The sequence below is a fragment of the Triticum urartu genome, chromosome 7 (assembly GCF_003073215.2).
Source record: "Triticum urartu cultivar G1812 chromosome 7, Tu2.1, whole genome shotgun sequence".
NCBI lineage: Eukaryota > Viridiplantae > Streptophyta > Magnoliopsida > Poales > Poaceae > Triticum > Triticum urartu.
The window spans coordinates 558,141,939-558,214,027 of record NC_053028.1 but is presented as its reverse complement, the minus strand read 5'-3'; positions in this window follow the sequence as shown (position 1 = coordinate 558,214,027).

The following is a 72,089-nucleotide window of genomic DNA, read 5'->3' as shown; positions in this document are numbered from 1 at the left end:
AGTTGACGTGAGGCATATGAAACAACTCTTCCGTCTTGAATAAGTACACCTCCAAGTCCTAAGCAAGAAGCGTCGCAATACACTTGGAAATCCTTGCGGATATCCAGCAGAATCAGCACTAGGGCTGTAACCAAACATTTCTTTAACTCCTGAAAACTTGCCTCACATTCATCTGTCCATTTAAACTTAGTGTCCTTCTTCAACAACTCTATCATGGGCTTCGCGGTCTTGGAAAAAATTCTCAATGAACCTCCGATAGTATCCCGCGAGTCCAAGGAAACTACGGATCTCTCCAACTGAGGTGGGTGCCAACCACTTAGTGACTGACTGAACCTTGGTAGGGTCTACTGCTATACCTTCTCCTGGTATAACATGTCCAAGGAATCCAACTTCCTTCAACCAAAACTCACATTTGCTGAACTTGGCATACAACAGATGTTCTCTGAGCTTCTCGAGAACCAAACGCAAATGCTCCTTGTGTTCCTCTTCATTCTTCGAGTATACCAAGATATCATCAATGAACACCACGACAAACTTATCCAAGAACTCCATGAACACCTTATTCATCATACTCATAAAATACGCAGGGGCGTTAGTCAATCCAAATGACATAACCGTGTACTCATATAGCCCGTACCTTGTGGTGAAGGATGTCTTAGGTATATCATGTTCTCGAATCTTCAACTGGTGGTATCCTGATCGCAGATCGATCTTGGAAAATACTTTAGCTCCTTGCAACTAATCAAACAAATCATTGATCATTGGCAGTGGGTACTTGTTCTTGATCCTCACATCATTCAATGCATGATAATCAACAACCATTCTCAATGATCCATCCTTCTTCTCAACCAAAAGCACTGGGCTCCCCACGGTGACGAACTTCGTCGAATGTAACCTTTCTCCAATAAATCCTTAATCTGCTTCTTAATCTCCTCCAGATCATTTGTGGGCATCCGGTATGGTCTCTTCGATGTCGGTCCGGTGCCTGCCAACAACTCTATCAAAAACTCAATGTCTCGATCCGGCGGCATGCCCGGTAGTTCCTTTGGAAATACATCTAGGTAATCCTTCACTACAGGCACTTCCTCTTGAACAACTCCCGTGAGAGAATTTACTTGGGTCCTCTTTGGTGCATGCTTGGATACATACTTAATCCTTTTTCCCTCCGGGGTGGTGAGCAGAATTGACCTACTAGCACAGTCAAGTTTCCTCCATACTTCGATAGCCAATCCATTCCTAGTATCACATTCAATCCTTGTGACTCCAAAATTATTAGGTCTGAGGGGAAAACATGGCTACCAATGGTTACGGGTATCTGATCGCACCATCGGCTGGCCATATACTCTGCTCCTGGTGAGCTTACTAACAAGGGTGTCCTAAGGGCTAAGGTGGATAACTTAAACTTGTCCACGAATCCCCTTGAAATATATGAATGTGATGCACCAGTATCAAATAGAACAAGATCAGTAAATGACTTAACCAAAAACTTACGGATAACTGCATCTGGCTGCTCTTCAACCTCTTCCACGTTCATGTGGTTCACGTGTCCCGTGTTGAAAGGGTTGGGATTCTTCCCAGAGCTTCCATTGTCGTTGCCATTCTTTGCTTCAGAACACTCGGTGGTGTAATGTCCAATCTTCCCGCACTTGGAACAAGTAATGTGACTTAGATCCTTCTTGGCGGGTGTTGCTGGGTTAGAGCGGTTCTGATTGCTGCCAGCTCCATTCTTGTTTCCATTCTTGGGCCACTGTGGTTATGCGAACTTCCTCCATTGTGGGTATGGCCTCCATGATTATGGGTAAATCCTCCCGAGTTCGGGGTGAAACAAGGCTTCTGCTGAGCTCCTGAATTGTACTTCCCTTGTCCATACTTCCTTTTGCGGCTCTCAATTTGCTGCTGCTTCCCTTCAATCATAAGAGCCTTGTCTACCAACTCCTGGTAGTTGTTAAATGTTGCCACCATTAACTGCATACTCATCTCATCATTCATCCCTTCCATAAACTTCTCTTGTTTCGCGGCATCTGTGGCCACATCATCTAGGGCATAGTGGGCTAACTTGCTAAACTCATCCATGTACTGTCCCACAGTACAGTTTCCTTGGCGTAAGTTGCGAAATTCATGCTTCTTCATACTCATAGCTCCAGTTGAGACATGAGCGGTGCGGAATGCTTGTTGAAACTGCTCCCAAGTGACATTGGCTATAGGAAAAGTGGCTGTATAATTCTCCCACCATGAGGCTGCGGGTCCATCCAATTGGTGTGCGGCAAAACGCACCTTCTCAGCATCTGTGCAACCTGCGGTGGTCGACTCCCTTCCTATCATGCGTAGCCAGTCATCAGCAACTATTGGCTCGGTGCTACTTGAAAACACCGACGGCTACAACCTCAGAAAACGGGCTAAGTTGTCAACTGGAGGTGGTGGTGGTGGGTTGTTGTTGTTGTTGCCTTGGTTCTGGACTAGTAGCTGCATCAAGGCATTCTGCTGTTGGATCAACTGGGTGAGCTCCGGTGGGAAGACAAATCCGGGGTCACATCTCGGAGGCATCTGATGGGTTTAGAGGGGAGAGATTAGAATAGAATGAGGTCTAGTGAGAAAGCACTACCCATATGCTCATGAGACAAACACATTCATATCACACCAAATCAATTCAAGCAAGGGCAGACAATCGATCTAACTATCGTTACAAAAGTGCTTGGACTACTAATATATACATGGGGAATTAATACTAATAATATGGTGGTCTACTAGAAATTTTGATCGGTGGAAGACTCCATGATGTCTGCTCCAGCTTCGTCTTCATAATCATCATCACTACTGTCAGGGTCGGAGCCGGTGCCGTCGATGATGATGTAGTCCTCGGGATGGTCATCATCTCCTCCTGGCGCGGGGTCTCCCATGAATACTCCTAGCTTCCTTGTCAGGTCGTCATTCCTCTCCACTAGTATTGTGATTTCCTCCTTGTATCCATCGCATGTAGACTTGAGTTCCTCTTCTAGCTCCATGTTCCTAGTCATCAACTTCTTCAAATCTATCATGCTTGCGCACATCTGGTTCTCCTGTCGACAAATGTGCTGGTTTAACTCCTGGATGAAAGCTGCAATGGACCTGTCCTTCCTGGTGCTGATCATCTCCCATTACTCATCTCGGCACCCACAAATCTGGTAGATAGTGTCCTTAAGATCCTTGTGATAAACTTCGCCGATGCGTCCCATGGCGATGTGGGCAGCCATGCTCTTTCCTAGACTCCAGGTGGTGCATCAAAGGAAAACTCCATGGGCTCAGTGACTGGCGTGAACGTCCTTCCTGGAACTTGAACTCGAATCATCCAACACTCTTGTTCTGGTAAAGTGGTGGTGTAGGTCCCGGTCAAGCTTGGTATTCCAATGTTCAGGTACCTAGTGCTTCCTTCAAGTGTCGTCCAAAGGGCGTGTCTTCATCCAGTTGGGCAAACTTGTTCCTTGAGTCCGCCATCCTAAAGAGTGGACAATGGAGAGGAGTCAGAAATGAGTAGAGAAGAGTGACCTATGGCTCAACTTAGTGGTCGTGTCCTACATTCAGCGTGTGCTCTGATACCATCTTGTAGCGATCCGACCTCAGGCTATCAAATCTTTGTGCATAAGTGTCATCCCTGGATCGGTAATGCTGACACACAGAGTACTCGAAGGATTTATAACAGAGTAGCAATCACACACTTATTACATCAAATGTCTCCAAAAGAGAACTTATTACAATAAATATGGCTTAAGGCCATCTAAATAAGATAACAACGGAAGGCTTGGAAGATAAAGTGAGTCAATCAACTCCAACGACATAGTTGAGTGCATGACAAACGACCTAGCGCACCTTACTCTTCGTCTGAAAAGTCTGCAACATGATATGTTGCAGCCCGAAACGGGTCAGCACATGGAATATGCTGGCAAAATAACACAGTAGAGCAACGAACAGGTAAATTCTATCACTACATGCATATATGGCTGGTGGAGGCTCTATGGTTATAATGTTTTGCGGAAAGCCAATTTTTCTCTACAACAAAGGAATATATTTTATCTAACTATCATGGTGGTTGAAACATTAAGAAGGTTCCTCCAACTCAATCCCAATTAAAAACTAATTAACAACCCAACAAATTAATTTAGGGTGGTGAGATCAACATGATAATTCAAGTACCAGATACTCAAAATGTCCATAACCGGGGACATGACTAACCATGATTAGTTTATACACTCTACAGAGGTTAGCGCACTTTTCCCCACAAGACTCGATCTCCTCCGTTGGATTCTCGCACTACATGGTGTTTGAGAAACGGATGACCGAGACACAGTCTTTCAGAAGCATTAACTCTAACCCTGGGTAGACAGTACCAACCTACATCTCGTACATCTGCTAGCCTACCACTGGAAGAGGTCATGCAACATACTCAACTATGCTAGAGACCATAATAGCTTATGGCTGCACACGGAAGTTTCTAGCATGAATAATCTTATGACCCCTTTGAGCCTGGATGGCGAACCATAGGATGATCACACGGGTCCTCCGGGATATCCTAGGACAACACTGGATTCTCCAGGTGCCCGCAACCAATCCAACCATATGTGTATTTAAGTAGCCACCTTATGTTAACCATTAATTAACAATATCATATCTGTCATGGATACACTCAAACCCAATCCATGTCTACGAGCATAGCATGGCAATATAAGCATAACGTTGAAGTAACTCCCAGGGTTTGATAATAAAACAGGTGATAGGTTCTACCTCATCATTTACTTCCCAATACTCACAACTTAACCACATCCTAATCATGTAGTGTTTGAGGATTGTAACTAATGCATAAAAATTGTGTATGAGAAGAGTATGATCAATGTGTTGCCTTGCTGATGATCCGCAAACCCTAGAGACTCGTAGTAGCACGCTTCACACTCCGGGAATTCTATCGCAAACAAACAATGGGATACATAAGCACTCAAGCATATATTCAAGGGTAAAACTCAAATAAGAAGATCAAATCTGAAAATTTAACTGAAGAGATTCGATCTGCAAAAAAGAATCAATCGAATGGGAGCTACGAAACTGAAACTATGGTCAAAAGAACTTGAAAAATAAATCTGCTTGAAACCAAATTTTAAATTGTCAAAATCATGTTCAAGTTAGTTAAATTTAAAGAGGGGTCGAGACAAAAATTTTGGCGTTGGTTTCACTGGATTTGGACAAACGGTTAAGAAGTTAAAAGGGTTTGAAGATCAGGGGCTAATTTGTGATAAAAATAATCGAGGATAGGTCCCTAGAAGAAAAGAGAAAACAAAAAGAAAAACAACGGCGCAAACGTTCGTTAGCAGAGACGAACGGGCAAACGCGTTCATTAAAAACGAAATAACGAGCGAACGCTCGCTAAATAACGAAACCGAAAAAACCGAATCTAAAAAACCAATCTAAGGTTTTATAAAAACCGACGGTTTTACCTAAACCGAAAAAACTAAACCGACGAGAACCGATGGCGGATCCGGCGGCGGCTGGCTCCGGCGGGGCGGCGGCGGCTCCGGCGAAGACGGCGGCGGCGGCGAGCGGCGACGGCGCGGGCGACGGCGGCGGCTGGCGGGCGGGGATAGGGTTTCGCGCGGGGTGGGCTGGTGGGCTAGGGCGCTGTGGGGCGGCGGCTTATAAAGCCTGGGCGCGGACAGAGTCCGGGTCGCCCACGGCCCAAAGGTCGGTTCACTTTTTTTAAATGGGCGGAGTAAATAAATAAAAAGAAATATCAAACAGAGTCCAAAAACTCCAAAATAAATTTTCACGGTCCTATAATAAAATTTCGGACAAAGTGAACAATTTTCCCAGACCTAAAATGCAATTTTTTAAACAACAATTTTTTCCCTAATTTAATTAAAATAACTCCGAATAAAATCCAAATAAAAATCATTAAAACAATAATTTGATTTTAACATTTTTCCTCCAATATTTCTTTTATTTTGGAGAAGTCATTTTATCTCCTCTCTTTAATTTTTGTTATGAAATATTTAGAGATAAAATATTATTAAAAATCAATATGATCCTATTTTCAATATTTGGGAAAATTATAATACGAAAATAAACGAAATCCCCAACTCTCTCCGTGGGTCCTTGAGTTGCTTAGAATTTCTAGGATCACAACGGAAATGCAAGAAAATATGATATGCATATGATGTCCTAAGTATGACATTCCAAATTGAAATTTTAGGATGTTACACCATTGCAAGTTCGTACAACGCTCAATTTTCTCTTACACTAAATTGTCTCACACTTTTAGAAGCAATTTTTAGTGCCTTATTGCACCGATGACAACTTACTTGAAGGATCTTGCTCAATCCTTAGGTAGGTATGGTGGACTCTTGGAAATAAGATTTGGGTTTAATGGTTTTTGGATGCACAAGTAGTATCTAACCTTGGTGCGGAAATTTTGGCTAGCAAAGATGGGGGGCAAGCACCACATGTTGAAGGATCTATGACAATATAACTTCTATGTGAATATGAACAAACATAAACCATTACGTTGTCTTCCTTGTCCAACGTCAACAATTTTGGCATATAATATTTTGATGGGGGCTCACAATCACAAAAGATTTCCATGATAGTGTATTTTCATGTGAAAGTTGTCTTCCTTATACTAATTATTCGTGAATTGCTTGTATGAGCAATATTGTGATTGTCAAGCCTCAAAAGATTTCACTTTCTAAACCGAATGTGAAGCTACCACTAGTCATGATATAATTTCAAATTCATGACATTCAATTTATTCAACAATTTACTCATAGGATAAAAGTGAAGCACAAGAGTACATGACATAGAAAAGAGCTTCCTTGACGGGATGTGAATGCCACTTACTTAGCCTCCCTGGCAATTATTTGAGGACTCTATTTTATTTAAAAACTTTCAGATCTAACTACTTTATTAAAACAGCAAGCAAAACAAAATAAAATGACATTCTAATAATAGCACAACTCATGTGAAGAAGCAAAAACTTAGCCTCAACAGATACTAACCGATAATTATTAATGAAGAAAGGTGGGATGCCTACCGGGGCATCCCCAAGCTTAGATGCTTGAGACTTCTTGAAATATTATTTTGTGGTGCCTTGGGCATCCCCAAGCTTGAGCTTTTGTGTCTCCTTAATTCCTTGTATATCACGGTTTCCCTAAATCTCAAAAGCTTCATCCACACAAAACTCAACAAGAACTCATGAGATAAGTTAGTATAAACGAATGCAAAATCCTTATCATTCTCTACTGTAGCAAATCACTAAAATTATTATTCAACATTGCATACTAAATGCCTCTGCCTATTTAATACTTAGGATCATTAAACAAGCAAACATATGCAAATAATGCAAACATAACAGCAATCTGCCTAAACAGTACAATCTGTAAAGAATGCAAGAGTATCAATACTTCCCTAACTCCAAAAATTATGAAAAAATTTCACACTGTAGAAAATTTATCAGAGCTCATTTTGCAAAAGTTTCAACATTTTATCACATTCTGACTTTTCTAGGGAATTTTTGCAACAGCGGTAAACTTTCTGTTTTCAAACAGCAACATGTATACTTGCAAAATAAGCAGGACTAAGGCTATCATTGCCACTTTTATTGAAATAAAGGATGCAAAACATTATTCTAACTAACAGCAAGCAAATCCTAACAAAATAAATTGACGCTCCAAGCAAAACACATATCATGTGACGAATGAAAACATAGCTCCAAGTGAGGTTACCGATAATGTTGGAGATGAAAGAGGGGATGCCTTCCGGGGCATCCCCAAGCTTAGTTGCTTGAATATTCCTTGAATATTACCTTTGGATGCCTTGGGAATCCCCAATATTAGGGTCTTGTCACTCCTTATTCTCCTCATATCGACATCTCACCCAAAACTTGAATACTTCAATCACGCAAAACTTAACGGGACCTTGTGAAATAGGTTAGTATAATAAAGAGAAAACCATTCCACTTTTGGTAATGTCAAAGAAAAGATTAATAATTGTTCTCACACAATTCCTAAGATAGCATATCGTTTCCACAAATTATATTGAGCAATATAAGCCATAGAAACTGGAAAACAAGCAAACTATGCATTGAAAACAGACTCTGTCAAAAAGAGAACAATCGGTAGTAATCCGCACTCAAACCATACTTCTACTACTCCAAAAATTCTGAAAAATTAGGACCACGTGATCAATTTATATATTAATCTTCTGCTAAAAGATTCAACTCAAATGCACTCTTTTTTTAAAAACTAGAATTATTTTCGTGAGTGTAAAAGTTTCTGTTTTTCAGCAAGATCAAAGTAACTAACACCCAACAAGATCCCAAAGGCTTTACTTGGCACTTTATTGAAACAAAAGCTATAAAAAATAATTACAACAGTATCATAATCATGTAAACACACAAAAAAAGTAGGTAAAAGTGTTGGGTTGTCTCCCAACAAGTGCTTTTCTTTAATGTCTGTTAAGCTAGGCATGATGATTTCAATGATGCTTGCATAAAAGATAAGAATTGAAATGTAAAGAGAGAATGATGAAGAATATTACTAGCACATTTAGGTCTAACCCACTTCCTATTCATAGGGATTTTGTGAGAAAACAATTTATTAGAACAAGAATCAACTAGCATAGGAAGGCAAAACAAGTGGAACTTCAAAACAATCAACACATAGAGACGAAACTTGATATTATTGAGATATGTAAGGGCATAAGTTCCTTTATCATAATAATTTTTAGAGGCATCATGGATGAATTCCACAATATAACCATCACATACAACACTATTTTCATGATGCACAAGCATAGAAGATTTATCATGCTTTATGGCATAGATGTCATCATAATAATCATCATAGATAGCAATTTCATTGTCAGGTAAGTGCCTTTTTGGCTTTACTAAGCTATTGCCAAAGGAAGTTCTACTTTTTTGTTTTTTCTATGTTAGTTTCTAAGTCAACGTTCTACTTTTTGCTTCTCTTAGTGCTCCCTGGGTATATGAAACCATGTGTGTGCCTTGGACTGATTGGATATGCCCCAAGATTTCAGGGGTTAAGTTGTGACAACTGTGGGTTCTCTGACATAAATTCGTCTGATTTCTATGATAGTGTTTCCCTAATTTATTTTACGGATATTAATTTTTCCTTCTTGGTGTTCGCTTGATTTTTATAAAAAAGCCTAGAGAGTACTAAGATTTGGGAAATTCAGATGTTACATGTGGTCGTTTGCCAAAAATAATATGTTACATGTGGCTGAGGATAATATAGTTTTTGTGAAAGTCTCATGTATGCATAGCATTCCAGAATCTATTTTCGGCCATCACAAGATCAGTATGGCTGGCTAATTGAGTTAAGTGAAATTCTTTGTCTAATATTAGCCTGTTTCTAATCAACCAAATGATTACTTGGTCAAATAGCAATCCAGTAAGACGTTCATGTGCTTTTCTATGGCACTAACTCAATGGTAGCAAATAAAACCCGCTAATTTGCTGCTTCAGTAATGAGATATCTGCTTGGTAAATTTTGATCTACCCTACTCTTCTGCAGGAAAGAGAATAACACTATGTTAGGTCATACATATGAACCAAGTTGGGCCTACTGAGTGTAGAGTTGGTGCCGATGTTGTACAACCAAGTTGGGCCTGTCCACGTGTATTGGGGTTCTTCCATTATAGTGCACAAGAAGCGTAGCACATTATTAAGTTGATCAAGAAAGTAAGTTGGTTCATTATGAAGATTGAGGTATGGGTTTCTTGAGTGATGATCGCCTATTGATTTTATCTTTGCCTGAATTTATCATTCTTCTTTTTCGTTCCTTTCAGCTTTCAGGCACCTAATGAGGTACCGCAATTGTGATTCACAGAAAAGGCCAATTTATGTTTTTGGACACATCACCTAATTATGTGTTATCATATCTTCGACCCAGTATTAAATCAACAAGTTTCCTTATTGTGCTTTGTAATTGTAAAGCATTTCTTAATTCAGGTACACAATGTACAGAATATTGTTCTTTTACTACTGTGTACATACAAGGCACACTAATTGAGTGCCCATATTTAAATAACCTTTTTTAATATTAATTAATATGTATTTTTTGATAACTTAAAGTATATCCGTACTCTTACCTATTTGTTCTTCCATATGTAGTTATAAATTGGAACAGGCATGTATAATATATATATACCACTATACTAAATGACGTATATGAGAAGCCTCATGTTTTATAGTCTGACCTAATATTCCTAGAGGCTTGGATGTGTTCGTGGAGACATAAATGCACCTGCTGTTCACAAGGATTGGTGGGAATAAGGTACGGCAGGATCTTACTGATGCTAGCAAGTAATATACTGATAAGTCCTATGTTAATTTGGCTGATGGGTATCCTGATCTGATTGCAAATAATATTTTGATGTTGGTAACCCAATTTGTTTTCTTACGCAAGTAATTGTTGAGATGGAATTGGTATGATAGTGCAATCACAACTTTCCCTTAATTTCATGCCTCAAATCGCACAATGGGCTCAGAAACAAAAAAGTTCCTCGAGAACATGCATATGTCGGCATTTTTGTGTATTGGTGGAGAAAGGTTCACATCACTACATTGTAAGGGCATTTGCCTTCTTTTGTTCTTACTTTATTCAGTTCGATTATGGTGCACCACTTGAGGGAGTCCTGGATCAGGGGGTCCTCGGACAGCCAGACTATATACTTTGGCCGGACTGTTAGACTATGAAGATACAAGATTGAAGACTTTGTCCCGTGTCCGGGTGGGACTCTCCTTTGTGTGGAAGGCAAGCTTGGCAATTCGGATATGTAGATCTTCTCCCTTGTAACCGACTCTGTGTAACCCTAGCCCCCTCTAGTGTCTATATAAACCGGAGGGTTTAGTCCGTAGGACAACAACAATCATAATCATAGACTAGCTTCTAGGGTTTAGCCTCTACGATCTCATGGTAGATCAAATCTTGTAATACTCATATCATCAAGATCAATCAAGCAGGAAGTAGGGTATTACCTCCATCGAGAGGGCCCGAACCTGGGTAAACATTGTGTCCCCCGCCTCCTGTTACCATCAGCCTTAGACGCACAGTTCGGGACCCCCTACCCGAGATCCGCTGGTTTTGACACTGACATTGGTGCTTTCATTGAGAGTTCCACTGAGCCGTCACATAAAGGCTTGATGGCTCCTTCGATCATCGGCAACAATGCGATCTAGGGTGAGGTTTTTCTTCCCGGACAGATCTTCGTATTCAACGGCTTTGTACTGCGGGCCAACTCGCTTGGCCATCTAGAGCAGATCGAGAGCTACGCCCCTGGCCGTCAGGTCAGGTTTGGAAGCATGAACTATACTGCCGACATTCGTAGAGACTTGATCTTCGACGGATTCGAGCCCATGTCAGGTGCGTCGCTCAGTCACGACGAGCATGACTTAGCTCTGCCTCAGACAGTGTTCGGGAGATCACACATGTGGCTACTCCGGTCCTCAATCCGGAGCAGATCGTGCTGTCCGAGGACGGGTGGATGGACCCCACCACGGAGGCCGCACACTCAGCGGCGATAGAGCCGAATACTGACTTCACCTCCTATGAGACATGCGTTATCGGACCCTTGGATTCGTCCCCGGCCACAGGCTCCGAACCGCCTACGTCCATGCCTATCCAATCTGATAGGGCACCAATCATGGAGTTTACCTCTGTGGATATTTTTCAGCACTCGCCCTTAGGCGATGTGCTAGACTCATTGAGGTCTCTCTCCTTGTCAGGAGACTCTCGGCCGAACTATGTCCGGCTCGAGTGGGAAGCAGACGACGAAGAAATTCGTTCCCCACCCACCACCCACTTAATAGCCACTGTCGACGACTTAACCGACATGCTTGATTTCGGCTCCGAAGACATCGACGGTATGGACGACGATGTAGGAGAAGAACGGGAACCACTGCCCACAGGGCGCTGGACAGCCACCTCATCATATGATATATATATATATATATATATGGTGGACACCCCCAAAGAAAGCGATGGCAATAAGGCAGCGGAGGATAATCCCCCCGAGAAGCCATCTAAGCATCGGCGTCATCAGCGCCGCTCTAAGCCCCGCCATAGCAAAAGCAGCGATACCGGCACAAGAGATAATAACGCTGCGGATAGTGCCGAAGACGAAGACAATCCCCTCCAGCCAAGCTTCAAGTGGGAGGATGGGCAAGCTAGCCCTAAGGAACAGGCGACAGACGGAGAATCAGAGGATGACAATTACATGCCCCTCTCCAAAGAAGAGGTGAGCCTCAGCAACGAAGAATTTGTCGTGCCTGAGGATCCCATCGAGCAGGAGCGCTTCAAGCGCCGGCTTATAGCCACAGCAAAAGCCTGAAGAATAGCAGCAGCTTCAAGCTGACCAAGATCTGCTAGCGGATTGATGGACCGAGGTCCCGACAGCTGAGGAATACGAACTCGAGCGCCCAACCAAAAGTTACCCAAAGCGCAGGTTGCTACCCCAACTCGAGGAGGAAGCATTAAAGCCTACACTACCAGCGTATGATGCGTCTGACCGGCCACCTCGTAGCCGAGACAAAGTGGCATATCAGCCCGAAGTCCAGCCCGCACCCCGTCGTCAGTCAAACCAAAACACCAAGGCCCGGGGCTACACGCAGGACCTGCGAGACGTATTGGAAAACAAAGCAGGACATACAAGATCGATCTACGGATCATGGGGGCGCGCCCCAACGGGTGACGATGACCGTCACGCCAGATATACTAAAAGAAAATCTGGCCGGGCCGAATACAACAGACAAGACTCGTATGAATTGCGTCGTGATATAGCCCGGCACAGAGGCAACGCACACCCCCTATGCTTCACTGATGAAGTAATGGATCATGAATTCCCAGAAGGGTTTAAACCCGTGAACATTGAATCATATGATGGTACTATAGACCCCGCGGTGTGGACAGAGGATTTCTCCCTCCACATTCACATGGCCCGCGGGGATGATCTACATGCCATCAAATATCTCCCACTAAAACTCAAAGGGCCGGCTCGGCATTGGCTGAATAGCTTGCCGGCAAACTCCATCGGAAGTTGGGAGAACCTGGCAGACGCATTCCTGGACAACTTCCAGGGCACTTATGTGCGACCACCGGATGCTGATGATTTAAGTCACATAACCCAACAGCCCGGAGAGTCAGCCAGGAAATTCTGGACTCGGTTCCTAACTAAAAAGAACCAAATTGTTGACTGTCCGGATGCCGAAGCCCTATCGGCCTTTAAACATAACATCTGTGACGAGTGGCTTGCCTGACATCTCGGCCAAGAGAAGCAAAAATCCATGGCAGCCCTCACGACACTCATGACCCGCTTTTGCATGGGCGAGGATAGCTGGTTGGCCCGTAGCAATAACACAGCAAGCAATCCTGTCACATCAGAGGCCAGAGATAGCAACGGCAAACCCCGATGCAACAAACACAAGCATCGCAAAAATGGTGGTACCACCGAAGATACGGCAGTCAATGCCGGATTTAGTGACTCTAAGTCCGGTCAGCGGAAAAGGCCATTCAAAAATGACAATTCGGGCCCGTCCAGTCTGGACCGCATACCCAACCGTCCATGCCAAATTCATGGCACCCCAAGAACACCATCCAATCATACCAACAGAGAATGTTGGGTCTTCAAACAAGCCGACAGGTCAAGTGCCGAAAACAAGGAGAAGGGGCCTCAAAGCGATGATAGGGACGAGGAGCCCAGATCACCGAATACAGGAGGCCAAAAGAAATTTCCCCTACAAATCCAAACGGTGAACGTGGTAAACGCCACCCGCACTCCCAACCTGGAATGGATGTGCACGCTTAGGGATGTCGACTTAACGGAACCAGTCGCCCCACAATATAAACTAAGGCCGATCACCTTCAACCGCACGGATCATCCGGTTAATACCAATCAGGGCAATTCCACTGCACTAGTCCTCGACCCAATAATTGACGGGTTCCACCTCACACGAGTCCTTATGGACGGAGGCAACAGTCTAAACCTGCTTTACCAGGACACAGTGTGCAAGATGGGTACCGATCATTCGATGATCAAGCCCACTAAAGCCACCTTTAAAGGTATTGTACCAGGTGTGGAGGCCAGCTGTACAGGCTCCATCGCCCTTGAGGTAGTCTTCAGATCACCAGGCAATTACCGTACCGAAGAGTTAATCTTCGACATCGTCCCCTTTCGCAGTGATTATCATGCACTGCTCAGATGAACCGCGTTCGCTCAATTCAACGTGGTGCCACATTATGGTTACCGTAAGCTCAAAATGCCCGGTCCGCGTGGCGTCATCACGGTTAATGGCAAGGCCGAACTCCCCCTTGGTACCAAAGAGTATACCGCTGATTTAACAGCAGGAGCAATGAGTGGCACTTTTCAATTGAACCTCGAGTCGACGGCCAAGCTCCCGGACACTGCCAAAGGACTCCGAACTACTTCGCGGCAGGATAGCCCGGCTCGTCCAGAGCTCAATTAAACACCCCGGCAAAAGCCAGGACAGGCCACATACGGCGGCTAAACCGCTCCTGTGGCACACAAACATATCTTGCATTTTCTTTATAGGTTCATTTTTGCCCAGGCCAGGACCGGCGATATATATGGAAACAGCTCAAATGCGCAAGGGAACCCTTAGATATTCCCCTCAATGACCATCCGACTGCACTCCGGATCCGCACACAACTTCTTCTCGCCTGGTCTCAGTATGTTCCGCAACCACTTTCTCTTTTTATTACATTACATGTACTCATACGCATAGACGTATTATTCAAATACAACATGTGGATTTATACGACGCTTCTCTGTCGTTGTCTCTTATTTGAAACTCTTTTGTCAAATGGCATCCGTACACCGCGATATGCCTTAATATGCCAGGGGCTTCGTTTTACACATAATACGACAATAAAGTCCGAACACCTTCATGGTAGTTCGGCACCCCGAACTTATAGCATTTTATGCATCAGCTCCGAATCATGTCTTGGGTCAAATGTTGGGTTTGCCCGGCTGCCATGTTTTGTTGCCTTACATTCCGCTATATCGGCTAAGGCGGCACATGGAGAACTATTGCGATTGTGTCCTAGTTCTTCCGGACAAGCACCTCAGTAGAGAAAGCCGAAAACTGACTGTCATGATACGGCGAGAGCTGGTCAGCTGTTCGAGAGGTTGTAAAATCTTTAAGGATTTCTCCCGCATAATGCCATAACCAATGCAGCGTGCGATGGATCGGCCTTTCTTCCGATCAGGTGCTCATAGAGCCCCTCGTGCGGTCTTCCGAACACCAGGGGCTGCGCCTACCTTCCTTTTCTAAAGCTCCTATGGTAATTGAGAGTGATAAAGCCCTATAGTCCGATTGCCTGGTTCGTTGTGCTGAACACCTCCTTCAAAGGACCCAAAACTGGGATAAAGAGTGATCAGGTTTATCTCGAACACCCCTGTAGTTCCTACATGGGGGCAGAAGCCGACGACTGGCCAACTCTCAGCATTAATATATAAAACGGCCACGCAGGAGGATAAACTTTCATATAATAGGCAATAAATAATAGAAATGACCTTGTTTAACATTACAAAGGAAAACATGATTGTATTCATGGAAATATAATGTCCTTGGTGCATTGCTCCGCCGCAAGGCAGGATCCTTTCAGGACACTTTCATAATATAACTCAGGCTTGCGGTGCTCCTTTCCCTCCAGCGGTCCCTCAGTCACCAGCTTTTGAGCATCCATCTTCCCCAAGTGCACCTTTGTGCGGGCGAAGGCCATTCGCGCACCCTCTATACAGACCGACTGCTTGACGACATCCAATCGAGGGCACGCACTCGCAAGCCGCTTCACGAGCCTGAAGTAGCTACCTGGAATTGGCTCAGAGGGCCATAGCCGGATAATCAAATCCTTCATGGCTAGGTCGGCCGCCTTCTACAGTTCGATCAACTGTTTCAGTTGATCGGCAAAAGGCACCGGATAATTCGGTGCCAGATACTGTGACCAGAAGAGCTTATCGCAGTGTTCCTTTCTTCGGCTCGGTAGAACTATGCAGCATCAGATATGCTGCGTGGCAGCTCTACTAATACCCCTGGAGAAATCCGAACTCAATTTTAGAAACATGATTTTCTCCCCAAATACTTGCCTTACATGGAACAAGCCTTACCCACCGCGATCTTCCTCGCCTCTTGGATCTCCTGCAGGGCACCTTGGGTTTCCCCCTGGGCATCGCATGCGGCCTGATGAGCCTTAGTAAGTTCGGATTCTTTCTCCGTTAGACTCTACTCCAAGGCCTCGCATCTTTTCACGACCTCTTGAAGCTCCTGCTCAGCTTCAATAACCCTGGCCTCGTGCTTCTCACGAAGAGCCCGCTCTTCGGCTGCCTTTCTCTCAGCCTCGGCAACAGCCTTCTTAAGAGCCTCGACTTCGGTCATCGCCCCTGGCGCAAATCACAAAAAATATTTTAAAATTCATTCGCACTGAACGTGAGCAAGGTTTGTGCATACCTTGTTTATCCTCCATCTGCCTTTTCAACTGGCCCAATTCTTCCGTGGCCCACTCCAGACTTTGATTTAGTCCGGAGACCTCCGCAGTATGAGAGGCGACAGTCGCTATAGACGCCTGTTTATAAAAGAAGAGAGGTAAATGGCATCAAGTGAGTCTCCTGCGAACATAGATTTGATCCTTTGTCCGGTTCTTTCTCTCACCGAACAGTGTATCAGGGGCTACTATCTATACTGTGACACTCTTCGAAACTTCATAAAACATACCTCAAAGCCTCTTATAAGGCTAATATAGGCTTCATTCATGCCACTCTCCGCAGACAGAATCTTCTCAATCACCGCACCCATAAGGGCACGGTGTTTATCGATGATGGAGGCGCTTTTCAGTGCCGCCAATAAAGTATCCAGCACCTCTAGTTGGACAGAGGTTGCCGGTGGAACAGGTACACCCACTCTAGCCGAGGGAGGCAGCCTGTGTGATTCCGGAAGCATATTGGTCTCCGGAATTGCGTCCGGCTGGGGATCGAATTCAAGATGGCTCCCGCCGACGACGCCCATGGGAGCCTTCTCTCCCATGTGTCCGGCCCCTGAAGTTTGACCTCCTGGCATCATCTTAGTAATCTTTTCCCTCCTCCTTGGCCTGGGTCCTCCTGGGACGAAGCCTCGGTGTCATTCACGTGTTTGGGGGAAGGGGCCTTCGGGGGTGTCCTGCTCTCCATAGCATCCGAGCCTAGCAAATCCCCCGACGAGGATTGCTTGGCACGGGACCTTGCCGGACTGCAAAAAGTATGGCCCAGATTAAAATATTATGCCTTATGAGTCCGGACGCATAAACGTGTTCTGATTTTATATACTCACGAGTTCACCAGGGGCTGAGCCCTAGGATCCCACTCCGGGCTACTATCAGCGGCGGTGGACTCCTCTGGAAGAAGTGTTTTTCCCTTCTTAGGCGACTCGGCCTCCAAGGATGTGGAGGCTGTCCTTTTCTTTCTCCCCCCCGCTGGGGATTCATCTTCCTCCTCCTCGTCGTCCTCTTCGGAGGAAGAACGGGCATTGGAGTCTTCAGATATCGTGTCGGAGGCGCCACGATGACGGAGGCCCCCTGGTCTTCTTGGCCACTCTCCCGGCCTTCTTCTTCAGCGCCTTGTAGGGCGCGAGGACCAGCATCTTCATTAGAAGCGGGCCAGCCGGTTCTTCAGGTAGCGGGGTTGGATAGTAGATCCGCCCCGCCTTCTTCATCTAGCCCAAGGAGAGTTGTGGAAAACACATTAAGCGTTTTCCTTGTGTTATGCGAATAAAACTTATAATGGCTTACCGAACTTGCGGGGCGGGACAGGTGGTACCCGCGGTCCTCGGCTGAGTCCGGCCATGATTTGCCGGACTTATAAAAAGCACCTTCCAGATGTCTTCATGTGAGGAGACGAAGAGCTCTCGCAGGGTCTGGTGCTTGGCCGGGTCGAATTCCCATAAATTGCAAACCCGGTGTTGATAAGGAAGGATCCGGCGAATTAACATCACCTCGACTACATTGACAAGATTGATATTATTGTCTTCCATATCCTTGACGCGCGTCTGGAGTGCCGACAGCTCGTAGGACGAAGACCAATTCAGGCCCTTCTTGGGCCAGGACATAAGCCGCATGGGGGCTCCGGATCGGAATTTAGGAGCGACGACCCATTTCGTGCCGCGTGGCTCAGTGATGTAAAACCACTGCTACTGCCACCCTTTGACAGAATCATTGAAAGTACCTGTTGGCCATGTGACGTTGGGCATCTTGCTGACCATGGCACCTCCGCACTCGGCGTTCTCGCCGCCCACTACCTTGGGCTTCACATTAAAGATCTTCAGCCATAAGCAGAAGTGTGGCGAGATGCGGAGAAAGGCCTCGCACACGACGATGAATGTTGAGATGTTGAGGAAGGAATTGGGGGATATATCATGAAAATCAATCCCATAGTAATACATGATGTCGCGAACGAATGGGTGAAGGGGAAACCCTAGCCCGCGGACAAAATGAGGGAGGAAAACAACCCTCTCGTGGGGTTCTGGAGTAGGGACGATTTGTCCTGCCGTCGGGAGACAGTGGCTGATTTTCTGGGCCAGGTACCCGGCCTCCAGAAGCTTTTTGATATTCTTCTCCCGGACGGTAGAGCCCCTCCATTTACCTCCTGCTCTGGATCCAGACATTTTCGGAAGGCCTTTGTGGTCGGAGAAGACGAACGCTTGGGCGCTGGGGCTCGAGCGGAGGGGAATGGATAAGCAGAAGAAGAAGGCGTGGGTGAAAAAGGGGAGTTTTTATCTCCTTATAAAGGCGGCAGGGATCCAGCGCCTCCCCACTTGCCCGGTAAACTCGCTTATTCCCCAAGCATCACACTAAAGACACGGTTGGATTACCCATTACCGTATTGATGAGAATCCCAGGATAGGGGGGCACGATCTCTGCTTCGATAAGACATGCCCACAAAACCGCCTCACATCATGCGCAGTAGCTGGTTAGGGAGAACGGTTCAAATAAACACCGGTTCGTGGCGTGGTGTCATGTTAGGAAAGGTTGTCAGCAGATTGGATTTGTGGAATATTGTACTCTCTACGGTGGTATGTGGAATTTGTTTTGCAGAGCCGGACACGACCCTTGTGTTCAAAATCTTCTATGGAGTATTCGGAGAAGGAACCCACCTTGCAACGCCGAAGACAATCTGCACATCGGAATCATCGTCATTGAAGCCTGGTTCAGGGGCTACTGAGAGAGTCCTATATTAGGGGGTCCTCAGATAGCCGGACTATATACTTTGGCCGGACTGTTGGTCTATGAAGATACAATATTGAAGACTTCGTCCTGTGTCTGGGTGGGACTCTCCTTTGCGTGGAAGGCAAGCTTGGCAATTTGGATATGTAGATCTCCTCCCTTGTAATCGACTCTGTGTAACCCTAGCCCCCTTTGTTGTCTATATAAACCGGAGGGTTTAGTCCATAGGACAACAACAATCATAATCATAGGCTAGCTTCTAGGGTTTAGCCTCTATGATCTCGTGGTAGATCAACTCTTATAATACTCATATCATCAAGATCAATCAAGCAGGAAGTAGGGTATTACCTCCACCGGGAGGGCCCGAACCTGGGTAAACATTGTGTCCCCCGCCTCCTGTTACCATCAGCCTTAGACGCACAGTTCGGGACCCCCTACCCGAGATCCGCCGGTTTTGACACCGACACCGCTGGGATCCAGATACTGATTAGTGTATCCCTCAAGAAAATCAAATGTAGATCCGTTTGATTATGTACACATCCAAATATAAGCTTGAGATAATATGGCATATACATAAATTAATTATGTTTATGTATGCTTCGTCAAGAACTCATACGAACCATATGTCATGAAGCTATAACAGTTTCTTTATATGATTTTATTACAATTAAGGAACATAAAGTAAAATGTGGCAGATGTAACTGGAATATTATAATTTCCTTTCCTACGCAAAACCAATCGCAACATTAACAATTTTTCTATAATAGTCCTTTAAAAAATTATACATAACATTTCCTATAAAGCCGATATATTTAGTATTATAATGTTCAAATGTTTCTTCCCTATGAAATTGGAACTTTGCACAGTTCAATTTAGGATAAACTTAATATGCATTGTATTTTGACATGGAGGAAGTATATTATATATCTTAGACATAATTGATAGCTTATGCAAAGTAATATGTTCACTTAGTGTTAACGAAACAAAAAATATCATCTAATGATAATCTCTTGAGAACATATTCCTAAGAATTCATTTACTAGTAACCCATATGAATTTTTTTACATATAAAAATGTTTTCATTAATAGCATGTATTGGTAAAACTCTAGCCCGTGCAGTAGCTGCATGGGTAAATGACTAGTAGCGCATAGTTATGAGAATATCTAGGCATGATCATGAACATAGGCATCACGTCCGTGTCAAGTAGACCGAAACGATTCTTCATCTACTACTATTACTCCACACATCGACCGCTATCCAGCATGCATCTACAGTATTAAGTTCATAAGAACAGAGTAACGCATTAAGCAAGATGACATGATGTAGAGGGATAAACTCAAGCAATGTGATATAAACCCCATCTTTTATCCTCGATGGCAACAATACAATACGTGTCGGTTCCCTTTCTGTCACTGGGATAGAGCACCGCAAGATTGAACCCAAAGCTAAGCACTTCTCCCATTGCAAGAAAGATCAATCTAGTAGGCAAAACCAAACTCATAATTCGAAGAGACTTGCAAAGATATCAAATCATGCATATAAGAATTCAGAGAAGAATCAAATATTGTTCATAGATAATCTTGATCATAAACCCACAATTCATTGGATCTCGTCAAACACACCGCAAAAAGTATTACATCGAATAGATCTCCAAGAACAACGAGGAGAACTTTGTATTGTGAAGCAAAGAGAGAGAAGAAGTCATCTAGCTAATAACTATGGACCCGAAGGTCTGTGGTAAACTACTCACGCTTCATCGGAGAGGCTATGGTGTTGATGTAGAATCCCTCCATGATCGAATCCCCCTCTGGAAGATCGCCGGAAAAGGACCCAAGATGGGATCTCACGGGTATAGAAGGTTGCGGCGGTGGAAAAGTGGTTTCGTTGCTCCCCTGGATGTTTTTAGGGTATAAGAGTATATATAGGCAAAAGAAGTAGGACGGTCAAGCTAGGAGGGGCCCACAAGGGTGGGGGGGCGCCCTCCTGCCTCGTGGTCGCCTCATTGCGTCTCTCACTTCCACTCCAAGTCTCCTGGATTGCGTTTGTTCCAAGAAAGATCCTCGTGAAGGTTTTGTTCCGCTTGGATTCTGTTTGATATTCCTTTTCTGCGAAACACTGAAGTAGGCAAAAAAACAGCAACTGGCACTGGGCCTCTGATTAATAGGTTAGTCCCAAAAATAATATAAAAGAGCATATTAAAGCCCATTAAACATCCAAAACAGATAATATAATAGCATGGAATGATAAAAAATATAGACGTATCAACATCCCCAAGCTTAATTCCTTCTCATCCTCGAGTAGGTAAATGATAAAAATAGAATTTTTTATGTTGAATGCTACCTAACATAATTTTCAATGTAATTCTCTTTATTGTGGCATGAATGTTCAAATCCATAAGATTCAAAACAAAAGTTTAATATTGACATAAAAATAATAATACTTCATGCATACTAATAAAGCAATCATGTCTTCTCAAAATAACATGGCCAAAGAAATTTATCCCTACAAAATCATATAGTCTGCAGACTAAGGCATACCCTAGTGGTGGGAAGGGGCTGATGCCTTCCCACCCACCCAGGTTCAAGGCATGGTACTTGCAATTTGGGTTTGTTGCACCAATTATACTGTATGGGTTCCCTTACAGTCTTTCTGTCAAAAAAAATCATATAGTCTGGCTATGCTCTATCTTCATCACACAAAGTATTTAATCATGCACAAACCTGATGACAAGCCAAGCAATTGCTTCATACTTTGATGTTCTCAAACTTTTTCAACTTTCATGCAATACATGAGCGTGAGCCATGGACATAACACTATAGGTGGAACGGAATGATGGTTATGGAGAAGACAAAAAGGAGAAGATAGTCTCACATCAACTAGGCGTAACAACGGGCTATGGAGATGCACATCAATAGATATCAATGTGAGTGAGTAGGGATTGCCATGCAACACATGCACTAGAGCTATAAGTGTATGAAAGCTCAACAAAAGAAACTAAGTGGGTGTGCATCCAACTTGCTTGCTCATGAAGACCTAGAGCATTTTGAGGAAGCCCATCATTGGAATATACAAGCCAAGTAATACAATGAAAATTCGCACTAGTATATGAAAGTGACAAAATAAGAAACTCTCTATCATGAAGATCACTGTGCTACTTTGAAGCATAAGTGTGGAAAAAGGATAGTAACATTGTCCCTTCTCTTTTTCTCTCATTTTATTTATTCGGGCTTCTTTGGCCTCTTTTTTTGTCCGGAGTCTCATCCCGACTTATGGGGGATTCATAGTCTCCATCACCCCTTCCTCACATGGGGCAATGCTCTAATAATGAAGATCATCACACTTTTATTTACTTACAACTCAAGAATTACAACTCGGTAGATAGAACAAATATGACTCTATGTGAATGCCTCCGACGGTGTACCGGGATATGCAATGAATCAAGAGTGACACATATGAAAGAATTATGAACGGTGGATTTGCCACAAATAAGATGTCAACTACATGATCATGCAAAGAAATATGACAATGATGGAGCGTGTCATAATAAACGGAATGGTGGAAAGTTGCATGGCAATATATCTCGGAATGGCTATGGAAATGTCATAATAGGTAGGTATGGTGGCTGTTTTGAGGAAGGTATATGGCGGGTGTATGATACCGACGAAAGGTGCACGGCATTAGAGAGGCTAGCAATGGTGGAAGGGTGAGAGTGCGTGTAATCCATGGACTCAACATTAGTCATAAAGAACTCACATACTTATTGCAAAAATCTATTAGTTATTGAAATGAAGTACTACGCGCATGCTCCTAGGGGGATAGATTGGTAGGAAAAGACCATCGCTCATCCCCGACCGCCACTCATAAGGACGTCAATCAAAAAATTAATCATGCTCCGACTTCATCACATAACGGTTCACCATACGTGCATGCTACAGGAATCACAAACTTTAACAAAAGTATCTCTCAAATTCACAACTAATCAACTAGCATGACTCTAATATCACCATCTTAATATCTCAAAACAATCATAAAGAATCAAAATTCTCATAGGATTCAATGCACTTTATATGAAAGTTTTTTATTATATACCCATGTTGGATGCCTATCATATTAGGACTAATTTTATAGCCAAAGCAAATTACCAAGCTGTTCTAAAAGAATATCAAAATAATATAGGTGAAGCATGAGAGATCAATAATTTCTATAAAATAAAACCACCACCGTGCTCTAAAAAGATATAAGTGAAGCACTGGAGCAAAATTATCTAGCTCAAAAGATATAAGCGAAGCACATAGAGTATTCTAATAAATTCCAATTCATGTGTGTCTCTCCAAAAGGTGTGTACAGCAAGGATGACTGTGGTAAACTAAAAATCAAATACTCAAATCATACAAGACGCTCCAAGCAAAACACATATCATGTGGTGAATAAAAATATAGCCTCAAGTAAAGTTACCGATAGACGAAGACGAAAGAGGGGATGCCTTCCGGGGCATCCACAAGCTTGCATGCCTGCAGGTCGACTCTAGAGGATCCCCGGGTACCGAGCTCGAATTCGCCCTATAGTGAGTCGTATTACAAAATCCATCAAATCTATACCCAAAAACTGGAAAACTTCACAACACAAAACTTAAATAGAAAATCTCATGAGCTCCGTTAGTGTAAGAAAACAAACCACCACTTTAAGGTACTGTAATGAACTCATTATTTATTTATATTGGTGTTAAACCTACTGTATTCCAAATTCTCTATGGTTCATACCCCCCCCCCCAATAGTAGCCATAGATACATCAAAATAAGCAAACAACACACGAAAAACAGAATCTATCAAAACAGAACAGTCTGTACCAATCTGGAGGTTTCAAATACTTCTGTAACTCCAAAACTTCTAAAAACTTAGGATGTCCTAAATAATTTCTATATTTATCTACTGCAGTTGGAATTGGTATTTTATCGCTCTCTGGTAAAAAATGAAAATTACTCTCGTGAGCACATACTTTCTGTTTTTATCAGCAAGATCAAATAACAATCAGCCAAGAAGATCCTAAAGGCTTTACTTGGCACAAACACTAATTAAAACATAAAAACACAATAATAATAGAGGATAGATTATTTATTTATTACTAAACAGGAACAAAAAGCAAGGAACAAAAATAAAATTGGGTTGCCTCCCAACAAGCGCTATCATTTAACGCCCCTAGCTAGGCATTGATAATTTCAATGATGCTCACATGAAAGACAAGAATTGAAGAACAAAAGAGAGCATCATAAAAAACGTGACAAACACATCTAAGTCTAACATACTTCCTATGCATAGGCATCTTATAGGCAAACAAATTATCATAGCAAGCAAAAACTAGCATATGGCAGGAAGCGGAAAGAGACAATAGCAATCTCAACATAACGAGAGGTAATTTAGTAACATGAAAATTTCTACAATCATATTTTCCTCTCTCATAATAATTACATGTGGGATCATAAGAAAATTGAACAAAATAGCTATCACATAAAATATTTTCAACACGATCCACATGCATGCAAAGTTGACACTCTTCCAAAATAGTGGGATTAACATTAACTAAACTCATGACCTCTCCAGACCCACTTTTATCGAAAATTGCATAAGATTGAACATTCTCCAAATACATGGGATCTAAAGTTGACACTCTTACAAACCCACTTTCATTATTATCAATCTTATATTCATCATGGGGCTTAAATAAATTTTCAAGATCATAAGAAGAATCACCCCAATCATGATCATTCCAACAAGTAGTGGACATAGCAAAACTAGCATCCCCAAGCTTAGGGTTTTGCATATTATTAGCACAATTGAAATTCATAGAATTTATAATAACATCATTTCCATCATGCTTTTTATTCAAAGATCTATCGTGAATCACTTTATAAAGCACTTCATCACAATTTTCAGATTCACGGATTTCAAGCAAAACTCCATAAAGATAATCTAGTGCACTCAACTCACTAGCAATTGGTTCATCATAATTGGATCTCTTAAAAAGATTAGCAAGAGGATGAGGATCCATAACAATAGATATTTAGCAAGTGAATTTGCAAGCTAATAGAAGGCACATGGTAACACGAGCAAACAGAAGGACGAACGGAAGAAGGGGCGAATAAAACGGCAAATGTGAAGTGGGGGAGAGGAAAACGAGAGGCAAATGGCAAATAATGTAATGCGGGGGAGAAGAGTTTGTGATGGGTACTTGGTATGTATTGACTTGAGCGTAGATCTCCCCAGCAACGGCGCCAGAAATCCTTCGTGCTACCTCTTGAGCATGCGTTAGTTTTCCCTTGAAGAGGAAAGGGTGATGCAACAAAGTAGCATAAGTATTTCCCTCAGTTTTTGAGAACCAAGGTATCAATCTAGTAGGAGACTACACGCAAATTGCCATGTACCTACACAAACAATCAAGAACCTTGCAACCAACGTGATAAAGGGGTTGTCAATCCCTTCACGACAACTTCCAAAAGTGAGATCTGATAAAGATAATAAGATAAATATTTTTGGTATTTTTGTTGTATAGATTGGAAAATTAAGATTGCAAAATAAATAATTAGTAAACTAGAATTATAGATCAGAAACTTATATGATGTAAAGTAGACCCGGGGGCCATAGGTTTCACTAGTGCCTTCTCTCATGATAGCATATATCATGGTGGGTGAACAAATTACTGCCGAGCAATTGATAGAATAGCGCATAGTTATGAGACTATCTAGGCATGATCATGAACATAGGCATCACGTTCGTGTCAAGTAGACCGAAACGATTCTTCATCTGCTACTATTACTCCACACATCGACCGCTATCCAGCATGCATCTAGAGTATTAAGTTCATAAGAACAGAGTAACGCATTAAGCAAGATGACATGATGTTAAGGGATAAACTCAAGAAATATGATATAAACCCCATCTTTTTATCCTCGATGGCAACAATACAATACATGTCGGTCCCCTTTCTGTCACTGGGATCGAGCACCGCAAGATTGAACCCAAAGCTAAGCACTTCTCCCATTGCAAGAAAGATCAATCTAGTAGGCCAAACCAAACTGATAATTCGAAGAGACTTGCAAAGATATCAATTCATGCATATAAGAATTCAGAGAAGAATCAAATATTGTTCATAGATAATCTTGATCATAAACCCACAATTCATCGGATCTCGTCAAACACACCACAAAAAGTATTACATCGAATAGATCTCCAAGAACAGCGAGGAGAACTTTTTATTGAGAACCAAAGAGAGAGAAGAAGTCATCTAGCTAATAACTATGGACCCGATGCTCTTTGGTAAACTACTCACGCTTCATCGAAGAGGCTATGGTGTTGATGTAGAAGGCCTCTGTGATCGAATCCCCCTCTAGCAGATCGCCGGAAAAGGCCCCAAGATGGGATCTCACAGGTATAGAAGGTTGTGGCAGTGAAAAAGTGGTTTCGTGGCTCCCCTGGATGTTTTTAGGGTATAAGAGTATATATAGGCGAAAGAAGTAGGTCAGTGAAGCTACGAGGGGCCCACTAATAACCCACAAGTATAGGGGATCGCAATAGTTTTTGATAGGTAAGAGTGTCGAGCCCAACGAGGAGCTAAAGGCAGAACAAATATTCCCTCAAGTTCTATCGACCACCGATACAACTCTACGCACGCTTGATGTTCGCTTTACCTAGAACAAGTATGAAACTAGAGGTACTTTGTAGGTGTTGCTGGATAGGTTTGCAAGATAATAAAGAGCAAGTAAATAAAAAGTAGGGGCTATTGTAAGTAAAGAAGCAATAAAGTAAATATAGCGAGTGCGGAAAAGTGGTGGTAGGAGTTGCGAAATTGCCCCTAAGCAATTGACTACTTTACTAGACCTATAGAAAGTTTTATGTGGGAGAGGCCACTGCTAGCATACGAAGCAATTTCATAAGCACCCTTAAAAGCAACAAATTCTTCAATTTGTTGAACATCATAGTAACTATAAACACCCTTAGCATACGAAGATACAATTCCATTATCACTAAACTCACATTGATAGGAAGGTGTTTCTTAGGGTTTTCAGAACAACACGTAATATCATATATTTCGCATACATTCCAAGCATACAATTGTAAACGATGAATTTGACCCAGTAAAATTTTCCCTTTTTCAGATATTCAGTGTCGCACATAACAAGCATGATCATCTAAAGATTTGCCCTCAACTAAGCTAGTTGGGGTTTCAGCACGAGCACATAGGGACCAAAGATGATCCAAGTAATAAGCTTCAGTAGTGTGATAGATTTTGAGTGGTTCTTCAACCATTGGTTTAGTAGGTACAACTAATTTTTTTTTTGGTATTTTGCGTTTCCTACACATAACTAAAGATAGAAAACAACTAAGAACAGCAGCTAAAAATTACTTAGTGATAAAGCAAACAAGCACACATGAGAATATTCACCCCACGCTATTGCTCCCCGACAATGGCGCCAGAAAAAGGTCTTGATAACCCACAAGTATAGGGCATCACAACAATTTTCGATAAGTAAGAGTGTCGAACCCAACGAGGAGCTAAAGGCAGAACAAATACTCCCTCAAGTTCTATCGACCACTGATACAACTCTATGCACGCTTGATGTTCGCTTTACCTAGAACAAGTATGAAACTAGAGGTACTTTGTAGGTGTTGTTGGATAGGTTTGCAAGATAATAAAGAGCAAGTAAATAAAAAGTAGGGGCTGTTGTAAGTAAAGAAGCAATAAAGTAAATATAGCGAGTGTGGAAAAGTGGTGGTAGGAGTTGCGAAATTGCCCCTAAGCAATTGACTACTTTACTAGACCTATAGAAAGTTTTATGTGGGAGAGGCCACTGCTAGCATGTCATCCCTGACTTGGAATTCTATGCACTTATGATTGGAACTATTAGCAAGCATCCGCAACTACTAACATTCATTAAGATAAAACCCAACCATAGCATTAAGATATATTGGTCCCCCTTCAATCCCGTATGCATCAATTTCTATGCTAGGTTGAAGTTTCTGTCACTCTTGCCCTCCAATATATAGTCCTATCAACATACAACTAACCCTATGGTGTGATCCACACGCGCGCTCATATGACGGGCACCAAAGGACATCAACATAACCACAAGCAAATTAAATCAATCATAGCAATTCATCAACCACCGGTAGGACAACGAAAATCTACTCAGACATCATAGGATGGAAACACATCATTTGATAATAATATGAAGCATAAAGCACCATGTTCAAGTAGAGGGTACATCTGGTTGCGGGAGGGTGGACCGCTGTAGATAGAGGGGGGAAGGTGATGGAGATGCTGGTGAAGATGGCGGAGGTGTTGGTGTAGATCGCGGTGATGATGATGATGGCCACGACAGCGTTTCAGCGCCACCAGAATAGAACGGGAGAGGGGGGCCCTTCTTCTTCTTCTTGCTTGACCTCCTCCCTAGATGGGAGAAGGGTTTCCCCTCTGATCCTTGGCCTCCATGGAGTGGGAGGGGCGGAGCACCTCCGAGATTGTATCTGTCTCTCTGTCTCTCTCTGTTTCTGCGTTCTGTTCTGTTGCCCTTTCACCATTTCGTATATATATGGAGATCTGTAACTCTGATTGGACCGAAACCTTCGCCGTGATTTTTTTTACCGAAAATTAGCTTTCTTGCGGCCGAAGAAGGGCATCAACCACCTTACGGGTGGACTACGAGGGTCAGGGGCGCGCCCAGGGGGGTGGGGCGCGCCCTCCTACCTCGTGCCCACCTCGGACACTGTTTCACGCTGATCTTTCTCCCAGATTTTCCAAATATTCCAAAAATAAGCTCCGTACGTTTTTATCCCGTTTGGATTCCGTTTGATATGGATATTCTGCGAAACATAAAACATGCAACACACAGGAACTAGCACTAGGCACTGGATCAATATGTTAGTCCCAAAAATAATATAAAAAGTTGCCAAAAGTATATGGAAGTTGTAGAATATTGGCATGGAACAATCAAAAATTATAGATACGACAGAGACGTATCAGCACCCCCAAGCTTAATTCCTGCTCGTCCTCGAGTAGGTAAATGATAAAAAGATCATTTTTGATGTGGAATGCTACCTAGCATAATCTTGATCACATATCTAATCATGGCATGAATATTAAGACACGAGTGATTCAAAGCAATAGTCTATCATTTGACATAAAAACAATAATACTTCAAGCTCACTAATAAAGCAATCATGTCTTTTCGAAATAAGAAGGCCAAAGAAACCTATCCCTACAAAATCATATATTCTGGCTATGCTCCATCTTCACCACACAAAATACTCACATCATGCACAACCCCGATGACAAGCCGAGCAATTGGTTCATACTTTTTAACGCGCTTCAGCATTTTCAACCCTCACGCAATACATGAGCGTGAGCCATGGATATAGCACTATATGTGGAATAGAATGGTGGTTGTGAAGAAGACAAAAAATAGAAGATAGTCTCACATCAACTAGGCGTATCAACGGGCTGTGGAGATGCCCATCAATAGATATCAATGTGAGTGAGTAGGGATTGCCATGCAACAGATGCACTAGAGCTATAAGTATATGAAATCTCAAACTAAAACTAAGTGGGTGTGCATCCAACTTGCTTGCTCATGAAGACCTAGGGCATTTGAGGAAGCCCATCGTTGGAATATACAAGCCAAGTTCTATAATGAAAATTCCCACTAGTATATGAAAGTGATAACTCAAGAGACTCTCTATATGAAGAACATGGTGCTACTTTGAAGCACAAGTGTGGTAAAAGGATAGTAACATTGCCCCCTTTTTTGTGGGCTTCTTTGGCCCCCTTTTTTTATTTAGGCTTCTTTGGCCTCTCTTTTTTTTCTTGGGGCAATGCTCTAATAATGATGATCATCACACTTTTATTTACTTACAACTCAATATTACAACTCGATACTAGAACAAAGAAGTGACTCTATAGGAGTGCCTCCGGCGGTGTACCGGGATGTGCAATGATCTAGTGTAGCAATGACATCAAAAAACGGACAAGCCATGAAAACATCATGCTAGCTATCTTACGGTCATGCAAAGCAATATGACAATGAATGCTCAAGTCATGTATACGATGATGATGGAAGTTGCATGGCAATATATCTCGGAATGGCTATGGAAATGCCATGATAGGTAGATATGGTGGCTAGTTTGAGGAAGTTAGATGGTGGGTTTATGGTACCGGCGAAAGTTGCGTGATACTAGAGAGGCTAGCAATGATGGAAGGGTGAGAGTGCGTATAATCCATGGACTCAACATTAGTCATAAAGAACTCACATACTTATTGCAAAAGTTTATTATCCCTTGAAGCAAAGTACTACTACGCATGCCCCTAGGAGGATAGGTTGGTAGGAAAATACCATCGCTCGTCCCCGACCGCCACTCATAAGGAAGACAATCAATAAATACCTCATGCTCCGACTTCGTTACATAACGGTTCACCATACGTGCATGCTACGGGAATCACAAACCTCAACACAAGTATTTCTCCTAATCCACAACTACCCACTAGCATGACTCTAATATCACCATCTTTATATCACAAAACTATTGCAAGGAATCAAACATATCACATTCAGTGATCTACAAGTTTTATGTAGGATTTTATGACTAACCATGTGAATGACCAGTTCCTGTCATCTCTCTAAATAGATATAAGTGAAGCAAGAGAGTTCAATTCTTTCTACAAAAGATATGCCCGCGCTCTAACAAATATAAGTGAAGCAAAATAGCATTCTACAAATAGCGGTTGTCTAAGTGAAGAGAAACAGGCAATCCAAACTTTAAATGATATAAGTGAAGCACATGAAGCATTCTATAAAGCCATACTCAAAAGATATAAGTGAAGTTCATAGAGCATTCTATAAATCAACCAAGGACTATATCATACCAGCATGGTGCATAAAAGAAATATGAAAACTAAATGCTAAAGACGCTCCAAGATTGCACATATCGCATGAACGAAACGAATCCGAAAACATACCAATACTTGTTGAAGAAAGAGGGGATGCCTTCCGGGGCATCCCCAAGCTTAGACGCTTGAGTCTCCTTGAATATTTACTTGGGGTGCCTCAGGCATCCCCAAGCTTGAGCTCTTGCCTCTCTTCCTTCTTCTCACATCGAGACCTTCTCGATCATCGAACACTTCATCCACACAAAACTTCAACAGAAAACTCGGTAAGATCCGTTAGTATAATAAAGCAAATCACTACTCTAAGTGCTGTTGCAAAAAAATTCATATTTTTTTTGCATTGTGTCTACTGCAGTATAACTTTTTCATGGCTTAATCCATTGATATAAATCGTTAGTATCATCAAAACGAGCAAACTATGCATCAAAAACAGAATCTGTCTTAAACAGAATAGTCTGTAATAATCTGAACATTCACCATACTTATGATACTTGAAAAATTCTGCAAAAATTAAGAAAAATAAAAAATTTATATATAAAGACAGTGCAAAAACAATCAGAACCATTTGACATTCCATCCAAAAATGTAAAATCGTACACTACGGCCAAAGGTTCTGTCCTGCACAGTACAAACCATCAAGCAAATGTAAACATCCTAAAGGCAAACCTTGGCACATTATTTTTATAATACAATGGAATTGTACAAGGGGATAATTATTTTTATTGAAAAGTTCCTGTAATCAAGATTCACGAAGTTTCAGTGAGCATGAACAAAGTTCAAGGAGCTCTCCCACTTCAACAATGCTTGTCTTTCTCACTTTCACTTTCCTTTTTGAAAAAGGTTTTGGGTTCCCCTATTTATTTTTGTTATTTTAAACTATATCAAAGCACTCAACAGAAATAAATGACTCTCTAAAACTTCCGGGTTGTCTCCCTGGCAGCGCTTTCTTTAAAGCCATTAAGCTAGGGATATAGTGCTCAAGTAATGAATCCACCCAGATCCCAAGGTATATCAAAGCCAATTTTAATTAACAATGATTTTTAATTTAGTAGTGAGCACAAAGTAACATATATCATGCAACAACGAAGTCTAACTCTCTTCCTATGCATCGACATGTCATAAAAGAACAATTCATGCACACATAGTAAAGCCCAATGCATAGTATAAACAGTTTCTTGCAATTTTATCGTATTGGAAACATAGAGAGGTGGAGATATAGTTCCTCTCTCATAATAATTGTAAGTAGGATCAGCAATCACATGCATATTATATTCACCAAAATCATCATGTGTAATAGTAAGACTCAACCCATCAATATAATCCTTAATAAGTGCAAACTTCTCCGATATAGTGTAGTCGGGAGAATTCAAAAAGATAATAGGACTATCATGTGTGGATGCAATAGCAACAATTTCATGTTTAACATAAGGAACGATAGCAAGTTCATCTCCATAAGCATAATTCATATTGGCATCTTGGCCACAAGCATAGCAAGCATCATCAAAAAGGGATATTTCAAGAGAATCAAAGGGATCATAACAATCATCATAGCAATCATCCTTCGGTAAGCACGAAGGGAAATTAAACAATGTATGAGTTGAAGAGTTACTCTCATTAGAAGGCGGGCACGAGTAGCTAATCCGCTCTTCCTCCTTTTGTTCTTCGCTCTCCTCCTCATCTTTCTCATCCAATGAGCTCACAGTTTCATCAATTTCTTTTTCCATAGACTCCTGCAAAATATTAGTCTCTTCTTGGACAGCGGGGTAGTCCTCAATATATGGTTCAACATAGGCATTAGAAGCATAATTATCATAGCAATATTTAAGTATGGCAAAATTTTCAGATTTGTAAAGAGTAGCATCATACGTTTCGATCAATGAAGCAATTTCATAAGCACCCTTAAAAGCAACAAATTCTTCAATTTGTTGAACATCATAGTAACTATAAACACCCTTAACATTAGAAGATACAATTCCATTATCACTAAACTCACATTGATAGGAAGGTGTTTCTTAGGGTTTTCAGAACAACACGTAATATCATATATTTCGCATACATTCCAAGCATAGCATTGTAAACGATGAATTTGACCCAGTAAAATTTTCCCTTTTTCAGATATTCGGTGTCGCACATAACAAGCATGATCATCTAAAGATTTGCCCTCAACTAAGCTAGTTGGGGTTTCAGCACGAGCACATAGGGACCAAAGATGATCCAAGTAATAAGCTTCAGTAGTGTGATAGATTTTGAGTGGTTCTTCAACCATTGGTTTAGTAGGTACAACTAATTTTTTTTGGTATTTTGCGTTTCCTACACATAACTAAAGATAGAAAACAACTAAGAACAGCAGATAAAAATTACTTAGTGATAAAGCAAACAAGCACACATGAGAATATTCACCCCACGCCATTGCTCCCCGACAACGGCGCCAGAAAAAGGTCTTGATAACCCACAAGTATAGGGCATCACAACAATTTTCGATAAGTAAGAGTGTCGAACCCAACGAGGAGCTAAAGGCAGAACAAATACTCCCTCAAGTTCTATCGACCACTGATACAACTCTATGCACGCTTGATGTTCGCTTTACCTAGAACAAGTATGAAACTAGAGGTACTTTGTAGGTGTTGTTGGATAGGTTTGCAAGATAATAAAGAGCAAGTAAATAAAAAGTAGGGGCTGTTGTAAGTAAAGAAGCAATAAAGTAAATATAGCGAGTGTGGAAAAGTGGTGGTAGGAGTTGCGAAATTGCCCCTAAGCAATTGACTACTTTACTAGACCTATAGAAAGTTTTATGTGGGAGAGGCCACTGCTAGCATGTCATCCCTGACTTGGAATTCTATGCACTTATGATTGGAACTATTAGCAAGCATCCTCAACTACTAACATTCATTAAGGTAAAACCCAACCATAGCATTAAGATATATTGGCCCCCCTTCAATCCCGTATGCATCAATTTCTATGCTAGGTTGAAGTTTCTGTCACTCTTGCCCTCCAATACATAGTCCTATCAACATACAACTAACCCTATGGTGTGATCCACGCGCGCGCTCATATGATGGGCACCAAAGGACAGCAACATAACCACAAGCAAATTAAATCAATCATAGCAATTCATCAACCACCGATAGGACAACGAAAATCTACCCAGACATCATAGGATGGCAACACATCATTGGATAATAATATGAAGCATAAAGCACCATGTTCAAGTAGAGGGTACAACGGGTTGTGGGAGAGTGGACCGCTGTAGGTAGAGGGGGGGAGGTGATGGAGATGTTGGTGAAGATGGCGGAGGTGTTAGTGTAGATCGCGGTGATGATGATGATGGCCACGGCAGCGTTCTGGCGCCACTGGAAGAGAAGGGAAGAGGGGGCCCCTTCTTCTTCTTCTTCTTCTTCTTCTTCTTTCTTGACCTCCTCCCTAGATGGGAGAAGGGTTTCCCCTCTGATCCTTGGCCTCCATGGCATGGGAGGGGCGAGAGCCCCTCCGAGATTGGATATGTCTCTCTATCTCTCTCTGTTTCTGCGTTCTGTTGCCCTTTCACCGTTTCGTATATATATATATATATATATATATATGGAGATCTGTAACTCCGATTGGACCGAAACCTTGGCCGTGACTTTTTTTACCAAAAATTAGCTTTCTTGCGGCCGAAGAAGGGCATCAACCTCCTTACGGGTGGACCACGAGGGTCAGGGGAGCGCCCAGGGGGGTGGGGCGCGCCCCCCTACCTCGTGCCCACCTCGGACACCGTTTCACGCTGATCTTTCTCCCAGATTTTCCAAATATTCCAAAAATAAGTTCCATCCATTTTTATTCCGTTTGGATTCCGTTTGATATGGATATTCTACGAAACATAAAACATGCAACAAACAGGAACTAGCACTGGGCACTGGATCAATATGTTAGTCCCAAAAATAATATAAAAAGTTGCCAAAAGTACATGAAAGTTGTAGAATATTGGCATGGAACAATCAAAAATTATAGATACGACAGAGACGTATCACCCACGAGGGTGGGGGCGCGCCCTCCTGCCTCATGGCCACCTCGTTGCGTCTCTGACTTCCACTCCAAGTCTCCTTGATTGCGTTCGTTCCAAGAAAGATCCTCACAAAGGTTTCGTTCCGTTTGGACTCCGTTGATATTCCTTTTCTGCGAAACACTGAAATAGGCAAAAAACAGCAACTGGCACTAGGCGTCCGGTTAATAGGTTAGTCCCAAAAATAATATAAAAGAGCATATTATAGCCCATTAAACATCCAAAACAGATAATGTAATAGCATGGAACGATCAAAAATTATAGATATGTTGGATACGTATCAGCATCCCCAAGCTTAATTCCTGCTCGTCCTCGAGTAAGTAAATGATAAAAACATAATTTTTGATGTGGGATGCTACCTAACATAATTTTCAATGTAATTCTCTTTATTGTGGCATGAATGTTCAGATCCATAAGATTCAAAACAAAAGTTTAATATTGACATAAAATAATAATACTTCAAACATACTAATTAATAAAGCAATCATGTCTTCTGAAAATAACATGGCCAAATAAAGTTAGCCCTACAAAATCATATAGTCTGGCTATGCTCTATCTTCATTACACAAAGTATTTAATCATGCACAACCCCAATGACAAGCCAAGCAATTGCTTCATACTTTGATGTTCTCAAACTTTTTCAACTTTCACGCAATACATGAGTGTGAGCCATGGACATAGCACTATAGGTGGAATAGAATGGTGACTGTGGAGAAGACAAAAAGGAGAAGATAGTCTCACATCAACTAGGCGTATCAACGGGCTATGGAGATGCCCATCGAGTGAGTAGGGATTGCAATGCAACGGATGCACTAGAGCTATAAGTGTATGAAATCTCAACAAAATAAACTAAGTGGGTGTGCATCCAACTTGCTTGCTCTCGAAGACCTAGGGCATTTTGAGGAAGCCCATCATTGGAATATAAAAGCCAAGTTCCATAATGAAAATTCCCACTAGTATAAGAAAGTGACAAAATAATAGACTCTCTATCATGAAGATCACGGTGCTACTTTGAAGCACAAGTGTGGAAAAAGGATAGTAACATTGTCCCTTCTCTTTTTCTCTCATTTTTTATTTGGGCTTCTTTGGCCTCTTTTTTCCTTCTGGAGTCTCATCCAGAATTATGGGGGAATCATAGTCTCCATCATCCTTTACTCACATGGGAAATGCTCTAATAATGAAGATCATCACACTTTTATTTACTTACAACTCAAGAATTACAACTCGATACTTAGAACAAATATGACTCTATGTGAATGCCTCCGGCGGTGTACCAGGATATGCAATGAATGAAGAGTGACATGTATGAAATAATTATGAACGATGGATTTGCCACAAATATGATGTCAACTACATGATCATGCAAAGCAATATGACAATGATGGAACGTGTCATAATAAACGGAACGGTGGAAAGTTGCATGGCAATGTATCTCGGAATGACTATGGAAATGCCATAATAGGTAGGTATGGTGGCTGTTTTGAGGAAGGTATATGGCAGGTGTATGATACCGGCGAAAGGTGTGCGGTATTAGAGAGGCTAGCAATGGTGGAAGAGTGAGAGTGCGTATAATCCATGGACTCAACATTAGTCATAAAGAACTCACATACTTAATGCAAAAATCTATTAGTTATCGAAACGAAGTACTATGCGCATGCCCCAAGGGGGATAGATTGGTAGGAAAAGACCATCACTCGTCCCCGACCGCCACTCATAAGGAAGACAATCAAGAAATAAATCATGCTCCGACTCCATCACATAACGGTTCACCATATGTGCATGCTACGGGAATCAGAAACTTTAACACAAGTATCTCTCAAATTCACAACTACTCAACTAGAATGACTCTAATATCACCATCTTCATATCTCAAAAAAATCATAAAGAATCAATATTCTCATAGTATTCAATGCACTTTATATGAAAGTTTTTTTTATTATATACCCATCTTGGATGCCTATCATATTAGGACTAATTTTATAGCCAAAGAAAATTACCAAGTTGTTCTAAAAGACTCCAAAAATAATATAAGTGAATCATTAGATATCAATAATTTCTATAAAATAAAACCACCACCGTGCTCTAAAAAGATATAAGTGAAGCACTAGAGCAAAATTATCTAGCTCAAAAGATATAAGTGAAGCACATAGAGTATTCTAATAAATTTCGATTCAAGTGTGTCTCTCCAAAAGGTGTGTACAGTAAGGATGATTGTAGTGAACTAATAATCAAAGACTCAAATCATACAAGACGCTCCAAGCAAAACACATATCATGTGGTGAATCAAAATATAGCCTCAAGTAAAGTTACCGATAGACGAAGACGAAAGAGGGGATGCCTTCCGGGGCATCCACAAGCTTAGGCTTTTGGTTGTCCTTGAATTTTACCTTGGGGTGTCTTGGGAATCCCCAAGCTTAGGCTCTTGCCACTCCTTATTCCAAAATCCGTCAAATCTTTACCCAAAAACTGGAAAACTTCACAACAGAAAACTTAAACAGAAAATCTCATGAGCTCCGTTAGTGTAAGAAAACAAACCACCACTTTAAGGTACTGTAATGAACTCATTATTTATTTATATTGGTGTAAAACCTACTATATTCCAACTTCTCTATGGTTCATACCCCCTGATACTAGCCATAGATTCATCAAAATAAGCAAACAACACATGAAAAACAGAATCTGTCAAAACAGAACAGTCTGTAGCAATCTGAAGGTTTCGAATACTTCTGTAACTCCAAAAATTCTAAAAACTTAGGATGTCCTAAATAATTTTCTATATTTATCTACTGCGGTTGGAATTGGTATTTTATCGCTCTCTGGTAAAAAATGAAAATTACTCTCGTGAGCACATACTTTCTATTTTTATCAGCAAGATCAAATAACAATCACCCAAGAAGATCCTAAAGGATTTACTTGGCAAAAACACTAATTAAAACATAAAAAACACAATAATAACATAGGATAGATGATTTATTTATTACTAAATAGGAACAAAAAGCAAGAAACAAAAATAAAATTGGGTTGCCTCCCAACAAGCGTTATCATTTGACGCCCCTAGCTAGGCATTGATAATTCCAATGATGCTCACATGAAAGACAAGAATTGAAGCACAAAAGAGAGCATGATAAAACACGTGAAAACACATCCAAGTATAACATACTTCCTATGCATAGGTAGCTTATAGGCAAACAAATTATCATAGCAAGCAAAAACTAGCATATGCCAGGAGGCGGAAAGAAACAATAGCAATCTCAACATAACGAGAGGTAATTTAGTAACATGAAAATTTCTACAATCATATTTTCCTCTCTGTCGGTGTACTAGAGTAGGGGTACCCTAGTATCCCGAACTTGTGCACGGGCAGTCGCAGCATCCTGCGGCAAGGCTTGCCGGGTGACCGCCGAGACCCTCCGCGGCTACTTTGAAGACCATTCAAGAACAAAGTATTCAAACCAAGGCCCCGGGAAGAGGAGCTTGCCGGGAAGGCCAACCAAGGCCCCGGCAAGAGAAGCTGGCCGGGAAGGAGACGAGACCCCGGCAAGAGGAGCTTGCCAGGAAGGCCACTCAAGGCATCTCAAGGAACTTGCCGTGGCACGCCACGCGGTCCGGCAAGGCCCGGTGAGCGACAAGCTCCCGAACACGACAAGACGACGACCGCGGCAAGGAGCTTGCCGCGGGAAACCCCCACTTCGTGCCCGCGCTCCAGCACTTCCACCAACGTGTCGCTCTGGGGCCCTTCCAGGCGTACGTGGCGGAAGGCTATGCAGCTAGGGGTGCGAGGTGGCAAGCAGGCGCTGACAAGATAACCATCGTGGCAAACGGTGGCGTCCCTAGCGGTCCCTTTTGGTACTGTTTAGGTGACACAGACGGGCAATTAATGCCCTTGTCCCCTGCCGCCAGGGTTAGGTATGATAACACTGTAGCAGGTAGCTGTACCTACCACAGCACCTTTCCATTTTTGCCCTTTACCTCCGTTGCTATGTCGGTAACCCCTTGAGCATATAAAAGGAGGCCCGTGAGCAACGTAAAGGGGGGGTGAGCCAGTTCGTCCACTCACGCTCGGTCTTGCTAGCCGCCGGTGTGTACTATAGCACTCCGCGCTCCCGAGCTAGAAATCAATACAAACCACAAAGCAGGAGTAGGGTTTTACGCATCCGTGCGGCCCGAACCTGGGTAAATCGCCCGCGTGCTCCGCCTCGATCTGCTCTTTGCGCGACCTCCGCCCCCGCCGAACCGAAAGGGACCCGGTCTGCCGGTCCCATAGGTGCCCGTGGATCAGCAACCCCGGCACTCTCTCATAATAATTACATGTGGGATCATAAGAAAATTCAACAAAATAGCTATCACAACACGATCCACATGCATGCAACATTGACACTCTTCCAAAATAGTGGGATTAACATTAACTAAAGTCATGACCTCTCCATACCCACTTTTATCAAAAATTGCATAAGATTGAACATTCTCCAAATATGTGGGATCTAAAGTTGACACTCTTCCAAACCCACTTTCATTATTATCAATCTTATATTCATCATGGGGCTTAAATAAATTTTCAAGATCATAAGAAGGATCACCCCAATCATGATCATTGCAACAAGTAGTGGACATAGCAAAACTAGCATCCCCAAGCTTAGGGTTTTCCATATTATTAGCATAATTGACATTCATAGAATTTATAGTAACATCATTGCAATCATGCTTTTTATTCAAAGATCTATCGTGAATCACTTTATAAAAGCACTTCATCACAATTTTTAGATTCACGGATTTGAAGCAAAACTCCATAACGATAATCTAGTGCACTCAACTCACTAGCAATTGGTTCATCATAATTGGATCTCTTAAAAAGATTAGCAATAGGATGAGGATCCATAATAATAGATATTTTGCAAGCGAAGTTCTAAGCTAATAGAAGGCACATGGTAACACGAGCAAACAGAAGGACGAACGGAAGAAGGGGCGAATAAAACAGCAAAGGTGAAGTGGGGGAGAGGAAAATGGCAAATAATGTAATGCGAGGGAGAAGAGTTTGTGATGGGTACTTGGTATGTCTTGACTTGAGCGTAGATCTCCCCAGCAACAGCGCCAGAAATCCTTCTTGCTAACTCTTAAGCATGCATTGGTTTTCCCTCGAAGAGGAAAGGGTGATGCAGCAAAGTAGCGTAAGTATTCCCCTCAGTTTTTGAGAACCAAGGTATCAATCCAGTAGGAGACTACACGCAAATCCCCTAGTACCTGCACAAACAATCAAGAACCTTGCAACCAACGCGATAAAGGGGTTGTCAATCCCTTCACGGCCACTTGCAAAAGTGTGATCTGATAAAGATAATAATATAAATATTTTTAGTATTTTTGTTGTATAGATTGGAAAATAAAGATTTCAAAATAAATAATTAGTAAACTAGAATTATAGATCGGAAACTTATATGATGTAAAGTAGACCCGGGGGCCATAGGTTTCACTAGTGGCTTCTCTCATGATAGCATTTAACACGGTGGGTGAACAAATTACTACCGAGCAATTGATAGAATAGCGCATAGTTATGAGAATATCTAGGCATGATCAAGAACATAGGCATCACGTCCGTGTCAAGTATACCAAAACGATTCTGCATCTACTACTATTACTCCACACATCGACCGCTATCCAGCATGCATCTAGAGTATTAAGTTCATAAGAACAGAGTAACGCATTAAGCAAGATGGCATGATGTTGAGGGATAAATTCAAGCAATATGATATAAACCCCATATTTTTATCCTCGATGACAACAATACAATACGTGTTGGTTCCCTTTCTGTCAATGGGATCGAGCACCTCAAGATTGAACCCAAAGCTAAGCACTTCTCCCATTGCAAGAAAGATCAATCTAGTAGGCCAAACCAAACTGATAATTCGAAGAGACTGGCAAAGATATCAAATCATGCATATAAGAATTCAGAGAATAATCAAATATTGTTCATAGATAATCTTGATCATAAACCCACAATTCATCGGATCTCAGCAAACACACCGCAAGAAGTATTACATCGAATAGATCTCCAAGAACATCGAGGAGAACTTTGTATTGAGAACCAAAGAGAGAGAAGAATCCATCTAGCTAATAACTAAGGACCCGAAGGTGTGTGGTAAAATACTCACGCTTCATCGGAGAGGCTATGGTGTTGATGTAGAAGCCCTCCGTGATTGAATCCCCCTCTGGCAGATCGCCGGAAAAGGCCCCAAGATGGGATCTCACGGGTACAGAAGGTTGCGGCTGTGCAAAAGTGGTTTCGTTGCTCCCATGGATGTTTTTTATGGTATAAGAGTATATATATAGGCGAAAGAAGTAGGTCGGTGGAGCTACGAGGGGCCCACGAGGGTGGGGGGCGTGCCCACCTACCTCGTGGCCGCCTCGTTGCGTCTCTAACTTCCACTCCAAGTCTCCTGGATTGCGTTCGTTCCAAGAAAGATCCCCATGAAGGTTTCGTTCCGTTTGATATTCCTTTTCTGCGAAACACTGAAATAGACAAAAAAACAACAACTGGCACTGGGTCTCCGGTTAATAGGTTAATCCCAAAAATAATATAAAAGAGCATATTAAAGCCCATTAAACATCCAAAACAGATAATATAATAGCATGGAACGATAAAAATTATAGATACGTTGGATACGTATCAAGTATATATTACACCAATATAAATAAAGAATGTGTTCACAACAGTACCAAAAGTGGTGATTTTATTTCCATATACTAACGGAGGTTACAAGTTTTCTATTGGGTTTTGTGTTGTGAAGTTTTCAAGTTTTGGGTAAAGATTCGATGGACTATGGAATGAGGAGTGGCAAGAGCCTAAGCTTGGGGATGCCCAAAGCACCCTAAGGTAATATTCAAGGACAACCAAGAGCCTAAGTTTGGGGATGCCCCGGAATGCATCCCCTCTTTCGTCTTCGTTCATCGGTAACCTTACTTGGAGCTATATTTTTATTCACCACATGATATGTGTTTTTCTTGGAGCGTCATTTTATTTTATTTTGTTTTGCTTGCTGTTTGAATAAAATACCAAGATCTGAAATTCTTAAATGTTACAGAGTCTTCACATAGTTTCATAATTATTCGACTACTCATTGATCTTCACTTCAGAGTAGTTTGTCATTTGCACTAGTGCTTCACTTATATATTTTTAGAGCACGATGGTGGTTTTATTTTGAATAAATAGATGAACTCTCATGCTTAACTTATATTATTTTGAGAGTCTTAAACAACATGGTAATTTGCTTTGGTTATAAATTTAGTCCTAATATGATGGCATCCAAGAGGGATATAATAAAAACATCATATAAAGTGCATTGAATACTATGAGAAGTTTGATTCTTTATGATTTTTTTGAGATATGAAGATGGTGATATTAGAGTCATGCTAGTGGAGTAATTGTGAATTTGACAGATACTTGTGTTAAAGTTTGTGATTCCCGTGGCACGCACGTATGGTGAACCGTTATGTGATTAAGTTGGAGCATGATTTATTTATTCATTGTCTTCCTTATGAGTGGAGAACGGCATCGCGTGATGGTTAACTCCTACCAACCCTTCCCCTAGGAGCATGTGTGTAGTACTTTGTTTCGATGACTAATAGATTTTTGCAATAATTATGTGAGTTCTTTATGATTAATGCTGAGTCCATGGATTATACGCACTCTCACCCTTCCACCATTGCTAGCCTCTGTTGTGCCGCGCAACTTTCGCCGGTACCATACACCCACCATATACCTTCCTCAAGACAGCCACCATACCTACCTATTATGGCATTTCCATAGCCATTCCGAGATATATTGCCATGCAACTTTCCATCGTTCTGTTTATTAGGACACGCTTCATCATTGTCATATTGCTTTGCATGATCATGTAGTTGACATCGTATTTGTGGAAAAGCCACCTTTCATAATTCTTTCATACATGTCACTCTTGAGTCATTGCAAATCCCGGTACACCGCCGGATGCGTTCATATAGAGTCATATTTTGTTCTTAGTATTGAGTTGTAATTCTTGAGTTGTAAGTAAATAAAAGTGTGATGATCATCATTATTAGAGCATTGTCCCAGTGAGGAAAGGATGATGGGGACTATGATTCCCCCACAAGTCGGGTTGAGACTCCGGACGAAAAATAAAAATATAAAAATAAAATAGAGGCCAAAAAAAGGAGAGGGCCCCCAAAAAAAGAGAAAACAAAAAAATGAGAGAAAAAGAGAGAAGGGGCAATTCTACTATCATTTTACCACACTTGTGCTTCAAAGTAGCACCATGATCTTCATGATAGAGAGTCTCCTATGTTGTCACTTTCATATACTAGTGGGAATTTTCATTATAGATGGGCTTCCTCAAATGCCCTAGGTCTTCATGAGCAAGCAAGTTGGATGCACATCAACTTAGTTTCTTTTTGAGCTTTCATATACTTATAGTTCTAGTGCATCCGTTGCACCGCAATCCCTACGCACTCACATTGATATCTATTGATGGGCATCTCCATAGACCGTTGATACACCTAGTTGATGTGAGACTATCTTATCCTTTTGTCTTCTCCACAACCACCATTCTATTCCACCTATAGTGCTATGTCCATGGCTCATGCTCATGTATTGTGTGAAAGTTGAAAAAGTTTGAGAATACTAAAGTTTGAAATAATTGCTCGGCTTGTCATCGGGGTTGTGCATGATTTAAATATTTTGTGTGATGTAGATAGAGCATAGCCAGACTATATGATTTTGTAGGGATGGCTTTCTTTGGCCATGTTATTTTGAGAAGACATGATTTTTTGTTCGTGTGCTTGAAGTATTACTGTTTTTATGTCAATATTAAACTTTTGTTTTGAATCTTATGGATCTGGATATTCTTGCCACAATAGAGAAGATTACATTGATAAATATGTTAGGTAGCATTCCACATCAAAAATTCTGTTTTTATCATTTACCTACTCGAGGATGAGCAGGAATTAAGCTTCGGGGCGCTTGAGACGTCTCCAACTAATCTATATTTTTTTATTGTTCCATGCTATTTTTTTGGGACTAACCTATTAACCTAGAGCCTAGTGTCAGTTTATGCTTTTTCCTTATTTTTGAGTTTTACAGAAAAGGAATACCAAACAGAGTCCAATTGACGTGCCAATTTTTGATGATTTTTTATGGACCAAAAGAAGCCCCAGAGTAAAATAGTTGGGTCAGAAGAGTCCTGAGCCATCCACGAGGGTGGAGGTCACGCCCTACCCCCTGGGCGCGCCCCCTGCCTCGTGGATGACTCGGAGACCCCCCTGACATGAGAATGACGCCAAAAATTCCTATAAATACAGAAATCCACGAAAAGAAACCTAGATCGGGAGTTCCGCCGCCGCAAGCCTCTATAGCCACCAAAAACCATTCGGGACCCTATTCCGGCACCCTGCCGGAGGGGGGAATCATCACTGGTGGCCATCTTCATCATCCCGGCGCTCTCCATGACAAGGAGGGAGTAGTTCACCCTCGGGGCTGAGGGTATGTACCAGTAGCTATGTGTTTGATCTCTCTCTCTCTCTCGTGTTCTTGATGTGGCACGATCTTGATGTAACGCGAGCTTTGCTACTATAGTTGGATCTTATGATGTTTCTCCCCCTCTATCTCTTTGTGATGAATTGAGTTTTTCCTTTGAAGTTATCTTATCGGATTTAGTCTTTAAGGATTTGAGAACACTTGATGTATGTCTTGCGTGGGATACCTGTGGTGACAATGGGGTATTCTATTGATTCACTTGGTGTATGTTTTGGTGACCAACTTGCGGGTTCCGTGACCTTGGGAATCTATGCATAGGGGTTGGCACACGTTTTCGTCTTGACTCTCCAGTAGAAACTTTGGGGCACTCTTTGAAGTTCTTTGTGTTGGTTGAATAGATGAATCTGAGATTGTGTGATGCATATCGTATAATCATACCCGCGGATACTTGAGGTGACATTGGAGTATCTAGGTGACATAAGGGTTTTGGTTGATTTGTGTCTTAAGGTGTTATTTTACTATGAACTCTAGGGCTGTTTGTGACACTTATAGCAATAGTCCAATGGATTGATCGGAAAGAATAACTTTGAGGTAGTTTCATACCGTACAATAATCTCTTCGTTTGTTCTCCGTTATTAGTGATTTTGGAGTGACTCTTTGGTGCATGTTGAGGGATACTTATATGATCTAATTATGTTATCCTTGTTGGGAGAACTTGCACTAGTGAAAGTATGAACCCTAGGCCTTGTTTCGAAGCATTGCAATACCGTTTGTGCTCACTTTTATCATTAGTTACCTTGCTTTTTTTATATTTCAGATTACAAAAACCTATATCTACCATCCATATTGCACTTGTATCACCATTTCTTCGCTGAACTAGTGCACCTATACAATTTACCATTGTATTGGGTGTGTTGGGGAGACAAGAGACTCTTTGCTATTTGGTTGCAGGGTTGTTTGAGAGAGACCATCTTCATCCTACGCCTCCCACGGATTGATAAACCTTAGGTCATCCACTTGAAGGAAATTTGCTACTGTCCTACAAACCTCTGCACTTGGAGGCCCAACAACGTCTACAAGAAGAAGGTTGTGTAGTAGATATCAGTGGTACGGTGGTCAAAACCTTCGGGAGATTATATAATGAATTTTTACCGACCAAAAGAAGTATCCTGCAAGAAAACAGAGTCTGGAGGGCACACGAGGTAGCCACAAGGTCGGGGGCACGCCCAGGGGGTAGGGCGCACCCTCCACCCTTGTGGTGGCCTCATGTCTATTTTGGACTACTTTTAATTTTCCTATTTTTTTAAATATTCCAAAACGGAGAAAATTTATCATTGGAAACGTTTTGGAGTTGGTTTACTTACCGTACCACATACATATTCCTTTTCAGAGTCTGAAACGTTCTGGAAAGTATCCCTTATGTACTCCTCCGGGGTTACGGTATCAATTATATTGGTCTCAACATTTATGGGAGTACAAGAGATATAATGTTTGAGTCTTTGACCATTTACCACCTTCGGATTTTCACCTTCGGCATTGTTGAATTTTATGGCACCAGAATGATAGACCTCCTCGATAATGTAAGGACTTCCCCATTTGGAGAGAAGCTTTCCTGCAAAAAATCATAAACGAGAGTTGTATAGCAAAACATAATCACCTACATTAAACTCACGCTTTTGTATCCTTTTGTCACATCATCTTTTAACTTTTTCTTTAAACAACTTGGCATTCTCATAAGCTTGGGTTCTCCATTCATCAAGTGAGCTAATGTCAAATAACCTCTTCTCATCGGCAATTTTGAAATCATAATTGAGCTCTTTAATAGCCCAATATGCCTTATGTTCTAGTTCAAGAGGTAAGTGACATGCTTTTGCATAAACCATTTTATATGGAGACATACCCATAGGATTCTTATAATCACTTCTATAAGCCCAGAAAGCATCATCAAGTTTCTTAGACCAATTCTTTCTAGATCTATTAACAGTCTTTTGCAAAATTAATTTAATCTCTCTATTGCTCAATTCTACTTGACCACTAGACTGAGGATGATATGGAGATGCAATTCTATGATTAACATCATACTTAGCAAGCACTTTGTGAAAAGCACCATGAATAAAATGTGAACCACCATTAGTCACTAAATGTCTAGGGACTCCAAACCTCAGAAAAATAACTTCTTTAAGCATCTTAATAGAAGTGTTATGATCAGCACTACTAGTTGGAATAGCTTCTACCAACTTAGTAACGTAATCAGCATCAACTAAAATGTGTGTATATCCATTAGAGGAAGGAAAAGGTCCCATATCAAAGCCCCGCACATCAAATGGTTTAATAACAAGTGAATAATTCATAGGCATTTCCTGACGTCTACTAATATTACCAATTCTTTGACATTGATCGCAAGATAAGACAAACTTACATGCATCCTTAAAGAGAGTGGGCCAATAGAAACCGGATTGCAATACCTTATGTGCAGTTCTATCTCCAGTGTGGTGTCCTCCATAAGACTCGGAGTGGCACTTGCGTAGGATCTATTCCTGTTCATGCTCAGGTACACAACGTCTAATAACACCATCTACTTGTTCTTTATAAAGGTGTGGGTCATCCCAGAAGTAATGTCTTAAATCATACAAAAACTTTTTATTTTGCTGGTATGTGAAACTGGGTGGTATAAATTTAGCAACAATATAATTAGCATAATCAGTATACCAAGGAGTATTATGAGAGGCATTTATGACATTTAATTGCTCATAAGGAAATCTATCATCAATAGGTAGTGGGTCATGAAGAAGATTCTCTAACGTAGAGAAGTTGTCTGCAATGGGGTTCTCAGCTCCCTTTCTATCAACAATATGCAAACCAAATTCTTGTAGCAAGAGAACCCATCTAATAAGTCTAGGTTTAGCATATTCCTTTTCCATAAAGTATTTAATAGAAGCATGATCAATGTGAACAATTACTTTGGAATCAACAATATAAGGTCTGAACTTATCACATGCAAATACAACTGCTAAAAATTCTTTTTCAGTGGTAGCATAATTTCTCTGGGCACTGTCTAGAGTTTTACTAGCATACTGAATAACATTTAATTTCTTATCAACTCTTTGTCCTTGAACAACACCTACAACATAATCACTAGCATCACACATAATTTCAAAGGGTAAATTCCAATCAGGTGGCTGAACAATGGGTGCAGAAATCAAGGCTTCCTTAGGTATTTCAAATGCTTCTACACAATCATCATCAAAAACAAAAGGAACATATTTTTGTAAGAGATTAGTGAGAGGCCTAGAAATTTTAGAGAAGTCTTTAATAAACCTCCTATGGAAACCAGCATGACCAAGGAAACTTCCTATACCTTTGATATCTTTAGGACACAACATCTTTTCAGTAGCATCTACTTTAGCTTTATCAAATTCAATACCTCTTTCAGAAACTTTATGTCGCAAGACAATACCTTCATTAACCATAAGGTGGCACTTTTCCCAATTCAAGACAAGATTAGTTTCTTCACATCTCTGCAAAACTTGATCAAGGTTTCTCAAGCCATCATCAAAAGAAGTTCCGTAAATGAAAAAATCATGCATGAAAACTTCAACAATATTTTCACAAAAGTCAGAGAATATAGCAGTCATACATATTTGAAAGGTAGCAGGTGCATTGCATGAACCAAAAGGCATATGTCTATAGGCAAATGTACCGAAAGGGCAAGTAAAAGTGGTTTTCTCTTGATCCTCTTTCGACACAGGTATTTGAGAGAAACCAAAGTAACCATCTAGAAAGCAAAAATGAGTATGTTCGGATAGTCTTTCTAGCATTTGATCAATAAAAGTTAGAGGTTAATGATCTTTTCTAGTAGCTTTATTTAATTGGCGGAAATCAATTACCATTCTATAACCCTGTAACAATTCTTTGAGGAATCAATTCATTCTTATCATTAGGAACAACAGTAATACCTCCCTTCTTAGGGACACAATGAACATGGCTTACCCACTGACTGTCAGCAATAGGATAGATTATACCTGCCTCCAGAAGCTTTAGTATTTAATTTCTTACCACTTCTTTCATCTTAGGATTTAACCGTCGCTGATGATCAACAACTGGTTTAGCATATTTCTCCAACTTAATTTTGTGCTGGAATAGAGTGGGACTAATGCCCTTAAAATCATCAAGAGTATATCCAATAGCGGCATGGTGCTTCTTTAGAGTTTTCAATAATTTCTTTTCTTCATGCTGTGAAAGGTTAGCACTAATAATAACAGGATATATCTTCTTTTCATCAAGATAAGCATATTTCGAAGTATCAGGTAATGGTTTAAGCTCAAACACGGGATCACCCTTAGGTGGAGGAGGATCTCCAAGGATTTCAACAGGAAAATTGTGTTTCAAAATAGGTCCCTGATTAGAGAATACTTCATCTATTTCTCTTCTTTCATTCATAACCATATCATTTTCATGGTCTAGCAAATATTGTTCTAAAGGATCATTAGGAGGCACGACAATAGAAGCAAGACCAATAATTTCATCCTTACTAGGAAATTCTTTATCATGGGGTTGTCTATGAAATTTAGAGAAATTAAAATCATGAGACATATCCCCTAAACCAATAGTAACAATATCTTTCTAGTAGTCTATCTTAGCCTTAACAGTATTCAAGAAAGGTCTACCAAATATAATAGGACAAAAATTATCTTGTGGGGAACCAAGAATAAGAAAATAAATTAGATTTTTAATTTTCCACACAAGACTTCAACATCTCTAACAATCCCAATTGGTGATATAGTATCTCTATTAGCAAGCTTTTAGTAACATCAATATCTTCTATCTCAGCAGGTGCAATATCATTCATAATTTCTTTATATAATGTATAAGGAATTGCACTAGCACCCACATCACATAAGCCATGAAAACAATGATCTCCTATTTTAACAAAAACAACAGGCATGCCAACAACAGGTCTATGTTTACCTTTCATATCGGGTTTAGCAATTCTAGCAGCTTCATCATAGAAATAAATAACATGCCCATCAATATTATCAACCAAGAGATCTTTAACCATAGTAATACTAGGTTCAACTTTAATTTATTCAGAGGGTGTATGTGTTTTAATATTACTTTTACGAACCACAGTTGAAGCTTTAGCATGATCCTTTGTTCTAACAGGAAAAGGTGGTTTCTCAATATAAGCAGTAGGGACAATAGGATAAACATTATAAATAATAGTTTCTTCTTCAACTTTAATAGGTCCAACTACTTTAACTTCAATGGCATGATGATATTTAAACCACTTCTCCTTAGGGAGATCAACATGAGTAGAAAAAGATTCACAAAAGGAATCTACTATCTCAGAGTCAAGTCCATACTTAGTGCTAAAATCACGAAAAGCATCGGTATCCATAAAATATTTAACACAATCAAACTTAAGGTTTATACCTGACTCTTTACCTTCGTCGAGATCCCAATCTTCAGAGTTGTGTTTAATTATTTCCAATAAATACCATTTGAATTCAATATCCTTCTTCATATAGGAACCGATACAAGAAGTATCGAGCATGGATCGATCATTATGAGAAAGTCGAGCATAAATTTTTTGAATAATAATTTCTCTTGAGAGCTCATGTTTGGGGCATGAATATAACATTGACTTAAGCCTCTCCAAAGCTTGAGCAATAATGTCTCCTTCACAAGGCTAAAAGTTACATATATAATTCCGATCACGATGAACCAGATGCATAGGATAAAACTTTTGATGAAATTCCAATTTCAATCGGTTGTAGTCCCACGATCCAATATCATCTAATAGCCTATACCATGTCAATGTCTTTCCCTTCAAAGATAAAGGGAAGACCTTATTCTTGACAACATCCTCGGGAATACCCACAAGCTTAAATAATCCACAAACTTCATCCACATAGATTAGGTGCATATCGGGATGTAATGTTCCATCTCCTGCATAAGGATTAGCTAGCAGTTTCTCTATCATACCCGAAGGAATTTCATAATAAATATTTTTAGTAGGTGCAGTAGGTTGAGGAGCAACTAATTTCATAATAAATATGCCTAGTAGGTGCAGTAGATACCCCAAACAAACCCCTCAAAGGATTATTTTCCATAGTAACAAGTGACAGTAAATTTCAGCACACTATATAAATGTTTCCTTACCAAATTCCACTTACCAAAGGCGCTTCACTCCCCGGCAATGACGCCAGAAAAGAGTCTTGATGACCCACAAGTATAGGGGATCTATCGTAGTCCTTTCGATAAGTAAGAGTGTCGAACCCAACGAGGAGCAGAAGGAAATGACAAGTGGTTTTCAGTAAGGTATTCTTTGCAAGCACTGAAATTATCGGTGACAGATAGTTTTGTGATAAGATAAATCATAACAGATATCAAGCAAATAAAGTAAACAAGGTGCAGCAAGGTGGCCCAATCCTTTTTGTAGCAAAGGACAAGCTTGGACAAACTCTTATATAAAGCAAAGCTCTCCCAAGGACACATGGGAATTATTGTCAAGCTAGTTTTCATCATGCTCATATGATTCATGTTCGTTACTTTGATAATTTGATATGTGGGTGGACCGGTGCTTGGGTGCTGCCCTTCCTTGGACAAGCCTCCCACTTATGATTAATCCATCTCGCAAGCATCCGCAACTACGAAAGAAGAATTAAGGTAAACCTAACCATAGCATGAAACATATGGATCCAAATCAGCCCCTTACGAAGCAACACATAAACTAGGGTTTAAGCTTCTGTCACTCTAGCAACCCATCATCTACTTATTACTTCCCAATGCCTTCCCCTAGGCCCAAATAATGGTGAAGTGTCACGTAGTCGGCGTTCACATAATACCACTAGAGGAGAGACAACATACATCTCATCAAAATATTGAACAAATACCAAATTCACATGATTACTTATAACAAGACTTCTCCCATGTCCCCAGGAACAAACATAACTACTCACAAAGCATATTCATAATCAAGATCAGAGGAGTATTAATTATGATTAAGGATCTGAACATATGATCTTCCACCGAATAAACCAACTAGCATCAACTACAAGGAGTAATCAACACTACTAGCAACCCACAGGTACCAATCTGAGGTTTTGGGACCAAGATCGAATACAAGAGATAAACTAGGATTTGAGAGGAGATGGTGCTGGTGAAGATGTAGGTCAGGAGGCCACCGAGGGGACCACAAGGTTGGGGGGCGCGCCCTCCAACCTTGTGGCCGCCTCGTGGCTCTTCCGACTTGCACTCCAAGTCACCTGGGTGTCTTCTGGTCCAAGAAAGATCATTGCGAAAGTTATATTCCGTTTGGTATTCCTTTTCTGCGATACTTTAAAACAAGGGAAAAACAAAAACTGGCACTAGGCTCTAGGTTAATAGGTTAGTCCCAAAAATCATATAAAATATCATATTAATGCATATAAAACATCCAAAATAGATAATATAATAGCATGGACAATCAAAAATTATAGGTATGTCGGAGATGTATCAAGCATCCCCAAGCTTAATTCCTGCTCGTCCTCGAGTAGGTAAATGTTAAAAAGTATTTTTTTGATGTGGAATGCTACCTAACATATTTATCCATGTAATTCTCTTTATTGTGGCATGAATGTTCAGATTTGCAAGATTCAAAACAAAAGTTTAATATTGACATAAAAACAATAATACTTCGAGCATACTAACAAAATGATTATGTCTTCTCGAAATAACATGGCCAAAGAAAGCTTATCACTACAAAATCATATAGCCTCGCTATGCTCCATCTTCATCACACAAAATATTTAAATCATGCACCACCCCGACGGCAAGCCAAGCAATTGTTTCATACTTTTGATGTTCTCAAATTTTTTCAATTTTCACGCAATACAGGAGCGTGAGCCGTGGATATATCACTATAGGTGGGATAGACAGTGGTTGTGGAGAAGACAAAAAGAAGGAGATAGTGTAGCATTCTCACCTCAAACGGTCAAATCTCTGTGCATAAGTGTCACCCCTAGATCGGTAATGTTGTTACACACAGTACTTGGAGGATGTATAACAGAGTTTCAATCACACACTTATTACATCTAATATATCAAAAGAGAGTACTTATTACAATAATATGGCTGAAGGCCATCTAATGAAGATAACAGTGGAAGGCTTGGAAGATAAAGCGAGTCCATCAACACCAACGCCATAGCTGAGTGCAAGACAACGACCTAGCGCACCTTACTATTTGTCTGAAAAGTCTGCAACATAATACGTTTCAGCCCGAAACGGGTCAACACATGGAATATGCTGGCAAAATAACACTGTAGAGCAATGAACATGTAGCAGCTATAACTATATGCATATTTGGCTGGTGGAGGCTCTATGGTTATTTTTGCAGAAAGCTAATTTGTCCCTACAACAAAGGAATAAATTTTATTTATCTACAAAGTTTGTTGAAAACATTGAGAAGGTTCCTTCAACTCAATCCCAAATTAATAATCATCAACCCAACAAATTAATTAATAGAGTGATGAGATCAAATCAATAATTCAAGTACCAGATACTCAAGGTGTCCATAACCGGGGACACGGCTAACCATGATTAGTTTATACACTCTGTAGAGGTTTGCACACTTTTCCCCGCAAGACTTGATCTCCTCCGTTGGATTTCTCACATTACATGGTGTTTGAGAAATGAATGACCGAGACACAGTCTTTCCGAAGCATTAACTCTTTACTCTAGGTAGATAGTACCACCTACATCCCCTACATCTGCTAGCCTACCACTAAAAGAGGTCACACAACTTAGTCTACTATGCCAGAGCCCATAATGGCTTGTGGCTGCACACGAAAGTTTCCAGCATGAATAATCTTATGATCCCTTGGAGCCCAGGTGGCAAACCGTAGGATGATCACACGGGTACTCCAGGATATCCCAGGACAACATTGGATTGCTCCAGGTGCCCAGACAACCACTGGGTGCTCCAGGGTGCCTCAACCAATCCACCCAGATGTGTATTAAAGTAGCCACCTTAAGTTTAACCATTAATTAAAACTCTCACATCTGTCATGGATTCACTCAAACCAAACCACGTCTGCGAGCATAGCATAACAATATAAGCATAACGTAGAAGTAACTCCCAGGGTTTGAAAATAAAGGCAATAGGTTCTACCTCATCACTACTTCCCAATACCCACAAGTATTCAAGTCCTAACCATGCAGTGTTTGAGGGTTGAGACTAATGCATAAAAACTGGGTAATAAGGGGGTATGATCAAAGTGTTACTTGCCTTGCTGACGATATGAAAACCCTAGTACTCGTAGTGGCACACTTCACACTCCAGGAACTTTTATTTCTGCACAAAAACAACACCATGGAAATTCTGCTGAAAACAGCGTCAGTCCGGGTTAGTTCTATTCAAATCATGCAAGTTAGAGTCCAAAACAAGGGAAAAAGTGTTTGGAAAAGTAGATACGCTGGAGACGTATCAACTCCCCCAAGCTTGAACCTTTGCTTGTCCTCAACCAATTCAGTTGATGAACTGAAAGTGATAAAGAAAAACTTTTACAAACTCTGTTTGCTCTTGTTGTTGTAAATATGTAAAGCGAACATTCAAGTTTTCAGCAAACATTATGAACTAACCATATTCACAATAACACTTAGGTCTCATGTTTACTCATCTCAATGGCATAATCAACTAGCGAGCAATAATAATAAATCTCGGATGACAACACTTTCTCAAAACAATCATAATATGATATAACAAGATGGTATCTCGCTAGCCCTTTCTGAGACCGCAAAACATAAATGCAGAGCACCTCTGAGGATAAAGGACTGATTGGAAATTGTAATTCATGGTAAAAGAGATCCAGTCATACTCAATGTAAACTAATAGTAATGCATACAGATGACAGTGGTGCTCTCCAACTTGTGCTTTTTAATAAGAGGATGATGACTCAACATAAAATTAAATAGATAAGCCCTTCATAGAGGGAATCAGGGATTTGTAGAGGTGCCAGAGCTCGATTTTGAAATAGAGATAAATAATATTTTGAGTGGTATACTTTCATTGTCAACATAACAACCGAGAGATCTCGATATCTTCCATGCTACACACATTCTAGGCGGTTCCCAAACAGAATGGTAAAGTTTATACTCCCCCTACCACCAACAAACATCAATCCATGGCTTGTCTGAAACAACGGGTGCCTCCAACTAACAACAATCCTGGGGGACTTTTGTTTGCAATTATTTTAATTTAAGCATGGGACTGGGCATCCCGGTTACTAGCCATTTTCTCGTGAATGAGGAGCGGAGTCCACTCCTCTTGAGAATAACCCACCTAGCATGGAAGATATAGACAGCCCTAGTTGATACATGAGCTATTCGAGCATACAAAGTAGAATTTCATTTGAAGGTTTAGAGTTTGGCACATACAAATTTACTTGGAACGGCAGGTAGATACCGCATATAGGAAGGTATGGTGGACTCATATGGAATAACTTTTGGGGTTTATGGAAGTGTATGCACAAGCAGTATTCCTGCTTAGTACAAGTGAAGGCTAGAAAGAGACTTGGAAGCGACCAGCTAGAGAGCGACAACAGTCATGAACATGGATTAAAATTAATCAACACTTAGTGCAAGCATGAGTAAGATATAATTCACCATGAACATAAATATCGTAGATTCTATGTTGATTTTGTTTCAACTACATGCATGAACATGTGCCAAGTAAATCCACTCGAATCGTTCAAAGGAGGATACCACCCTATCATACCACATCACAACCATTTTAATAGCATGTTGGAATGCAAGGTAAACCGTTATAAACTCCTAGCTAATTAAGCATGGCATGAGAAACTATAATCTCTAATTGTCATTGCAAACATGTTTCATTCATAATAGGCTGAATCAGGAACGATGAACTAATCATATTTACAAAAACAAGATAGGTCGAGTTCATACCAGCTTTTCTCATCTCAATCAGTTCATCATATATCGTCATTATTGCCTTTCACTTACACGACTGAACGGTGTGGATAATAATAATAGTGCACGTGGATTGGACTAAGCTGGAATCTGCAAGCATTCAATACAAGGGAGAAGACAAGGTAATATGTCGGGGGTTGGGTGCGACATATGCCAAAGGATGGCTTATCATGGTGGGGGTGAGTAGAACGTCGCCGGTGCCTGGAAACGGGATGAGGCAAAGACATGCACGCCGGCGAATCTTACACAGCTTCAGGGCTCTCCGGGGAAATAATACCCCTACTGCTGCTCTGCGGGGTCTCCGCATGATCACTATGGCAAAGTGTTTACACGGTTGCTCCTTGAGCTGTTTCTTGATGGCAGGAGAGGGCAAGGCTAGCTCTCTCCATTTTATCTGATATGGTCTAGAGCTACTGGGTTCCAACCCTTTGCATGGGTGCCCTGGGGGGTTTATATAGGCCTACCCCCTAGGGGAACAATGGTAATCCGGCTGGACGCGGGCCCAGCCGTCAATGCCTCTAGCCTCCGTCTTCTTCGCCGACTGCTGGGGCCCGCTGACTGGTGGGCCCCGCCGACCGGTCTGGTACGGGGCCGACAGGCCGCGTCCACCGCGGGCGGGTCTTGCCGGCTGCTGATTACTGTAGCCGTGCTTCTGATGACGCATGCTTGATCATGAGGTCGTGCCAACAGCCCCGCCGCCCGGCGGGCGATCACTGTCGCCACTCCCCATCACATCTTGATTAATGGCGCATGGGCCCCGGGGGAGGGCTCGGCCGACTCCCCCGGGCCGACTCCCGACGGGTCCGACTGGTGGTCCTCCTGCCGTCTCCTGAGGTCTCACTGACTGGTGGGGCCTGCTACCTCTAGGCCGTACAGACAAGCCGTCGTGGGTGCAGGATTCGGCCCTGCGGTGCTGATGTCAGGGCCGGCATGGCAACAGTTCCACGCCGCACGGAGATCTTCTGGGGTACGGCGTGCTGTGGCCATGCCTGCCCTTGGTGAGGGGCGGGGGTGGGCTTCACCGTAGCCACACCCCCGCCCCATCCCCTTTGATGAGGTCATGGGGTTTGTTGGAGTCGCAGGCCGACTCCCCAAAGCCGGCTTCTCTGGACGTCGCCAGTCGGGAGTCGGCTTTCCTTGAAGTCGTCCCTGGGACTCGGCCGCGAGCGGGCAGTCGGCCGTCTTGCCGTCGACTCCTCAGAAGGCGGCTCTTCGTCCTGGGGTCTTGAGGGGCGCAGCCTGCCCCGATGTCTTGAAAGGTTGGCCTACCCATGGCCCATTACTCCGATAGTAGTCCCCGAAGCTGGTGAGGCGCCGCGGTCGATCGGCCGAGAAGCCTCAGCAATTTCTCTTTTCGGGTGCTTGACACATGGTCTTTGACTGACTTCTGCCGGGCCGACTAGAAAGAGTCGGACTCGCTCAATTCGGACTCACTCAATATTTCAAACGTCGCGGCGGGATCCAAGTAGCATGCTACCTAAGCCTCCAGGCCGCCGCCCGTTCTAGGCCTGTCATGTGATGACACGTGGCTGGGCCGTCCTGCCAGCCTACGCGCGCGACGGGACAGGCCCATAGGCGGGGCCCGCCACTACCGCGCCTCGGCGCCCGAGCGGATCTGCTGCGGCCCCGGCAGACGGTTGGGATTCCTATGGAGTTACTGCGCGCAGTAACTTTATCGTGGAACATGGGGGACGTGGGGCCGTGGGCGCAGTAAATCCCCACGTCCGCCCCCTCGGCTTCGCAGCCCATGAGGCTATAAGTAGGGGGAAGAGGGGGGCACGCGCGCCCCTCCTTCCCACTACTCCTCGCTCTCTTCCTTCTCACTGCTCCTTGCTCTCCTCCCTCTTCTTCTTCATCGCTCCGCCGCGCGCCTAAGCTCCAGCGAACGCCACGGCGATCAGCTCGTGATGAGTTCTTCCTCCGCCGCTGCGCCTCCCCCGGTGCGCTCCGGCACCTGGGACGGCTCTGAAGTTCATGAAGACCACATCGAGTTCCTCTGCCGGACTCCCTGGCGAGGATCACGTGCAGGTGCGTCTTGCGCCGAAGGGGGAGATTTCCTCCACGCTGCAGGAGGGCGAGCGGGTCATCTTCCGTTCGCACTGCTTGCGCGGGTTGGGGCTGCCGGCGAGCAGTTTCTTCCGATCCTTCCTGGAATTCTATGGCCTCCAGCCGCACCACCTCACTCCCAATGCAGTGGTGCTGCTGTCCGCCCTCATGGCCTTGTGCGAAGGCTTCCTCGGAGTCCTCCCCACCCCCGAGCTCTGGGGGGAGTTCTTCTTCTCCAAGCTCGGCACCCAGGCTGCGGGCGTGCCGGCTCAGTGCGGCGCTTTCATTGTCGTGTGAAGGTCGGGGCCTGGCAATCCCTTCCCCTCCATCTCGCTGATAAAGTCGGTGAAGATGTGGCAGAGATCCTACTTCTACGTCAGGAACGCCTCCGCGAGGGCGGACTGGGTCAACTTGCCGGCTTTCAAAGCTGGCCCGCCGGCTGGGAGACTACCCAACTGGTCGTACTGGGCCAGGTCGCTGACGCCTGCGGGAGCCGGCGCAATCACGCGACTCCGAGTGTTGACGCAGTCGGAAGGCCTGACTGGTCCAGACCTGCTGGCCGCCTTCGTGACGCGCCGAGTCCTCCCGCTCCAAGGCCGTCCCCACATGATATGCCAGATGAGCGGGCACCGCGACCCGAGTCGGATGTGCACCATGGACATGCGTCACGAGGAGGTGGCCTTCATGGTGAACTACCTCTCGAACAGCAAGCTCCTGGAGGACTGGCGGTTCGGCAAGGAGCCGTACACCCGCGCCAACCCCCCGCCCGTGGTGAGTTACCTCTCCTTTCTTTCTTTGGATTGTCTTCTTTCATGCCGAGTTTGTTTTGACCAGTCGGCCTTGGTCAGAATCCCCTCCTCCACCCGCCAGCCGACACCTCGGGGCCGGCCCGCGAGTTCCTCGCCAATCGGAAGGAGAGCGACGTCGACGACCCCGATCTGGGGGCGGCGGCTCTGGAGGACGATGCTGAGGGAGGAGGAGGAACAGCAGGCGACTTCAGGCCTTCGGCTACTTTCGCCGACTGGCCTGACGACGACGCCGAGGGGGAAGTCACCCCCCGCCATCGGCCAGGAGCCAGCCAGCCTGGTGCGGGCTCTTCTGCGCACCGGGTGCTCCAGGCGGCGGGAAGAAGCGCAGGGCCGTGCCGACTTTGTTCGGCAGTCAGCCAAAGAAACCCAAGGGTCCGCCTGCGGCGACCCGGCGGGATGAGGCAGCCGCGAAGGCCATCCGCTTCCGTAAGGAAGTGAAGAAGCCGTCGTTGGTCTCCACATAAGTATTCTGTCTTAATGCTTTGTTCTTCCTTTGTGACTTTGTCTGAGTCTTTGCTTGCCCCCCTTGCTTCAGGGCTCCCCTCTCTCTTGAGAGGGTCACCGCCGCCTCCGTCATGGGGGTCAGCGGAGACGTCCGCCACCACTCGGCGGATTGACCCCGCTGCTGACCTCCGGGAGGCGACGGAGCGGAATGCGCAGGAGAAGTGCAATGAAGAAGAGGCCCTCCGCCTGGAGAAGGCGAAGGCCGACAGGGCGGAGGCCTCCGCCAAGAAAAAACTGGCAGAGGCCGAAGCCGCCGCCGCGATGAAACGGTAGGCTGAGGAAGCCGCACGCCGCCAATTGGCGGTGTTCATCACCCTGTTGAACTCTGCGCCGCCGCCTCCGGAGTTCACGGGGCAGACTGGGGAAACTGGCAGGGAGAACCCCGTCGTGGAGAGGGAAGGCGGCGACCCCTCTACGCCGGACGTGAACGTTCCGCCACCGCCTCCGCCACCGTCTGAAGGTGCACAAGGCAAGCAGCCAGCAGACCCTCCGATGCCGCCGACCGAAGACGAGGCCATGGCGAGGCTACTCCTCCAAGTCGGCTCACCAATGCGCCGCCGTCTGGAGAAGGCGACTTCGGCACCCCGCCCCCTGGAAGCCGGCACCGCCAGCTCGGCGATCCCAGACGCCGAAGCGACAAGCGCTGCACCCATTGGGTGGGTGCGAGGAGGCGGCACAGGGCGCTGAACCAAGCGCTTCTGGACGTCTAGGCGAAGCTTCGTGCCGAGGGCGACGCTCTCCAGAATTGCACCAAGGCGTACCTGGCGTCACGGGCAGCCGTCCGGGTATGTTTTTCCTTTGGTCTTGGTTTTCTTGTTCCTCTCTGTGGGGGCGTGCCAGTGCACCCACTGGGTGTAGTCCCCGAGTTTCGGGCCAGCTGCTATGCAGGCGGCCAGGAACTCCAATTGATGAACTCTGGGTATTAACTTTTTATCTGAAATGCTTGACACAGGATTACCACAACCTCCGCGTCACTACCTTCAACCGTAACGTTGAAGAGCTGGGCAAGCGGACCGATGATCTATCGGAGAGCCGGAGTAAGTCCTTTTTCTTCTTCACGGGGCGCGTTGGCGCACCCGCGGAATGTTGTCCCCGAGATTCGGGCCGACTGCTGAGCAGTCGGGCCGGATCTCCCTGGCGACCTTCTTTCCCTGATGACTTAATGCCTTCTTTCTTTCTTCTTCCTAGGGGCCAACGTTGCTCTTCAAGAGCTGCTGAGCGACGCCAACTCCGCTTTGCGCGCCAAAGAGGAGTGCAGCAGGCTCGCCATGGAGCGCGATCTGCTGGCCACTCAATTGGCAGAGCAGAAGGAGCTGCTTGTGAAGACACAGAGGGAGGCGGAGGAGACGGAAACCACCCTCCTGGCCGAGTTCGCGAGCGAGCGCTCCTCCTGGTCTGACAAGGAGGCGCTGCTGTCCTTTGGCTTCCACGAAATTGAAGACATCGTTGATGGTGAGTTTCTTTATTTTCTTTCTTCGAGCTGCCGATTTAAGTCGTGCCGACTCCTGGTTTTTGACTTGCTTCTTCGTTTCTTCCTATCTTTGCAGACTTCTTCCCTAGGCAGTCGCAGGCCGCCATCCAAGCCATCGAGGCTGACCGTGAAGGTCGGAGGGCGGAGGGCGCAGAGATTGCCGCCGACGCCCCCCGAACTCTTGACGAGCACATCCTGAGCATCGAGGCTCGCCTTCGGCCGGCTCACTGGATGCTGCGTCGGCTTCAGCGTGTCAGTGCCCAGGCGATTGCCGCCCTGTGGCCGGATATGCAGGCTCCGCGCACCCCCAGCCTAACGGCCGACTGGCTAGAGGTCGCGGCTGGTCGTCTTGAGGCCTGGAAGGGCTCTTCGTCCCGACTGGTGCGCGCCCGGCCTTGGAGTTCGTCAAGGCATGGTATCCGGGGCTGGATCTAGACCGGCTGGCCACGCTTCGGTCGGAGGCCCAGCCGGAGCTGGCGGCTGCGGAAGACGCCCTCGTCAAGCGTGCTGCGGCGATCGCCGAGTACACCGACACCAGCATCTTCGTCCCCGAGTGGTCTGAAGACAGCGAGGAGGTACCGCCAGAGTGGTTTGGGATGAACCCAGACTACGGCGAGGACTCGGCGGAGGTGATTGGCTCCAGCGTCGAGGAAGAGGGCGAGGCAGAGGACGGAGGTGAGGCGAAGGCACCAGAAGACGGAGCAGACGGCCAGCCTCAGCTCGACCGTGCCTCCAGCAACGAGCCGCGTGCGATCGACCCGACTGCCGCCGGAGGCGATCAAGCCGAGACTAGCCAGCCGGCCGCCCCGACGCCTGATGTTGGTGCCTCCTCGACCCTCCGAGTTTGTCTGCTACTTCCTAAGCTGCCGCTGTATCTTTGTTTTATCTGCTTCAGTAGTCTTTGAAGAACTTGTTAATTCGCACAATTCCACCCACGGGGTGTATTTTGAACTTCTGCTCGAAGATTCGGCCAAGGGCCTATGTTATGTAAATATATTTATCTGAATTCTATCTTTTCTTGCTCATTACTCTTTTGGCTTTTTTCCTTTGCCGCTTTGTCTTAGTTGCCTGCCTTGCCAATCGGACAACCGCTCTGCGGACTGCCGATGGGTCAAAATGCTTGGCTACTTTGGGAAGGCAAGTACTTACCTATTTTTAAGAGTTTTTGAGCAAGTTGGATAGAAGGCGGCAATCCGACCTCTCGAGGGTCGGTTTGCAAGAAAGGCTGGAAGCCGTCTTGAGCTATGATTTATGCTTCGAGTCCTTAGCCATTTTTCATGTGAATGCCCATTCTACCTTACTTCTGCCCACCGTACAGTCGCTCTACGAGCTGCGGCTTCTGATAGGAGACGGTTTAGGCGTTTACACACTACTTGTCCGACTGCAGGATGCATTTCATAGTGCGAGGCGGCAAGTCCCCGGGCCGACTTGTCGAGCCCGGTGCCGAACGGCATAAGAAAGAGTAACATACTTGTAGGCATAATTTTTATCATACAGACAAAAGAGGGCAGTCCCCGAGCTCATCTCGGGGGGCCCGAAGTCTTGGTACTTTAATACAAAAGGTAGCGTGGCACATACTTCATCAACTGTAAAATTTTCGGAGGAGATTTGCATTCCGTGGCCGCTCTATCTCCTTGCTGGAGTCGTCCCTCTTGCGTGCTCGGGGCTTCTGAGCGTCAATCAGGTAGTAGGAGTCGTTGCCCAGTACTTTGCTAATGATGAAAGGGCCCTCCCAAGGCGCCGACAGCTTGTGCTGGCCGGCTGTTCGCTTGATCAGCCGGAGCACAAGGTCGCCTTCTTGGAAAGATCTTGGCCTGACCTTCCTGTTGTGGTATCGGCGCAGGCTCTGCTGGTAGATGCTGGACCGGCTGAGTTCTAACAGCCGGCCCTCTTCCAGCAGATCGACACCGTCTTGTCGTGCTTCTTCTGCTTCCTCCTTGGTGTACATGGTGACTCGTGGGGAGTCGAACTCTATGTCCGTTGGGATGACGGCCTCAGCACCGTAGACGAGGAAGAAGGGCGTGAAGCTGGTTGACTTGTTTGGAGTCGTGCGCAGACTCCAGAGGATGGCTGGCAGCTCGTCGAGCCAGCAGCCAGCCGAGCGCTCCAGAGGCTCGATCAGCCGAGGCTTGATGCCGGACAAGATGAGGCCGTTTGCTCGCTCCACTTGGCCGTTTGACTGTGGATGGGCGACGGACGCTAGGTCCAGTCGTATGCCCTGTGTTGCGCAGAAACGGGCCAAGGCGCCTTTGGCGAAATTTGTGCCGTTGTCGGTGATGATGCTGTGTGGTATGCCGTACCAAATTGTGATATCGGAGATGAAAGTTACGGCAGTCGGACCGTTCAGTTTCTAGATTGGCTTCGCTTCTATCCACTTGGTGAACTTGTCTACTGCGACAAGTAGGTGAGTTAAACCACCTCGTGCTGTCTTGAATGGTCCCACCATGCCTAGACCCCAAACTGCGAAAGGCTAGGCAATGGGGATGGTCTTGAGCGCAGAAGCCGACTGGTGCGGCTTGGAGCTGAACTTCTGGCACCCTTTGCATTTTTGGACCAATTCCTTGGCCTCTTCTAAGGCAGTCGGCCAGAAGAAACCGTGTCGAAAGGCTTTGGCGACGAGTGCTCTTGAAGCCGCATGGTGGCCGCACTCGCCTTGATGGATGTCTTTGAGAATTGCTTGGCCTTGCTCTGGCTCTACGCAGCGCTGGTAAACACCAGTGACGTTGCGTCTGACCAGCTCTCTGTTGACTATGGTATAGGCCGCTGCCCGGCATTGTACTTGGCGGGCTGAGGTCTCATCAGTTGGCAGCTCTTTGCTCACCAGGAATTTGGGGATGCGCTAGGCCCATGAGGGTGCTGCTATTTCTTCGACTGCCAGAACTGCGACTTGGACGAGGGCGGCTGGGCTGGGAGGGGGCGGGTTGGAGTCAACAGCTGCTTGCTGGGTTAGTGAAGTCCCCAGGCCGACTGGGGCGGCCCTTGGGTCGAGTTCTGGAGTCTTCGAGTCCGCCACCGCAGTCCCCGGGCCGGGTTCCGCAGTCCCTGGGCCGACCTCGACTGTGGCGGCTCTGGAGCCATCTGCCGAAATCCTCGTGCCGCCTGCCGGGGCTCTGGAGTCGGATCCGACGTCTTCAGTAGGAGCCGGCACAAAAATGGAGTCTGATTCTGGTGAAGGCTTGACAGACGGCTTGAGGAGGCGTTGAAGGGAGACGCCAGATGGTATTGCTTGGCGGGTAGAGCCGATTCGTGCCAAGGCATCTGCTTGGTCGTTGTCGTTTCTTGGCACATGGAGGAACTCACACCCTTCTAAATACCCGCTGAGTTGCTGTACGAGAAAACGGTAACTCGCCATGTTTGCATCTTTCGCGTCCCAGTCGCCAGATGATTGCTGGACCACTAAGTCTGAGTCGCCATAACACAAGATCCGGTGGATGCCAAGCTCTTTGGCAAGCCGGAGCCCGTGAATGAGCGCCTCGTACTCGGCGACGTTGTTGGAGGCGGCAAAGTGGATTTGCAGTGCATATTTGAGCTTGTCGCCTTTAGGAGAGGTGAGGACGACGCCGGCTCCCAAGCCGGTGCGCATCTTGGAGCCGTCGAAATGCATCCGCCAATGGGTGGAGTCGAGCGCTGGAGGTAGGTACTGGGTCTCGTCCCAGTCGACGAGGAAGTCGGCCAGTGCTTGTGACTTGATGGCGGTGCGGGGCTGGTAGTAGATGGTGTAGGGAGCCAGCTCTATGGCCCACTTGGCCACTCGGCCAGAAGCATCTCGGCTGCCAATGATTTCGGCAAGCGGGGTCATGTAGACCACCATGATTGGATGCTCTTGAAAGTAAGGCTTCAATTTCTTGGCAGTAAAGTGTACGCCATAGCACATCTTCTGGTAGTAGGGGTAGTTCTGCTTGGAGGTCGACAATACCTCGCTCAGGTAATACACCGGTCTCTGGATAGGTAGCGCCTTGCCTTCCTCCTTGCGTTCCACTACAATGACCGTGCTGACTACTCGGCTGGTGGCGGTGATGTACAGGAGCATAGGTTCCTTTGGAGTCGGAGCCGCCAGGACCGGTGGAGTAGTCAGCATCTTCTTCAACTAGAGAAAAGCTTCGTCCGCCTTGTGGTTCCACTCAAAAAAAGTGGTCTTCTTCATGAGATGGTATAAGGGGAGAGCTTTCTCACCCAGCCGACTGATGAATCGGCTGATGGACGCCAAGCAGCCGGTGAACTTCTGCACATCTAGCAGTCGGCTGGGTACATCCATCCTCTCAATGGCCTTAATCTTTACTGGGTTGCATTCTATGCCGCGTTCAGAGACCAGGAAGCCAAGGAGCTGGCCGGCTGGTACTCCGAAGAAACACTTCTCGGGATTGAGCTTGATCTGGAACCGGCGCAGGTTCTCAAAAGTCTCCTTGAGGTCTTCCAGCAGTGTTCCACGCTTCTCCGTCTTCACCACCACGTTGTCCATGTAAACGTGGGCGTTCCTGCCGAGCTGCTTGAGGAGGCACTTCTGCATGCAACGCTGAAAGGTGGCGCCGGCATTCCTCAAGCCGAACGTCATGGTGAGGTAGCAGAATGCTCCAAACGGTGTGATGAAGGCGGTCTTCAGTCTGTCAGCCGGGTTTAGCTTGATCTGGTGATATCCTGAGTATGCATCCAAGAAACTCAATAGCTCACATCCGGCTGTGGAGTCTATCACCTGATCGATTCTTGGTAGAGCAAAATGGGTCCTTGGGGCAGGCCTTGTTGAGGCTCGTGTAGTCGATACACATTCGCCACTGCTTGTTCTTCTTCAGTACCAGGACCGGATTTGCTAGCAATTCTGGAAAGAACACTTCCATAATAAAGCCGGCTGCTAGGAGTCGGGCTACCTCTTCTCCAACAACTCTTCTCTTCTCTTCTGATAGGCGGCGCAGGGGCTGCCTGACCGGCTTTGCATCAGATCGGACATGTAACTTGTGCTCGGCAAATTCCGTCGGTACACCTGGCATGTCTTTTGGGGACCATGCGAAGATGTCCCGATTCTCACGGAGGAAATCGACGAGCTCGCCTTCCTATTTGCTGTCGAGGTTCGCACCCACGACATCGTACCTCTCTGGGTGCTCCGGATCCAAGGGTATCTTCCTTGTCTCCTTGGCCGGCTTGAACGAACCCTTAGCCTCCGACTCCCTTGGGTCGGGCGATACATCTACCTGCTTGCCGGCCATTGCCACAACTCGCTCCAGGAGCCGCTTCTCGGCCGCGATCACCAGGGACTCGGCTAGCCGACTACTCTCAGCCGCACAGGCAGACGACTTCCGGTAGTCGCCGGCTACAGTCAGAATTCCCCTGGAACTGGGCATCTTCATCTTGAGGTAGGCGTAGTGGGGGACCGCCATGAACTTGGCCAAGGCGGGTCGGCCGAGCAGCGCATGGTATGGGCTCTTGAGGTGCACCACCTCAAACCAAACATACTCTCGGCGGAAGTGATCTTTGTCTCCAAAGAGGACGTCCATCAGGATCTTGCTGATCGGTGAGCAGGAAAGCCCAGGAACAATGCCGTGGAACACTGTCCGGCTGCTCTGAAGCTGTCTTTGCTTGATTCCTAACTTCTCCATGGTGTCCTTGTACAGGATATTGACGCTGCTGCCTCCGTCTATCAGAACTCGTGAGAAACGCGCAGCTCGTCTATCCGTAGCAAAGGTGGCGTCCAAGACCAAGGCATAGGAGTCCGGATTCGGCATCACCTCTGGGTGGTCAGCCCGGCTCCAGCTGATAGGCTTCTCGGACCAGTGCATGAATTCTGGCGTCTCTAAGGCTACTGCATTCACCTCCTGTCGCTGCAACCGCCTGCTGCGTCGATCATCAGCCATACTGGTAAACACCATGTAGGCTCTGTGTTCTTCACGGTATTCGTCTTGCACTGCGCTGACTGGCCTAGCAGCCAGCTGCTGGGGCAGAGGCGGAGGCGGCTGCCCAGCAGGCGGGGGAGGCAGGAGGCCGTCTCCCTTGGCGATCCTGGTGAGCCAGTGGCACTTCCGGGTGGTATGATTCGACGGCTTCGTGCCGCTATGGAACTTGCAAGGTCCATCCAGGGTCTGGTCGTAGGAGAAGGCCGGTAACCAGTTTGTCTTGCCACCTTTCTGTCGCTTGAGCGGAGGCTGCCCATCCGGCTGCTGGGCTTCAACGGTCGCGACCTGCCGGCTGCTGGAGGCCGGCTGCGGTGCCTTGCGCTTGTGGTCGCCCTGCGGTTGTCGCCGGCTGGCGTCTCCCGCCGGAGTCCTTGGAGTTTGCGGGGCCACTTTGCCAGTTGTGCTGACTTGAATCTCCGTCTTCATGGAGGAGTCGGCTGTGGCGTACTTGTCCGCTATGATCAGCAGCTCGTCGAGGGTTTCTGGCTCGTCGCAGAGGAGCTTGTGCTTGAGGATGGTTCCTTCTCTACACCCGGCCGTGAAGTACTCGATGGCCTGCACCTTGTCCACGCCCTCGCAGGAGTTCCGGAGCTCAGCCCAACGCATGAGGTAGTCGCGAGTCGACTCGTCGGGGCCTTGCACACACAAGGAGAGCTGACGAGGCTTGGGAGGACGCTTGTACGTGCTGGTGAAGTTGCGGACGAATGCTTCGGTGAAGTCGACCCAGCTGTTGGTGCTGCGGGGCCTCAGGCTGTTCAGCCATGTCCAGGCCGTGCCCTGAAGCATGAGCGGAACGTACTTTACGGCAACACGCTTGTTGCCGTTGGCTATGCTGACAGCCGTGGAGTAGTCGACCAGCCAGTCTTCCGGCTTCACGGAGCCGGTATACTTGGGCGTGTCCCTTGGAAGCATGAACCCTCAGGGAAAGGGCTCATCTCGAATGTGGGGCCCGAAACAAGGCGGACCCAGCTCATCTTCTTCTTCCAGCGCCAGGGATCGGTGTAGTCGGTTGATCCGGTGGCGGGCGTCATTCTCTCCAACTCCTTCTCGGCGGCCAAGGCGGTCACCGAGAGTCGGATGGTCCACAGGCGGCGGGGAGACTCGCCTCTCCTTGCGGGGAGGGGGAGGCGGACAGTCGTCCCGTCGTTCCACTGCCCTTGGGCGGCCATCTTGGTGGCGCTCTATGGTAATGCGAGTCCGACTGTGGCTGACAGCCGGCTCCTTGTCTCTTCTTCCTCGGGCGCCGCCAGTCGGCATCCGAGACGTCGCGCCTTGATCTCGGTGAAGGTCGTCGTTTGGCCGCTGCGGCGCCTCCGTGTGGCAGCCGGCCTCATTCTGCGCGGTGGCCGCGTCGAGGAGCCGCTAGACTCGCTCCATCATGAGGCGGCGCTCTTCGCCCTCGAAATTGTCCAGCTCATCCGCCGCTGCCTGGGCGGCTCGGATGTTCTCCTCCGATGTAGCGTACACGGGGCGGCTTGCCCCAAATAGGTTGGCGATGGCTACGCCGCGCTGCTGGACCGCGCCAAGGCGGCTAGGCCTTGCCGGGGCCGGCAAGCCGCCAACGGCGCGATCCATCTCCCGCTGGTAGGCTTCTGACAAGCGTCTCATGCTGGCCAGCTTCTTCGCGCCTTCAATGAGCTGAAGGCGGCGCGCCTCCAACGTCTCTGCGTTGGCATCTTCCAGAATGGGTGCAGTTAGGTCTTGTAGCGCCGCGCCGAGCGAGTCGTGCGCACCTCCGCCGGGGAGCTCGCCATGGCTGATGACGAGCACCTCGGTGACGGTGCTCCCGCCGCTCTCTACGCAAGGGAGAGGTTCATCGTAGACCACCACATTGGTGGGAAACGCATCGAGCGACGCGGTGTCGGAGTCGACCAGCATCGGGTCAGTGGAGCCTACGGACTCCAAGTCTATGGCAGGCTCGCCGGAAACGTGGAGTTGATCGAGGAGGCCCACGAGGAGGTTCTCGGGGCCGCCCGTGCCTGCGTTGGATGCAGGTTCGTCGGAGAGGCGGACCTCGCCAACAAGTTTGGCCAGGCAGCTGTCTGCGTAGGCGATCTCAACGCCGCTTAGCGCGTCGGCGCAAACTCCGTCTGGCGTGCCTGGCTGGCTGCGCTCGCCAGGGAGGAAGAGGGTTCCCTTCCAGAACAGGTCTCCAGACGGCGGTGCACCATGCCCCACGGTGGGCGCCAAATGTCGGGGTTGGGTGCGACATATGCCAAAGAATGGCTTATCATGGTGGGGGCCAGTAGAACATCGCCGGTGCCTGGAAACGGGATGAGGCGAAGACATGCACGCCGGCGAATCTTACCCAGCTTCAGGGCTCTCCGGGGAGATAATACCCCTACTGCTGCTCTGCGGGGTCTCCGCATGATCACTATGGCAAAGTGTTTACACGGTTGCTCCTTGAGCTGTTTCTTGATGGCAGGAGAGGGCAAGGCTAGCTCTCTCCCTTTTATCTGATATGGTCTAGAGCTACTGGGTTCCAACCCTTTGCATGGGTGCCCTGGGGGGTTTATACAGGCCTACCCCCCAGGGGCACAATGGTAATCCGGCTGGACGCGGGCCCAGCCATCAGTGCCTCTGGCCTTCGTCTTCTCCGCTGACTGCTGGGGCCCGCCGACTGGTGGTCCCCACCGACCGGTCTGGTACGGGGCTGATAGGCCGCGTCCGCCGCGGGCAGGTCTTGCCGGCTGCTGATTACTGTAGCCGTGCTTCTGATAACGCAGACTTGATCATGAGGTCGTGGCAACAGCCCCGTCGCCCGGCGGGCGATCACTATTGCCACTCCCCATCACATCTTGATTAATGGCGCGTGGGCCCCGAGGGAGGGCTCGGCCGACTCCCCCGGGCCGACTCCCGACAGGTCCGACTGGTGGTCCTCCTGCCGTCTCCTGAGGTCTCACTGACTGGTGGGGCCTGCTGCCTCTAGGCCGTACAGACAAGCCATCGTGGGTGCAGGATTCGGCCCTGCGGTGCTGATGTCAGGGCCGGCATGGCAACAGTGCCACACCACACGGAGATCTTCCGGGGTACGGCATGCTATGGCCATGCCTGCCCTTGGTAAGGGGCGGGGGTGGGCTTCGCCGTAGCCACGCCCCCGCCCCGTCCCCTTTGATGAGGTCATGGGGTTTGTTGGAGTCGCAGGCCGACTCCCCAAAGCCGGCTTCTCCGGACGTCGCCAGTCGGGAGTCGGCTTTCCCTAAAGTTGTCCCTGGGACTCGGCCGCGAGCGGGCAGTCGGCCGTCTTGTCGTCGACTCCTCAGAAGGCGGCTCTTCGTCCGGGGGTCTTGAGGGGCGCAGCCTGCCCCAATGTCTTGAAAGGTTCTGGGGCTTGGGTTGGCCTACCTGTGGCCCATTACTCCGACAATGGGCTCTTGGTTAAATCAACAATAATGCATATGGGAGCCACTTCAACATTTTCATCATGGTCTTCTCCTCTCGACCCCCAAAGAAAAGAAAAGAAACAAAACTATTTACGCGGGAAAGCTCCCGACAAACAAAAGAAGAACGAGAAATCTTTTTTGGTTTTCTTTTAATTATTCCTACTACAGGCATGGGAAGTAAACTAGCTAAAAGCTACAACTAATTTTTTGGTTTTTATTAAGGTCTTTCAAACACACAAGAAGAAGGCTTAAAAGGAAAATAAACTAGCATGGATAGTACAATGAAAAAGTATGAGCACCGACAACTGGCATGAGTGTGTGAACATGAATGTAATGTCGGTGAGAGATACGTACTCCCCCAAGATTAGGCTTTTAGCCTAAGTTGGTCTAGGGCCATGGCTCAAAGTGACCCTCTCCGGTGTGTGGAGGAGTGTCGTCTGGGTGCCACTGGTTGGCGATCTCCTCCGGATTCCACTGATAAACAGACTGTCGATAAGGGTCAAGTGGTGGTTCTGGCTTAGGCTCTGGAACTGGTGTCAGGCTCCAGTATGCATAAACGGTCTCCGGCAAGATGAGGTACGTGCCTGAAAATATGTTAAACAAAGACGGCACAAGCAAGGTAATGATCTCACAATAATTTTTATCAAATAACAATTTATACTTAAGCATCTTCTTCTTATCTTTAACAATGAAATCATGTGCTACCATACTCTTATAATCTAGAAAAATAGGAGGCAACAACTTTTCCTCTTTCTCATAATGCCTAATAGGTATGTTAAAGTGTGTAGCAAGGCGTGAAGCAAATATGCCTCACAAGATGGGGCCCTTCGTACGGTTCAGATTTAACCGTTTAGCAACAATAGCGCCTAAACTGAAAGTAGCATCACGAAACAAGGCATGGCGCAAAATAACAATATCATGGGCTCTAAGGTTTCCACTGTGCCCACGACTAATCAAGCATCTACTGACAAATATTGCAAATTAATGTAGAACAGGAAAATGTATGCTAGTAATTCATGCATCGGAAACTTTCCTCGTTTCCCCTACAGCAATCATATCAATAAACCCTTCCACATCATTACGATGTGGTTCCTCTATGCTGCCCGCAAAGGGTAACTTGCAAACAGCACAAAAATCATAAAGTGACATCTCCTTAAACTCATCATATAAATAAAAATCCACCAAAGGTGGTGATCTCCTAGCATGGAAATGAAAATTTTGCACAAAAATATTAGTGAGTAGGAGATACTGTTCGCGTTGGTCGTGGAGGGAGTCGACGAGGCCCGTATTCTCAGCCAAATAGTAAAAGTCATCATGAATCCCGACTACTCTCAAGAATTCATCACAATGCCATTCGCACGGACGAACTTCCGCGGTGCGAGGGAGATTATATTTGGGCCTCTTATTCTCTTCACCTTGCTTATCCTTCGAGCTTTGGCTCGAAGAGACCCTCAATCTCTTCATCATTTTCTTTCTCTGACAATTTTTGGAATTTTAGTGACTCAAAATAAAAGTGAATCAAACTTAACAAGGTTGATAGCAACTACTCCTACAAGTGCCTAGAGGCCATATCATGCATTAAAACTACTTTTGACCACAGAAATTTGACATGCAAGCTCAAGAACAGGGTCTCCTAAGCAGCAAAAATTTGCAATAAATAAAGCACTAGAACAAAATCTAATTGGACCATTGGAGGAGTCACAAACCAAAGAACAATCCCCCAAAGCAGTTTTGTGAATGGAGCTTTGAGCAAGGAGATCGGACATGGCAGCAAGATGAGCTAGAACTCGGGTTTGAACTGGTGGAGGATTTTTTCTGGAGGAAGACGAAGTGTGTGGGTGCAAGAATAAGTGGAGGGGGCCCACGTGGGTCCATGAGGCAGGGGGCACGCCCTCCACCCTCGCGGGCACATCGTGGGTCCCCCTGGTGTGTTCTGAGTGCCAATAATTCTTAAATATTCTAGAAAACATCATATAAATTTTTTAGGACATTTGAAGAACTTTTATTTTTGGGCTATTTTTTATTGCAAGGATAATTCAGATAACAGACAGAAAATACTATTTTTGCTTTATTTAATTTAAATAACAGAAAGTAAAAAGATTGTACAGAGAGTTGTGCTTCCTAACTTCATCCATATCATGCTCATCAAAAGGAATCCACTAACAAGGTTGATCAAGTCTTGTTAACAAACTCTTTTCGAATAACATGAAACCGGAGAATTTTCAAATAACACTAGGTTACCTCAACGGGGATATGCATATCCCCAACAATAATAATATCATATTTCTTCTTGACAGTAGGAAGAGGAAAT